The sequence below is a fragment of the Apodemus sylvaticus genome, chromosome 11 (assembly GCF_947179515.1).
Source record: "Apodemus sylvaticus chromosome 11, mApoSyl1.1, whole genome shotgun sequence".
NCBI classification, from domain to species: domain Eukaryota; kingdom Metazoa; phylum Chordata; class Mammalia; order Rodentia; family Muridae; genus Apodemus; species Apodemus sylvaticus.
Window position 1 is genome coordinate 92263897 of NC_067482.1, and position 71397 is coordinate 92335293.

The 71397-nt window shown below is 42.4% G+C and overlaps 3 protein-coding genes across 3 annotated transcripts in view; 2 read left to right on the forward strand and 1 right to left on the reverse strand.

Moving 5' to 3' along the window:
* The first annotated feature begins 4084 nt into the window (after positions 1-4084).
* Ppp3r1 (protein phosphatase 3 regulatory subunit B, alpha) lies at positions 4085-43407 on the forward strand. The gene is made up of 6 exons (XM_052198688.1): positions 4085-4342; positions 24280-24319; positions 36223-36399; positions 37475-37534; positions 37917-38101; positions 41320-43407. The coding sequence occupies exons 1-6, from the start codon at positions 4340-4342 to the stop codon at positions 41365-41367; spliced, it is 513 nt and encodes a 170-aa protein (XP_052054648.1). The 5' UTR covers positions 4085-4339; the 3' UTR covers positions 41368-43407.
* A 3124-nt stretch (positions 43408-46531) lies between these two features.
* Pno1 (partner of NOB1 homolog) lies at positions 46532-57039 on the reverse strand. Its single transcript, XM_052199212.1, has 7 exons — positions 56787-57039; positions 56511-56660; positions 53915-53998; positions 53681-53741; positions 53388-53505; positions 47636-47706; positions 46532-47120 (listed from the first exon to the last, which is right to left on the reverse strand). Exons 1-7 carry the CDS (start codon positions 56988-56990, stop codon positions 47053-47055), a joined length of 756 nt encoding a protein of 251 aa, XP_052055172.1. The 5' UTR covers positions 56991-57039; the 3' UTR covers positions 46532-47052.
* A 299-nt stretch (positions 57040-57338) lies between these two features.
* Positions 57339-71397, forward strand: part of Dnaaf10 (dynein axonemal assembly factor 10) — a 21748-nt gene continuing 7689 nt past the window's right edge. The window contains exons 1-5 of the mRNA XM_052198976.1: positions 57339-57618; positions 63285-63385; positions 66483-66613; positions 68803-68904; positions 71178-71293. Of these exons, the coding sequence (XP_052054936.1) occupies positions 57436-57618; positions 63285-63385; positions 66483-66613; positions 68803-68904; positions 71178-71293 (633 nt within the window). The 5' untranslated portion in view covers positions 57339-57435. The remainder of the gene's footprint in view (positions 57619-63284; positions 63386-66482; positions 66614-68802; positions 68905-71177; positions 71294-71397) is intronic.

Consider the following 71397-nt stretch of genomic DNA (forward strand, 5'->3'; position numbering starts at 1 on the left):
TGAAGCCGCCAGTTCTGCTGCTGAGCGGGCCCTCGCTTTTGAAGCATCAGATTTCTGTCCTTAGTCTCCTTCGCTGCTCGCACACTGGAAGCTTAGCTGGTTGGGGTCTTTCCCTGAGCCCAGCACTCCCTTTATTCCATTTAACCCCGGGCTTTTCTTTAAACTTCTCATCATTCTGAGCACAGGACTTAGCTGCATTCCACTTCCTGGTGCTTTTCTCCTCGCACTGCATAGTTTGTGTGTTCCCTTGCTCAGCTTGCTGCTTCATTATAGGTCTGCATAAAAGTGAACAAACCACACAACAGAGTCAAGACCAGGCTGTCTCTTCTGTGAAAGCCTTTTAGGACACTTACTAATATTCTTCTCCTTTGAACCCTCTTGAGGTAGGACATCATAATCCACATGGTGCTCAGAAACACTACTTTCCATGCTTCTATGACCCATTAAGGCCTCTTAAAGCATTCAATTGCTTTATTCATCCAAAATCCTAAAGTGCACATTCTGCCGACAAGCATCATCGTCAGGTCTATCACAGCAATACCCGACTCCTGGTACTAAGTTCTTTCCTTTAGTCAGTAACTTATTGCAGTGAGGAGACACTATGACGATGGGAAGTCTTATAAAGGACAGCATTTAGTTGGGCTTACAGTTTCAGGGGTTTAGTCTATTATCAGCAGGCCAGAAGCATGGCAGTACTCAGGCAGAAGTGGTACTGGAGAAGTAGCTGAGAGTTCTACACCTGCCCCACAGGCAGCACACACAGAGAGCTGGCTTGGGCTTCGAAAACCTCCAAGGCCACACCTCCTCCAACAAGGCCACACCTCCTCCAACAAGGCCACACCTACTTCAACAAGGCCACACCTCCTCCAACAAGGCCACACCTCCTCCAACAAGGCCACACCCACTCCAACACCACACCCTGAGCATTCTAACCTATGAGCCTGTAGGGGCCATTCTTATTCAAATCACCACCAGAGGAGGGGCTTAGAGAGGAGGAAGAGAGCCCTGCCTTTGGAGTTAGGAATGGAGGTCAAGCAGCCTTAAGGCAAAAGGAGGACAGCGTCACAGAAATAAATGCCCAAGTGCAAGACAAACCAGGTGTAGGCTTTGGCCAGTTTCAAAGAGAGAGGTAGAAAAGAAGAACAAGGACGCTATGTTTTTCTGAATGAGTTCCTAGAAAATGGACAGGCTTAGAGCCGCTTGGTGGCAGCTTCATAAGGGGCTCTCTGAGGGAAGGGTTTCTGGGACGGAGAAGTACATGATCTCATAACGAAGTCACTATTATTTCTAGCTCTTCAGCATGGTGTTAAGTGAACCAGCTCTCTTGAGGGATAGCCTCTTGACCAGGTTTGACCGGCCCAGATGAATGAACTCTTAAGTGAGGGGATAACAGTATGAAATGCTCTAATCTTTAGAGCAGATCTGAATGTCTTGTCTCTAGTCAAGGCCTGAGGTATTCCGTTCTTTTGGTCAGGCCTCAAGGAGTGACAAATCTGATGTTTATCTGTCTAGTGTTATCAGAGAAATAGCACAGGATCCAAGGTTTCAAACACCTTCAAGGTTACTATAACTGTTCCCACACTGGGCATAATCCAAAAATCATTTAGCAATCAGACCACAGATTTGGAGCCCACCAATACTTCTGATATTTCTGGGCTCCCTGTAGGACAGAGCCAAGGACATTTCTGAATTCCAACTTAGAAGAAAATAGTTTATTTTGGGGTCCTCTTACTCTAAACCGTTTTTCCCATTTCTATTTCCTGTCCTTATGATTAATACATTTTCAAGTGTATCATGTTCCTTAAAGTTTCGGAAGAAGACAGCTTCCCAAGGATCATTTTCATGTCCAAGTAATTGGCTAACCTATTTTAACTAACTCATAAAGAAGGAGATAATAGCTTGTTTTTGTTCAGTACAAGCAAACCTTTGCAAGATAGTAATAATCCCTGACTGTTCATACTGTCATGCCTCCACCCAGGGTCAGAGGTCAACTCAGATCCTATTCTTTTTATAACAGCAACAACAGTATAATGATGATAAATAATAATAATAGTAATAATAATTTAAAAATCGTGTAACAGAGTAGACTGAAAAGAATACCTGTGCTTTACCAGCAAGAAATAACCTTCCTTTAAGGAACCTTAGCAAAACCTTGTGCCTCTATTTCCCTTTTCACATGGTATTTTAAATACTAAGCACAAACAATTATGATACATTTATGTTCTTGAAATTAGTGTTACCAGAGCCACTGCAGGTGAGGTCCAAGTTGATTTTGACAGAGGATACTTCCTTAAGTACCCTCAAACCTACTAATGTCTGGATGCTATGTATCATAAACATACTATGCCAGAAACATAGACAAACACATTCGTGTCTTTTCACGAGGTCTTCTTTTATTGAATAAAATTCATAAGACTTTGTGGTTTTAATGGCAGCTACCTGCCAAATATTTCTGAGGCAAACACACAGGCTTATCTTCTAATCTTTTCTTCTACTCTCAGATCATGCAATTAAATATATCTGTATATACATCAATTACAGAACAGCTGCAAAAAGCAAGAGGACACAACAGAGTTCACAAGGTTTTATTGGTGTGATCCAAATGTAGTTTGTTTGTTGAGACAGGGTTTCTCTGTGTAACAGAGACCTGGATGTCCTGGACTCACTTTGCAGACCAGGCTGGCCGCAGAGATCTGCCCGCCTCTCCCTCCCAAGGGCTGGGATTAAAGGCATGCAACACCACTGCCCAGCCATCAGAAATGTAGTTTGTTTTGAAGCTTATTAAGCACCTTGGCTTTAGGAAAGATGCTGGAGCAGGCTATCGGGAGTGTCACTGGTTTAAACGGGAAGCTAACAGAGTTGAGTTCAACTGTAGAGACCAAAGAGCCAAATCTAGGCTTAGATAGAGGGATGGATGGATGGTATATTTGGAAGAATAGAAAGATGGCCAGTAGACCAAACCTCGTCAATAGTGACACGACCTAACTGATTTGAAGCCTGGGGGCAGTCAAGTGTTCTTTGCCTATCAGGATGGTCAGATGACAGACTGGTTGGGCTTGTGGCCATCACAGTGCTAGATGGCTATCTCTTTCTGGAGTCTGCTGCACCCTTTTCTTGGAATGATGTGCCTACCACATTCTTGTGCCTGGTTTCCCAAACACAACTTTAGCAATCCCATGTGCTGTTAACAGTTTACCCTAATAAATTCATAGGGTGGCATCCTTTCTACTCCAAGATAGAAGGCACTCATCCGTGAGTGGAACTGGACACATGGTGGTACCATTTGTATCCCCTCTGCTGCAGGCATCCCCCATCCTCAAAATGGAGTCAAAAGCTCGTGTCTCAAAAGTTTAAAAAAACCCATACGTTTACAGAAGATGAAGGTAGAGCAGGACATATCCTGACCTTAACTTTCTAACCATTCAAAAACTGATTAAAATAAATGTTATCTTTACCACATCTCTCCTACCAACTTATCCTTTCCTCTTAAATATAACTTCTCTCCGTGTACTTCATGACTCCTATCTACTCTTACTTCTATAGTAAGGTAACTGCCACCATTACTAACATAACCTTACTACAGGGACAAGTGGGCAGTCAGTCTCTGGATTTCTCTTAAAGGCTTCTGCGCCAGCTTAAGGGCAACCTGGAGTTAGTCTGGTGGAGTGGGAAGCAGCGCTCCACTCTTGTCAGTGGCTCCAAGGGCTGCAGCTAGCTTTGCTTCTCCTATTTTTCCAAAGCGCGCTAGACTCCACAGTGTGGACTTGCCCGTGCTGCGCCAGAGTGACACGGTGTTCCCCAAGATCGACACAATCCCGTGGCAGGTCCTGTCATTCTCCCCATTTCCTCCTCCCAGGAGTCTTCCTCTGGCCGGCCTTCCCTCGGTCACATGACAGGAAGCACAGCTCCCCCAACGTCAAGACGTCTGCCCCCCTTCTCCAAGTCCCCCGGCGCACCGTACGCAAAAAGCCCAGGCAGAGCGCTAGCGGGGCTGTGCGAGCAATCCGGTTGGAGAGCGTGTGCACGGCCGGCCGCGGGTTCCCGGATGTCGGCCTCCCGCAAGCTCCGCCCCGCCCCGCCCCGCGCTCGCTCCGCCCTCTGCGCGCCCTGTTCCGTGCCTTGAGGTTGCGGTCAGCGCGAGCCGCTGCAGCGAGTCGGGGCTGCCCGTGAGCGTGAGGCTGCAACCCTCTCCTCCCGCCGACGCATCTCCAACCGGGACTCCGCCCGCCTCGCTCCGGGCCCAGGCCCTGTTGCACCCCGCCCGGCTCCGGACAGCAAAGCCGCCGTCGCCGCGTCCCGAGAAACCTACAGCCGTCGCCAGCGCCGCCCGCCGAGCAAGATGGTGAGACCTCAGCTCCCGGGTCGGGCAAGGGAGGGCCCGGGGCGTCCTCCCGGGGAGAAAATTCCAGAGCCCTGGCGGGTGCAGGTGCCGGGTTTCAAGTCCTCGGCCACTTGCGCGCTCCCGGGCCTCTGCTAGCTGCAAGGCCCTTGCAAGCCCCCAGCCTCTGCGCGCCTCCTCCGGGCCTCCGCGCGCCCCCGGCCCCCTGCAAACGCCGGACGTCCCCGCGCCCCCTACAAGCCGCCGGGCCTCCGCGCGCCCCGAGACTCGCCGCCCCCGCCCTCCGCACGACCCTGGGCCTCCGGGAGCCCACAGCGCCGCCGCCCCCGGACTCTTAAGCCTGTGGGCCTCCGCGCAACCCCGGCCCCGCCGCCAGGCTCTCTCGCTCGGTCTTTTCTGGATCCCTGTCCCGAGGGGCTGCGCCCTCGCTACCCTCCTCCACGTGGAACCCACTTTCCGCCCCCAGATGGGTTTCCAGGTTGGGTTTTCTGAAATCCGGTGGAAATGATAGTGTGCGGCAAATGGCGCTTTATGTAAGACCCACTTCTCCAGAGTTGTGCTTCCTCCCACTCACTCCGCATTTTCCAGCAGCGAGCCTTGGCAGAGATCCTTCCACTTTCTTGCCTTCGCTTGTTCTCGTATTTATCTCGCTGCTGTTTGCAACCTTAGGGGCTTTTTTTTTCGAGGCCGCTTTTCTCTGCGTTGGTGAACATGAGAGGGCCAGCGTGTATATTGGTTAAGACACCGGGCAGCTTGGTCCTGGAGAAATGCTTATATTGGTTTGTTAATGTTTTCTTAGTATTTTTATTTCTGGTTTTTTTCCCTGGTGCTTGTGGTAGTTGTTGTTGAACGATGGCGATTTAAATTTTCCCTTCCTTACTTTGCTATTAATCCGTAGGTGGAATTCACCATGTAGTGTTTCTGGCAGACGCTAGGGGTGTGCCTCCGCCTGTCACCATAGCCAAGAAATCTATGACGCCTTTAGCATGTTACCTTACTGGTTCTGTAGCTCCAACTTGGCCTATGTTTCGTCTTTGAGATCAAGAATTGTGTTCACAGAAAAACATAGCTGCACTGCGCGTTATAAGTCAGTTACTTAAACTCGATACTAGATTGTAACACTTGTAAAAATCTTTTCAATGTATATCAAAGAATTTCAGGCGGATTTGGGATACTTACACCCTTTAATTGTACAGTCCCCCTTGCATATAAGATTTAAATGCTTCAAATGTGGATTGTTTATTGCAACTGAAAAACTAGTTAGGTGGTGGTGGTCAGACAAAGTGAGGTTACATATTCAAGTAAGACCGCTTTTATTTATTTATTTATTTTATTTATTTATTGTCGGGCTTACTGGCATTTATAAGACCCATTAAAGGAACAGCTTTAATAAATGGTTCGTGATTTTGGAACATAGAGGGATTTTTTTTCTTAATTTGGGAAGATGTTTAGATGATTTGGCTCCTCGAAGGTTATGAAACTTCACCTTTTCTACACCATTAAAGAGCATTTAGGAAGATCATATCTGTTCATAATACATTTGTAATATTCCAAAGTTAGGGATTGCACTTAATAATTTTGTTTGTTTGTTTTGAGGCTGTTTTTCTCTGTAGCCCAGGCTACCCTGTAGCTCCTTGGCTGGCCTGCTTCAGTTTCATGTCTGCGATGTATGCCATCACCTTATATCAGAGTAACCAATCAAAGGGCCAAATTGTCCAAGATAGGCCTCTTCCTCCTCACGCTTAGACTGGGTACCTCAGGGCAGTTAGAGGTTTATACTTTGTACCATCTACAAACCTGCCAAATTGGGTTATTTTGTAGCAACACAGTAACTGAAGCTAAGAGATACAGCATCATCTGCAGACTGACAAGATGGCTCCTCCTGTGGCTTACTTTTATCTGAAGATCGATGTCTATTTGCAGTGATTTTTTTAAATTAAATTTTAGCTGTGTGTATATGGGGAAAGGGTGTGTGTACAAGAGTGCAGGTGCTTTAGAAGCCCAGAAGAGGGCCAGATTTCTCTGGGTTCTGAGTTACATGTAGTTGTGCACTTCACATGTGTGCCGGGAACCAAACCTAGTTTCTGAAAGTGTGGTGTGTGCGCTCTCTCCCTTTTTTTTTTTTTTTTTTTTTTTTTTTTTTGGTTCGAGCCTGGAGCCCGCTTGAGCTCTTGAGCCCTCGATGACTCTCAATTTTTATTCTAATTTATACTGTTGATACTAAAAGTTAGGCATCTGTGTTGCATATTCTTTACCGCAGCTGTTCCCTCAGACCATTGACATTTTTTGTTGTTGTTTATTCAGACGTGGTTTCTCTGTGTAGCCTTGGCTGTCCTGGCCTGGTTGGCCTTGAACGTACATTCACTAGCCTTTGCTGTTAGTGCTGGGACTAAAGGTGTACACCACCACCACTGGGCAGCCCACTGACTCTTAAATTCCTCATCTTTCTGTGACTCTGTTTCCTAGTCAGTCACAGTATTTTAAGATTTGTTTTATAATATCTAACAGGTCATTATTTTCCTTTTTTTTTTTTTTTGGTTTGGTTTGTGGTGTGTGTGTACGCTGTGTGTGTGCGCTGTGTGTGTGCGCGCGCGCGCCTGTGTGTGTGGTTAATTGCTTTTGGTTTTTTTTTTCTCTGGCTTCCCTTAAAACTTTCCCAATTCACATTTGCCTTATTATTTTTCTTCCCAGTTCTGCCCTGACATAGGAACAGTCTTGGTGTGATCCGCACCATATTGGTTTGGAAGTACCAAGACCATGTGCATAACTTGATTTGGCCATATGGATCATTGAGTAACTGAAAATATGTTGGGCTTTGTAATGATCTGGGTAATTTTCCACGCTAAGCCTACATTTCTGGAAAAATTCATTACCTTCAGAAAAGCTAATTGCTAGTGGGTACCACTAAATTGCTAGATTTTCATAATAGATTTTGTAGTTTTAATTTATTGTCTGATTAAATGGGAAAGTAAATGGGATTAAATCTCTTACGGAGCCGTGTGTGTGAGTGTGTGTGTGTGTGTGCGTGCGCGCGCACACGCGCGCACGCGCATGTGCATGTGTCTGCACGTGTGCTCATTCACAGCCTTGTAGAGGTCACAGGGTGTGTTGGGTGCCTTTCTTGGGAGCTCGCTACCTCCCCTCTCCACCCCCACCCCCCAAACAGACACCCTCACTGAGCTTGGAACTTTCTGATCTATGCTGGCAGTAAAATCTAGGGACCCTCCTGCCTCTGCATTCCAGCACTGACATTACAAGTGTTTTCTGAACCATCTGGCTTTTTACATGAATTTGGGGCGATCAGAACGTGGGCCCTGATGTTTGTGTGCTAAGCAGCTGAGCCAGCCCTGTAAATGCTCATTCTGACAAGTGTTTTATTTACTGCTTTAAAAGCAGTTAGTTTGAGTCTGGTATGGTGATGGACAACTTTTACCCCAGTACTTGGGAGACAGAGACAGGTGGATCTTAAGTAGTTTAAGGCCAGACAGGTCTACCTAGCAAGCCGTTGGGCTGTAGTTAACTCCAGTGGTTTCACGAGTCAAAACAAAGTTTATCCTTCTTTCATTCTCTTTTAAAACAGTTGGGCATTAAGAATTAGGAAGGTTAGGTATAATATCAGATCTGTGAGTGCAGAGCACCTAGGAATTGTCCTCAGTTAGGTTGTTTGTATCTTAGTTGGATTAGATAATATGGATTTGGGCTGTTGCGACATCCCAGTGGGTAAAGGTGCTTTTCTCCCCAAGCATGATCCCTGGGTTTTATCTCCCACTCACATGGTGTGAGAGAATGGATATCTGAAATTCGTCTTTGTACTGGCATGAGTCCTTCACTCCACCATACACACAAATGAACAAAAAATCGGTTCTTTCAAAGACTTTTTAGTCATTTTTAGCTTTTTATTGAAGTTTTCATTCTTATGGAAACTTAATTTTATTGCCAGCAGAGCTAAGATTTATACATATTTGGAGGGAAAAGTTTCTTCTCTCTCACACACACCCCCATTGTGGATGAGAAACTTAAAATGGATCAGATATGAGATACAGAAGCCAGCTAAGAATCAGTCGGCCATGAGAGAGATGGGCAGTATAGGACTAAGTATCTGCTACAGACAGTGAAGAGGGTAAGTCAGGTTGGGACTTACTTATTCAGGAGAGTTAAGCAAGGCTGACTGTGGACTTTCTCCTCTGGGTAAAGCAATGGGGATTCATTCATTCATACCAACAGATACTTGTAGATTTCCTCTGTTGGTCACTGCTTACTGTCCTCTTTGTTGCAGAGGATATTAAAATTGGTTTTCTTGCCTTGGACAAATGTCTGTAGCTGTGAGATACGATGTGATTGATGTCATGAATGGTATAGACCAAAGCATGACAAAAAGGGAGCTAAGAACACCATGAGTTGGAAAGTAGAGAAAGCTCTGTGAATAGAGAGTTGTGCTAGGTCTAAAAAGATCATCTGGGCTGCAGAAGAGAGGTGAGGGCATCCCAGAGACGTCTCATAGCCCGAAGGTAGGAAGAGCGTGAGCATTTAGAGTAGTGATTCTCAAATGTGGGTCGGAAATCAGCAGGCTCACTAATTTGGAAGCTTGGACTGTCTTACCCTACACAGCGGGGCAGTGAGCCAGGCTGTTCAGTTTTCATAGGTCTTCAGGTGATTGGGATGCTAAAACTTGAGAGCCACTGCTTAGACTGTTACTTATCTAAATTGTAGTTGGCTCTGATAATCTACTTAGCACTAACAATGTAAACATTGAAGACATGATTATGATCTCTAAGCAGAGTCAAGGTGAGTAAACAGGCAGTGATTATGGAGTGCTGTGGCTGCTTTAGCAAACTAAATGTAGGGCGTTTGTAAGAGCAGGTGGGGGCAAATTATTTCAGATTGTGGTGGGAGTCACAGCCTCCTGGGAGACTCCGTTTATCTTCAAAGGATGAGTAGGTAGTCACAGTCATAGAGGCATGAACATAGAAAACTGTTCAGGGGCTGGGAGTGCAGACCTAAGGTGGTTTTCTTAGGATTTTTTTAATTTTATAGGAGTATGTTCAGTAGATACCATATGTTTATTAACCATATGTTGAATGTTAAATACTTGTGTTAACCATTGTTTGTTTCACTCCAATAGTGTTCAAGTTATACTAGACATTTACTTTATTATAAAATACTTGTGGTAAATGGTTTTTGCTTGGCTGTAGGCAGGCTAGGTTAGATCACAGTGTTCACCAGATTAGATTGTTAAATGTATTTTTAAAATTTATTATACTTTCAACTTATGTACAGTGGGGTTTATCAGTCAATTAACTCCATTGTTTTAAGCATTCTTGTCATTTTTCAGCAGTAGAATGATATTTTTAAGAGAGATTACTTTGTAGTTTGGTTATTTTAATAAGAGGTAAATCTAGATGTAGGGATTAACTCGGTAATAATTATATTAAAAGTGAAGCCACCACTTTGCGAGTCAACCTGGAGGTCCTCAGAAGAGTAGCAGTGCCCAGTGAGTAATGGTGTGTGCTGCCTCAAGGTGCAAGCCTGAAGCCTGAGTTCCATTTCGGAGGAAGGAGAGCCAGCTCCTCAGCATTGTCCTCTGACCTGCACATGTGCACGGTGGCATGCACACACACACACACACACACACACACACACACACACAGGTAACATGAAGAGAAACAATTGTCATATGACGCACACTCGAGCGCACACATAAAAGAATCTGTGGCAGCCCGCTGTAAAGATTCTTAGGTACGTTTGTTGCAGCATTTTTCATCGTAGTGGATATGAGGTGGTGCTAACCTGTGGGATCAGCAGCCCTTGGATGAGGAACGAAATGTGCTGTGCACATTTTATATATACACAATGAAGTTTTATTCACTAGTAAAGGAGAATGGAATCATAATTTGTAGGGAAGTGGATAGAATTGGAGCTTGTGGTGTTACACTAACAGCTAGATTTAGACAAGTATCTTTCGTAGGTGGAACAAAGATTTAAATCAGTGATTTTCAGACTTCCTTCTGTGACCCTTGAATGTTGTAATGACCCCAGCCATAAAATGGTACATTATGACTATAATTTTGGCACTGTTATGAATCATAGAAAACTATCTGATGTGCAGGATACCTAATATTTGACCCCCGTGAAAGGATCATGTGACCCCAAAGGGTCACGACCTATGGCTTGAGAAACACTGGTTTAAATGACTGCACCTATCTGTGCCCTGAAAGTAGAAGGGAGACAGCTGGGGAGAGGAAGGGATCAGCAAGAAGGGAAAGACTGTTGGGCTAAGATGAGAGAAACACATGAACAAGTATTAAAAGATTCTTCATGCAACCAAAATAAGTAATACATATAAAGTGACATAAAAGTAATTGCAGTAATTCATTTGAGAAGTGCCTTGGTTAGGGTCACTACAGTTGTGATGGAACATCATGACACAAACCAACTGAGGGAAAGGCTTTATTTTGATTATACTCCTACTTCACTGTACTGTGAGGGAAGTCAGGACAGGAACTCAAGCTGGGCAGACCTGGGGCAGAGCCGATAAGAGGCCTTGGAGTGTGCTGCTTACCGATTGCTCCTCACGGCTGGCTGCAGCACCCACGACCTCCTGCCCAGAAGTGGCGATGCTCGAAATGGACTCTGCCCTCCCACATCTGAATGTCCTGCAGTCTTGCTTGCCAACAGCCTCGTCTCTTGGAGACAGTCTCCTCGTGTGAGGTTCCCTCGGCCATGATGATTCCAGCTTGTGTCAGATTGTCATAGAACTAACTAGTCAGCATAGGTGAGAACCTGAAGGACTACCCTAGTGGTGCAGGTGGAGACCAAGGACTAGGTGTGTATATTTAGGAAGAGGGGAGGGACAGGGGGCTTGTTGCAGTGCTGGAGAGGAGTGGTGGACCCTGGTTTGGTGACTGGGTAGGTGGAATGTGTGTCTGATTCATGCACAGGCTTGAGGAATATGGTTTTCTTTGCCCTAGTCACTCTGAACTGCTCACAGCCTCTCAGAGGGACAGAGCTTCCTGTGGTGTTTGTTTGTTTTGTGGTTTCTTGTTTTGTTTTTTGATTTTGTTTATTTATTCTGTTGGGTTTTTTTTTTGCAACACAATCACTAATTAAAAATTAAAAACTGGGTATGTTGATGCACCTTTAATCAGTACTCATAAAGGAGAGGCAAGCAAATCTCTGACTTCAAGGCCAGAGACAGAGAGCTATTTAGAGAGCTTCTCTCTCTCTCTCTCAAAAAAAAAAAGGATGTAGTGAAAACTTACTTATAGCACTGATAGGGGATATGTAAATTTTATGTGTGCTTGTAATTTTTCTTTTATAACAAGAGTAGAAATGTACCCTCCAGTTCAGAGTGAAGGTGTCAGACACTGGTGTACAGTAGCTGGCCACAGCTCTGCTTTTACCCCTTTCCTGCTGCTTGTCTCACTTAGCTCATTTTCTTATTTTTTTCAACCCACTGCCTCTCTGTGAAGTCTAAATCAGAAGTGGCAGCTATAATGTGGTTGAATTCCAATTAAACTTAGACTCTGATTTCAGCTCCTGCGTTGCTGCAGCGGTGGGTTCCAGGAGCTCAGTAGCACAGTGTGTGGCCTAGTTTTATGAAGAAAAGCCTGCTACAGTTCTTGCTGTGCCGGCTTCTCAAGAGGGAGGGAGTCGAGTGTGGAGGCTGAGGCCTGCTCCTCCTTTAAAGCCACCAGCCCCGGTACAGGGGTCCTGCGCTCATGACTTCTCATGACAGGCTATACGTTGAAGTGTTATAGACATAGCTAATTTGCTGGTTAAGTTTCAACACAAGAACCTTCTCAAGAGGCTGTTTGCACCCTAGCATTCTGCTCCCCTCCCCGCAGACTCACCCTTCCAGTCCTAGAGGTCTACCTGGTTAGCATCACAGTCCAAATCTGCGTCTTGCTAGAACCAGGTAGACACGCAGCTGAGCAGGTCAGTCATTCCAAGGCCGGTTCTTGACATTCTGAGCCTTGACATTGAGTTACTCTCTTCTGAAACGCAGCGGTGGGATTTACAGAACAGACCCCCATTTCAAGCTTTGTGGCTTCGAGATTTCTTCCAGATGCCCTAGTTTATTTCATTTCAGTTCTGTCCAAACTCCACGACATCCTAGCACATTCATGCGCCCTTTGTAACTCGGAGGGCTGTTTGCTCTGGTTTCTGGTGCCTCTTCATTTGTCTTTCAGACCGCACCAGAAGGGATTTAACTGGGTGTGTGTTTTCTTTTTTAAGGCTTATATTTTTTATTGTAAGGCCAGAAGACAGCCTCAGCTGACATGGCTGCTGGGAACTGACCATGGGTGTGTGTTATTAAGCATGGCCAGCCTTCTCTCCAGCCTAGCTTTGCATATTTCTACCAGCATTCTGGTTAGGACCTCTTAATCACTGAGAAGTGTTAGCTTTCCTGAGCCTCCACCTAAAGTAATGAGGTTAATCTATTCCTGAAGTCAGGCTTCTTATCTAAGGTCTTTTTAAGGTCCATGTAATACTGCAGTGACAGTTTCAACCAGGTTTAGGAAGGAAAATCAAAGTATAGTATTGTGTTCTATACTGAAGAAGTTTCTCTTGGGTGATGCTGGTCTAAAGTGGCCATGCATCTGTGATAGCAGCACTCTAAATACTAGCATGGGGTGGCAGTTGGGAAAGAGACGAATTTGGATTCTAGCTCTGGCTTTTTTGTTGTTTTAATGTGATCCTGAATAAATGTCATAAGCAGGCTAGACTTTACCTAAAATAGGAAGAACCCCACTTCTGGTAGCGTCAGTATACATTGTCTGGAAATCTAGCAGGCAGCCATCTCATGTATTTGCCTCTTCTTAAGAGTTCTGTCCTCCTGGCTCCTGTGACTGGTTTTTTCTGGCTGCTGTTCTACCACCCTGACCACCATCATCAGTATTTGTTTCTAGATTTTCATCTGTTGTTTAGCCCAAAATTCTTTTGTGTCACTTTGCCATTTTTAAGTCCCAAATATAAAAAAACAAAACCAAGTCTTTAACATAAAGACTCGAGAATTATTTTCTGTGGTGGTTGTTAGAGATGCTCACTCTTACGGTAGAGTGGTCTGGTCAAGACTTTTTCTCCAGGTCGTTACTTCCTAAGCTGTTAGGCACTCAGTCATGATGTGCCATTGAGACCGTACTTATTGCTGGAACCCAGATTGGCTTAGTACAAGGAAATGAATGACATTGTCAGTGCAGTAATTTTTTCCCCCATTAATAATGACAGCTGAATCCAGAGTAGGCTGATATACCTGAAAACAGCAAACTACAAGAGAATGTGCTACCGCGTCCAGTACAGAAGAACACAGTGAACTGTTTAGTCTGCTTTCTTCCTTGTGACTCAGCTTTTGTGAGAAGAATTTATCTCACAGTGCCCTTAGATACTGCAGATGTACTGTGTGTTTCCACTCTTCGCTTCAGCGATCCTTCACACCCTTCACTTATTTATGTGTGCCTTCACAAAGCTATCTATCTATCGGATTGATTGTCCAGCACAACCGTAACTGCTAGGATTTGCGTTCTTATTAGTACTTCAGCAGTAGAATGATAGATTTTGAGTGTCTGCTTTCCTTAAGGCCAGGCCCCCTAGCTCCCCAGGTGCTGCTGCCACACACGCTAGGCGGGCGCCCGGACTGAGCGGCACCCTCAGCTAGGCTGTGCTATTTCTAATGTATAGTTGTAAGACCATGACGGCTTTAGGGCTGGGGGAGGGGGAGGGGAGGAGTATATGTCATAACAACAACTATCCTATAATCTAGATCTGCTATTAAATCTTTTATCCATCGTCTCTGTCACAGTTGGCCTTATGCTGTCCTGAAGCCAATGCTTAAGTTTCTTCACTGTTCTTCACGCTGCCCCGGTTGTGCTGAAAAGGAGGCTGGTGTCTTTCTCTGTTCTTCAGACTCCTTGTATAGAGTGTATGCTCTGACCCTTCATTTCTTGACAGTCTGATCTTTAACCAGGTCAGTGTCTCAGACACCTCATCCCTTTTCACCTTTGGTGCTTTGTTTGTACTGTTTTCCCAGTGTGGTTTGCCTTCCTCTTCGGCAGAATCTGTGCCAATGACAGTTTATGAAAACTACTCAGTTCCACCCAGACAGTTACTGACCAGCAGTTTGTAACTTTCTCTGTAGCCGATCCTGTGTTACAGTGTGTTCTGCCTTGCCTGAGTTCTGGTTCTTCTAGGGCAAAGGGCATTTTTATAAATCCAGTCCCATGTAATATTTTCTTCCCATGTAAAGCGGAGACGCAGGGGAGCAAATTGTCTCTGGTTAGGCCAGCTAATGTGGCTCCTGTTGGAAATGCCCCACAGTCTTCAGGGTGTTTGTCAGGCACACTGGGAAAGTGATGTTGATTCTGAAAGTTAGAGAAGGGTTTTGCTTAACGGTTATTATGCATTTGAATAGGGTGTTATTTTTGTTTATAACTAGTAAACTTCTTTCAGTTTTTAGGAAACTCAAAATATGAATAGTGATTACTTTTCATTTAAGCTGTTCTTGCATTTTCTACACAATCTCAGAACAACTGACAAATTAAGTATAATTCTAAATCTTTGATTTCGTTGAACAAACCTGTAATACTCATTTACTTATAGAGCAAGTGTTGCCAAATACAAAGATGGAAGAAAAAGAGAGGACAGTGCTAGGGAAGCTCATAGCATTCAGGAGTCAGTGTACTGGAAGGAAAGTACTAGGGAAGAAGGGAACTGCCGCAGTAGATCTGCCTCCCGGAGGCGCTGCGCTGAGGCTCAGGCTGCCCCTGCTTGCTCAGTTTGAACTGCACATGTAGCAGTTGGTGAATTTTGCTACATTGATTCCATTCACGTTACTCATGCAGTGTATAAAGTCAAGTAATCCCTTAAGTGCTGAAGAAACACTTCACTCTGTCTGTAGCCTCACTCAGTTTCAGGTGTTCCTGATAAAATTCCTCAACAGAAGCATCATAAGGGAGACTGGGTTATTCTTGGCTCCCAGGTAGAGTCCATCTTTCTAGAAGACAAGGCACCAGCGTCTGCTCAGGAGAGAGGGATGGTGCTTGAGCGTGGTCAGCTTTTCCTTTCACACCGTCTGGTACCTCAGCGGAGGAAGAGATAGCCCACACCTTTAGGAGGCCTTCCTCACTCATTTCATATAACCAAGGGAAATCTTCACATTGCTCACCAAAGGCATGTCTCCTAGGTGATCCAGGCCCTGTCAAGTTAATAGTCAACATTAGCAGTTCACAGTTTGTGTGCGGGAGGAGCCGTGAGGGTATCTGTGCACTTGTGGAGGCCAGAGGTTGACACTAAGTCTTTGCCTGGATTGCTCTGAGCCTTAGATGTTGAGGCCCGGGGTCTCTCCACTGAGCATAGTGCCTCCCTACTGGGCTAGATAGCTAGTCTAGCTAGCCAGCGTTATCCAGGAATTTCCTGTCCCTGCCGTATAAGCGCTGGGCTTGCAGGCTCGCTGCTCTGCCCACTAGGTCCGTGGCTGTTAGGGGTCTGAACTTCAGTCCTCACTCTGGAGCAGCCCACAGAGACATCCTCAGCCTACGTGATCTGATGATCTAAGTGGCGCTCACGATGACTCTAGGCGTACAGTGGAAACTGCACCTGCCTTTCAGCGGCTTGCTGTGTTTCAGCCTCCCCTGGCGTAGTGCTGTCCATCCCCCTGTGCTCACCCTCATCCTTCAAACCTGAATCAAAAACACCAGCACGACTAGCATGTGAAGATTTGGGTTTGGAAGTGTAAATGTTATAATTGTTTGGGAAGCAGCTCATCAGCTGCTACATACAATCACTATGCGGTCTGTGATTTCCAGTTTACATGTGTTATTCTTTTGTTCCTCTGCAACGGGCTTTAGGAAAGCATTCTTATGGTGAATTATGTTATATGGATCAGAATGATGGGCATGGAGGTTCATGTCTGTAATGATTTAAGCACTTCAGAGGCTGGACAGGTTTGTGAATTTGAGGACAGCTTGGTCAAGACTCTCTCAGAAAACCAAAAAGAATCAGTATTTTTTTTTTATTTGTTGAACAGTTTTCTTATTGGATATGCCTCTGTATTCATTGGTCAGGCCTTCTCTCCTCTCTCTAAGAATAATAAAGAAGAAATTGTTCATGAATGTTCTAATACCATTATTCAGTAACATTATTCAGCGTAAGCAAGAAATGAAAACAGTCCAGATGTCTTATTTTTACAGATGAGTGGGTAAATACGATGTGATACAGTCATATAATGAAGTATTACTAAGCATTAAAAAGACGCATAACTGTCTTAGGGTTTTACTGCTCTGAACGGACATCATGACCAAAGCAACCTCTAATTGTGGCTAGCTTACAACAAGTTCAGAGGTTCAGTCCATTATCCATCAAGGTGGGAACATGGCAGTGCCCAGGCAGGCATGGCGCCGCAGGAGCTGAGAGTTCTACACCTTCATCTGAAGGCTGCTAGCAGAATACTGGCTCCATGGCAGCTAGGATAAGGGTCTTAAAGCCACCCTTCCTCCAACAAGGCCACATCTCCTAATAGTGCCACTCCCTGGGCCAAGTATATTCAAACCACCACACATACCGATTCTTTTACTGTATAGCTGAGGCTGGCCTTATGTTGGTGATCATCCTGACTCAGCTCCCAAATTCTGGGATTACAAAGGTGAGCCATGGTTGGATATTGTGTTTGTTTCATGTAGCCATTTTGAGCTAACCTTGGATATACTATGATGAGTAAAAGCCATTACTTACTGTGTATTTTTTCATTTATATGTCGTAGCCTGTGTGTGTCTAGAGCCAGGAGGCAAATCATTGCTTCCCAAGGGTGGCATGAAAGGCGTTTAGAGGACTGCTAATGGATAAACACTTTTCTGATCCTCCATTTTCCTGAAATTTTCTTGAGCTCTTAATATATTAAATATAAATATACACATGTGTATTGCATTCTTATTATCCATTGATCTGTGTAGGATACTTCTAACCTGGCCCATTTCATTGCTATTAAGAACCTAGCACCAAGGACCATGAATGTACAAGCATATCTATGATAGTTTAGGAGAACCAGGAGTGGTTTTCTGGGTCATATGATAGTTTTTGAGATGCCTTCCTATTGATGTCCATAATATTGTACGGGTTTGTGCCCTACCAGTAGTGAACAAGGGTTCACATCCGTCACTGCATTTGTTGTTAGGTTTCTTAACGGAGTTGAGGGGGGTGAGGTGATACTCTCTTGGCATTGTTTTGGCTACTCATGGTTCCATGTGAGTTCTTGGATGTTCTTCTCCTAGTTCTCTGAAGAATGGCGTTGGCATTTTGATGGGCATTGCTTTGTAATAGGATCACCTTTGTTCCTATGGCCGTTTACATTACCGACTGTCGTCCAGGAGCAAACAAGTGCATTCTGCCATCTAGTGTCTTGGTTTCCTTTTTCAGTGTGTTGGAGTTTTCATTGCAGAAGTCTTTCTCTTCCTTGGTTATGTTTATTCCTGTGTACTTTATTTGGGGGGGGCAAACTATTATGAAATGTATCTATTTCCTAACTTCTTTCCCAGTGAGTTTATTGTATATTTGAAGGCCGCTTGCTGACTTTAATAAATTGATTTTACATTTTGCAAGTTTATTGAAAGTGTTTAGTCACAGTTTTTTGTTCACTCTGTAGGGTCTATTAAACAGAATTGCTTTGTCTACAAACCAATAGGGTTGTTTTGATTGCTTCTGTTATTTTCCCTTTTATATCTTTCTCCTCCATGTTGTTATAGTTAAGATTTGGGGCACTTTATTGTATAAGGGAAGAGAGGGGCCATGCTCTTAACTCTACTCCGTTTAGCATGGTATTGGTTACTGGCTTGTTCTGTAGGTTCTTCATTATTGTGAGTTGTGTTCCTTCTACTCTTAATGTCTCTAGGACTTTTGTCATGAGTTTGTTGAACTCTGTCAAGTGACCTTTTCTGCATCCATTGGGATGATTTCATGCTAGCTGTTCTAACTTTATTTGTAAATGTAATATATATATATATTTAAATTTGCATGTATCCACTTGGTCATGATATATGATCATCTTAATGTGTTCCTAAATTCAGTTTGCAAATATCTTTTGAGAGTATTTGCATCTGTGTTCTTCAGGCAAGTGGATCTGTGGCTTTCTGGTTTTGTTCTCTTTATTTCAGTGGTTCTCCAGCTCACTAATATGTTGTAACCCTTTAATACAGATCTCATATTGTGATGACCCTCACAACTATAAAATTATTATTGTTGCTACTCATAAATGTAACTTAGCTACTGTTATGGATTGTAGTTTAAATATCTGTGTTTTCTATTGATCTTAGGCAACCTCTATGAAAGGGTTGTTTGGCCTCCAAAGTAGTTGGGAACCCACAGGTTGAGAACAACTGATTTATTTGGTTTTGATGTTCAATTGATATTGGGTTTGTGTTTTTATGAACACAAATTTGTGTTTCTTCCCTTTATATTACTTAGAAGTATTGGTATTTTGGTTTTATTATCTTCAAAATTAGTTCACGTTGTGTCTCTATCGTGTGCTTTGTCGTTGTGTGCTTTGTCGTTGTGTGCCTGCTGCTCTACCTTGTTCCCCTCCCTCTCTGACGGAGCCTGAGGAGCAGGTGAGGACAGGAGTGTGAGGTCCAGCAACATAAATGGCATTTCACTTTTTTCATCTAGTAAATGTTTCCACCCATAATTATTTTCAAAGAGTATTTTCTACATCTATAAGCTCATTATTTTACTTTTAAAACGTCTTCATTTAGTTTTAACTTAAAGGTAATTAAATTAATACATTTGGGACATCTGAAGGATTTTAGGACTTTTTAAGATTTTCTTGGAAGAACATCATCGTTGCGGGGGAGGGGGGCAGCAAGTTGTATCTCTGAACTCTCTTATATAAAAGCTTTGCTGCATCTAACAAATTGAACACGTTGCTTATACATTTGAATCCTATTCTTAAATCCTGACATTTAAAGTCTTGTGCAGCAATTACTGGTAGTACACCAGTTGCTTTGTAAACTACCATTTTGGATATAGTACTCTTCCCCTTTAATTTTTATTATTGTTGGGGGGTTTGTTTAATTTTGAGGTCATGTGCTGCACAGATTGATGGTTGTCATGTAGAAGAAAGACACACTGTGAATGGGCTGTCGACAGTTCATTCGTAGTGGTTTGGTAATCAACATTTTTCCATCAGAATAAAGCTTGACTTCATATTTATGAAAGCATATTTCACTGATAAGAATAGTCAAGTGTTTGCTACTGAGGAGCTTGGACTGTACTAATATAAAATATTCTCTAGGAGGAGGAGCCTAGAATGACGCCATCTTATTTTGCATGGCTAGTAAAGAAAGTATGTGAGGGCAGGAGAGAGATGCTTAGTGGTTAGGGTTCCTGCTGCTTTTCCAGAGGACTAGATGTCATTCCTAGCACGCATGTGGCAGCACTTGGGAGGCAGAGGCAAGTTGATCTCTGAGCTCACGGAGAGCCAGGGCTAGCTACTCATGGAGAGAAACTGTCTCAACAAAACCAAAACCAAACCAACCCAACCAACCAACCAACCAACCAGCCAAAGACAATTGACAGGGAGGAGGGAGTGGATAATGTGGGTCGTTTCTTGTTGTCTAGCAAGCAGCATAGTTGACAATTAGGGATCATGGTCAGTTTGTGCTGTTCTTGTAGGATGTGTGAGTCATAGAGAATACACAGTGAAAAGAAAATCGGATTTATTGTCCCTGTTTTTACGCTTAACCGCTTCCTACTTAAACTTTTTCCTTATATTGTAATCCTATTATATAAATCCCAGTAGTAGCTGACATATTAATAAAATAAGAAAATATAGAATAAAGCAGATTTGATAAACGATTCAAAACTACCATTGAACCATACTCAGTTGGATTAGGAGTTTTTATTGTTTTGTTTGTTTTGAAATAGCCATATGTGGGTGAGGCTGGCTTTGATCTCCTGATCTTCGGGCTTGGCCTCTCAGTTGGGGGTATGCTGGGATTATTATAGACCTAAACCACAGCCCCCATCTCCCTCCCCCAACCTCCTTTTTCTTTTTCCCATTTAGTTGATTTGCAGTTGACAAATTTCTCTTTTTTCAAAACTTTAAGTTTCATATGTTATTCTTTTTGATTGATACTTTAGTTTTGATTTTACTTTATTGTAATTGTTTTGAGACAAGGTCCCTGTGTGTAGCCCTAGCTTTCCTGACACCTCTATGTAAACCAGGGTGTACATAGACTTACAGAGATACACCTGCTTCTGTGTTGTTGGCATTAACAGTGAGTGTATGTCACTGTCCTGGCTCTTTTCAGTTTTGAAAAACTGTCTCAGCCATGTTTTGTAGGCCGGACTAAACAACAGGTGCAAGTGATGCTCTTGCCTCGGCCTCCTGAGCACTGACCACAGGCAGGAGCCCCGCCCACTGAGCATGCGTCAGGGTGGTGTTTGTTTATAAATCACTGACAGAGACGCACAAACCATGCACCCATAGACACTTACAATCGCAAAGTTCTGTTTTGGGAGACAGTATTGAGAAGAACATATTTTGATCAGACCTGCTATACTGCATATATGTGTACCACTTTCCTTTTTCCTTACAAGTTGAAATGCTAAGGAGGGATAATAGTGGATGGACTCTTGTCTTTGTGCAGAAAAAAATAGATTATTAGTACTTCAGTTTAATCAGATATACACTTCCATGGTAAAAGTTAGACCTAGATGTAACCCAGTTACACCATGAAAGAAGAATCAGGTGTGCTAGGGATTAATCATAGTATAAAAACCTAAAGTATGAATAAATCAGAGTAAAATTAAGGACTTAAAAGTAGTTCTCTTTCTAAAAGGAGCTATCTCCTTGGAGTAAATCATTGATTCCTGGACCTAGGATAGGAAAATGTAATGTTGTAAACTTGTTCTGAATGATGTGTACATATTGGAAGGGAGACGGACCAATCCAATGATTGAGAACTAATGTTGCCCAGGTTTGAAGTGGTTTAGGCATCAGATTAGATGTTATTGATAAGTGATTCTAGCTCAGTGTTATTGAGTCTGTGCCAAGAGTAGTGGTTACGCACACCTTGAATCCCAGCACTTGACAGCAGAGACGGGGATATCTGAGTTCAAAGCCAACCTGGACTATTGTGTGTTCCAGACCAGCTAGGACCCTATCTCAAGAATGAAACAAAACACAACAAAACAGAAAAATCCTTAATACCAAACAAGTCATATTGGAAGAATCATAAACTTAGAAAATTGAACATTTCTTTAAGTGCTTCTCATCCATTTGAGATTTCTCTGGTTAGCTATGTACCTCATTTTTTAAATTGGGTTATTTGGACTGTTGGTATCTAACTTCTTGAGTTCTTTATAAACTTAGCCCTATGTCTGATGGAGGGTTAATGAAAATCCTTTCCCAATCTGTAGGCTGCCGGTTTGTTCTAGTGACAGTATCCTTTGCCTTACAGAAGCTTTGCCGTTTCATGAGATCCTATTTATCAATTTTTGATCTTAGAGCCTGAGCCATTGGTGTTCTGGTCAGGAAGTTTTCTCCTGGACCAATATGTTTCAGGGTATTTCACATTTTCTTTTCTTTTTTTTTATTTTTATTTTTTATTCAATATATTCTTTTTTTAATTTTTATTTTCAATATTCTTTATTTACATTCCAAACAATATATTCTTTATTTACATTTCAAGTGATTTTTCCCTTTCTTGGATCCCAAAATTCTCATAAGCCCTCTTCCCTCCCCCTGTTCCCCAATCCACCCCTTCCCACTTCCCTGTCCTGCTATTCCCCTACACTGCTGCACTGAGCCTTTCCAGGACCAGGGGCTACTCCTTCCTTCTTCTTGGGCATCATTTGATATGTGAATTGTGTCTTGGGTATTCCAAGCTTCTGGGCTAATACCCGTTTATCAGTGAGTGCATACCATGAGTGTCATTTTGAGACTGGGTTACCTCGCTTAAGATGATGCTCTCCAGTTCTATCCATTTGTCTAAGAATTTCATGAATTCATTGTTTCTAATGGCTGAATAGTACTCCATTGTGTATATATACCACATTTTCGGTATCCATTCCTTCGTTGAGGAACATCTGGGTTCTTTCCAGCTTCTGGCTATTATAAATAGGGCTGCTATGAACATAGTGGAGCATGTATCCTTATTACATGCTGGGGAATCCTCTGGGTATATGCCCAGGAGTGGTATAGCGGGGTCCTCTGGAAGTATCATTCCCGGTTTGAGGAACTGCCAGACTGACTTCCAGAGTGGTAATACCAGCTTGCAAGCCCTCCAGCAGTGGAGCAGTGTTCCTCTTTCTCCACATCCTCACCAGCACCTGTTTTCTCCTGAGTTTTTGATCTTAGCCATTCTGACTGGTATGAGGTGAAATCTCAGGATTGTTTTGATTTGCATTTCCCTGATGACTAAGGATGTTGAACATTTCTTTAGGTGCTTCTCAGCCATTCCATAATCCTCAGGTGAAAATTCTTTGTTTAGCTCTGTACCCCATTTTTAAGGGGGATATTTGGCTCTCTGGAGTCTACCTTCTTGAGTTCTTTGTATATCTTGGATAAGCTCTGTCAGATGTAGTGTTGGTAAAGATCTTTTCCCAATTTGTTGGTTGCCGTTTTGCCCTTTTGACAATGTCCTTTGTCTTACAAAAACTGTAGTTTTATGAGGTCCCATTTGTCAATTCTTGATCTTAGAGCATAAGCTATTGGTGTTCTGTTGAAGAAATTCTCCCCTGTGCCCATGTCCTCAAGGGTCTTCCCCAGTTTCTTTTCTATTAGTTTCAGTGGGTCTGGCTTTATGTGGAGGTTCTTGATCCTCTTGGACTTGAGCTTAGTACAAGGAGACAAGGATGGATCAGTTTTCATTCTTTTGCATGCTGACCTCCTGTTGAGCCAGCACCATATGTTGAAAAGGCTCTTTTTTCCACTGGATGGTTGTTATTTCCCATTTTCTATGAGATTTAGTGTATCCAGTTTTCCTTATGTTGAGGTCCTTGATCCACTTGGACTTGAGTTTTGTGCAGTGTGATAAATATGGATCTATTTTTATTCTTCAACATATAGACGTACAGTTAGACAATCACCATTTGTTGAAGATGCTTTCTTTTTTCCATTGTATGATTTTGGCTTCTTTGTAAAAATCAAGTATCCATAGTATCCATAGGTGTGTAGGCTTATTTCTGGGTCTTTGATTAGATTCCACTGATTTAGTTCTTTACGAATACCATGAAGTTTTCTGTCACTATTGCTCTGCAGTACAGCTTGAGGCCAGGGATGTTGATTCCTCCAAAGTCCTTTCATGGTTCAGGATTGTTTTGGCTATCCTGAGGTTTTTGGTTTTCCACATGAAATTGAAAATTGCACTTCTCAAGGTCTATAAAAAACTATATTGAAATTTTGGTGGGGATTATACTGAATCTGTAGATTGCTTTTGATAAAATGGCCATTAACATCTTACAGGATTTTGAAAGTTCTGTTTTAGTGAATGAGTATACTTGGTAATGAGGATTTTCTTCTTAACAGTGCATATTGCAGTCTCATTAAACTTTAAGCAGAAATGATCAGAATGTTCTCACTCAGAGCTTTTTACCAAAATAAGTTAGCCTGATGTGTTGACATAAGTCTATCTATAATCAGGGCTAAGACAGGAGATTCAGACCTTCAAAGTCAACCTTACCTACACTGGGAGCTCAAGCCTGGGCTTTGAAACTGTGTTTCAAAAAGAAATCAAACAAACAATCCCACTGCTTGTGAGATTTTGGGTGTAGTGTGTTTATGGTGTTACAAATACTTGATACGTTTTCTTACCAGTTAAAAAGTAAGTATAGTTTATAATTCTGAACATGGCTCATTTGCCTTTTTTGTCTGATAAAATAGTTGCTCAATATTTTAAAGATATTTAGGTGTATCTCCTAACTAATTGATTCTTTTTTTCTTCCTTCCCCAGGGAAATGAGGCGAGTTACCCTTTGGAAATGTGCTCACACTGTAAGTTGAATATAATGGCAGCAAGCGTTTGGTTTGCTTATGAATCTGGGGGGGGGGCGGCGGGCACACATATCTGTGATGCGTATTTGTGTTTGTATCAAATGCGGCCTACATTTAAAATGGAGAAGGCACAGAACACACTCTTTTGGTTACTGGAGTAGAGAATATGTTAAAAGTTTATTTTATTAACATATATACCACATGATTTTTGTTTGTTCTGTTTTTTTCTATTTGTTGATCCGTGGATCTGGATGTCTTTGTTGTAAAATGTTAACAACTGTACCCAGAATTCCCCAAATCTTTGGGGAAATGGAATTGCAAGAACATGAAAGCTGTGTTTCGTGGGCTAGAACTTGTCACATAACCCAGTCAGCTGCCACTTGGACTAGGGGAAGGAGAAACAGATGTGTGAAAGTTGTGTTTTGCCATTTGAGATTTGAGATTTTTGGATCTTGATGGAATAGGACAGGGTGCCTCTCTGAAGACCAGAAGATTTCTAGAGTGAAAGTCAGTTGTCAAAGACTTTTTCAGCTACTATAAATGTTTCTTTATAAGCTTGTGATAGCTTTTTATTTTAATTGCATTTTACTTATCTATACATATAGGTGAGTGGAGACCTCACACTTTTGCCACAGTGTCAGCATAATTGTAGAGATTAGATTAGTAGGCAGTTTGTAGGGATTGGTTTTTTTCTTTGCACTATACAGGTCCCTTGGATCCAATTAAGGTACGATTGAGGTAGTTTATTAGGTGTGGTAGCAAGCACCTTTACTGGTGTGTTTTGCTTGTTTATTGTTGTTGTTTGTTTTTTTTTCCAGCCTCTTATTTGTCTGTTTCTGAGATCTATTCTTACAGTGTAGCCCTGGCTAGCTTGGAACTTTTAATGTAGAATGTGCTGGTCTTAAACTTACTTAGATGTGCTCTCCTTTGCTCCTAAAGTGCTGGGATAAAAAGCATCCACTAATCAGTGTCCTGTCACTGTGAAGAGACACCATGACCATAGCAACTGTTGTTAGACAAGAAGGCATTTACTTGGGGCTGACTTACAGTTTCAGAGGTTCAGTCCATAGTCATGGCAGGAGCAGGGAGGCACACAAGTGGACATGCTGCAGGGTGTGTGGTGAGTGTTCTACATCCAGATCCCCGGCAGCAGGAATAGAGAGCCTCCGGCCTGGCTTGGGTTTCACCCCTCATAACACTTCCTCAAACAAAGCCATGCCTACTAATCCTTTCAAAAGTGCCATTCAAATCTATGTGACTATGGGGGCATTCTTATTCACACCACCACATCGTGACTGACTCTTTTAGTCTTATTATAGTGTGTGTTGTGTATATGACGTGCCTATGTGGACACGTGTGCCTTGGCATATGCATGAAAGAAGACGACCGTGGAGTCTGTTCTTTCTTACCTCCATGTGAGGTCCAGGGGTTGAATTCAGGTCTCCTCAAGCCCCTTTACCCTCAGAGTCATTTTTGCCAGTCCAGGTCTTAAGTTTATATGTATGTTAGATGGAAGCTTAATATTTAAAAGGCTGGATGCTAATTTACAATTAGAGTTGTTTGTGTGGTTGCAAAGTTCTAGACCCAGAAGCTTAACATTCACTTTGTAGCTTCCTAACTTTGGGACAGGCAGTTTCATAGTGTGGCTTACAAATGTTCTTACAGGTTTAATGCCTTCTGCCTTCCCTCCTTCTCTCTCTCCCTCTCCCCTACCCCCTTTCCCTTTGGTAGCATACATCTGTAATTCCAGGCTTTGGACACTGTGAAAGAAGATTGTTATGAGTTGGAGGTCATACTAGACTATGTAATGAAACTGTGTCTCATAAGACTATGATCTGTCAGCTAACGCATTTGATTTAGTTGTCTGTAGTAGATCCCTAGATAGCACAGTAGTTTGGGGAACGTGTATATATATAGGGAATAGAGCAGTGACTGTCTAGTCTGGGCTAGATGAGGAGTAAGGACCCAGTATAGCGCAGACACTACATAATGTGTTTCTCTTGGCACATATATAAAGTAGTGTTTAAGAGAAAACCTTAATAACACCAAGTAGGTATTTCCAAACAGCTGAGCATCAGAAATGAAGAACATGAATGTGGACAGTCTAAGAACTTGATAATCAGAGAACCAAAAGAAAGAAATGAAGTCTTAGTCGATTTTCTTTTAAGGACTGGTGGTGACCAGGTGGCGGTGTCTTCTTGGAAATAAGTCAGGTCTCAGGTAAGAAGGCATTTATCAGGAAAGGGTGGATCTTTGCAATTGGAGTGGAGTCTGGTAGGTTAAGGCAGTTGGAAGCTTCCGAGGTTCCGGGTCATGCTGTTCTCAGGAACAGCCCCATTGGCCCACTCACTGTGGCCGGGTCGCTTGCTCTGAACCCTTTGGCCTTGCAGTGAGTCATTGCATGGGGTTTGGAGTCTTAAAACTCCTCCTTTCAGTTTGAGTTGTTTGTACTGCTGTTTCTGCTCTGGGGCCAGCTAGTGCTCTTGCTCTGCTGTGTAGCCCAGACTGACTGCAGCTCTGTGGACTGGCTGGGAACTTAAGTTCCCTTCGGTTCAGCCTCAAGTTGGCTCCTAGGCATGTGCCACCACAACTAGCTTAGTAATTCTTGGCTTATTTGAGACAGGATGTCAGGCTGGGCTTGAACTTCTCTGTAAACTGGAATTAATCGTCAGCTTCTGATCTTCCTGCTTTGACATTCTGAGTCCTGGAATCACAGGCATCTACTAGTATCCAGTTCATGAGGTGTTGGTGATGTCTGGGTTTTAGCCATGTGACTATTACTTGATAGTTTTGAAGTATCTAAGAATTTTAATCTAGAAGTACTGAAAGCCCAAGTGAATACTTTTTAAATTTATGATATAAAACTAAAATCTGGCCATTTTATTTTTGTTTTTAATTCCATTTATGCCTAGGTCTCTGGGCAAGTGTTTGGGAGGTCAGAAGAGGCTAGTCCCCTGAATCTGGAGTTAGAAGCAGTTAGCTGCCTGGGTGTGGGTACTGGAATCTGGCTAGGTACTCTGCAAGAGCAGGAGTTCACTGAACCATTTCTCAGGCCCTAAAGAGTCTTAAAATAAGGCTTCATGTCTAAGATAATAGACAGCTAAAGTGTCTGTGAGTATCCATATTGTTTTTGGTTTTTTTGTTGTTTTTTGTTGTTGTTGTTTTGTTGGGATTTTTGTTGTTGTTGTTGTTGTTGTTGTTGGTTTTTTTTTTCCCCCGAGACAGGGTTTCTCTGTGTAGCCCTGACTGTCCTGGAACTCACTCTGTAGACCAGGCTGGCCTCAAACTCAGAAATCCGCCTGCCTCTGCCCCCCAGAGTGCTGGGATTACAGGGGTATGCCACCACTGCCCGGCTGACTATCCATATTGTAATATACCACTTTAATCTTTCATATATTGGTAGTAACTTTCTTTTTTTCCGCACATTTGATAGTTACTCTGTTTTGTGCAGAGTATTAAACTGCTGGTCTGTAAGAAATTTGTTTTTATTGATGTATATTATACTCATTGTTTGTAGATAGTGACAGGTTGCAGACATCCATTTCATTCCAACATAGAATGAAAATAATACCCCCCTATTATTTTCAACTCTCCCTCAGTCTATCTTGCTTTTCTCATTCCCAGTTTCAGTTATTTTGCTTACTATTGTAATTGAGTTTTTTCATAAGAGTCCTAAGGGGCTGTGGCTGGGTGGCATAGTTGGGTCACATTAGTATCCACAGTGCCTTTACTAATAGACATCTCCATGAGCAGTGTAGAAGAGCCCCACCCCCACCCCAAGTGGTTGCCAGCATTTGATTTGGGTTTTGTTTTGTTTTTGTTGTTGTTTTTTTGAGACAGGATTTCTCTGTGTAGCCCTGGCTGTCCTGTAGACCAGGCTGGCCTGGAACTCAGAAATCCACCTGCCTCTGCCTCCCAAGTACTGGGATTAAAGGCGTGCGCCACCAACACCCGGCTTGATTTGTTTTTATGACAGTCATTCTGACTGGTGTGAGTTGGAGTCCCTCATACCTAAGGGTGTTGAATAGTTTGTTTTGTGTGTGTGTGTGTGTGTGTGTGTGTGTGTGTGTGTGTGTGTGTGAGTGTGTGACGGAGACAGACAATTTCACTTCATCTTTTGAAACTTGTTTTCATTTGCCCACTTATTGATTAGTGGTTTGATATTTGTATTTGGCATTTTGTTTTTTTGAGTTTTTCATTTTAGATACTTATTTTCTGTCAGATAAATATATCTATAGCTATCTATAGATCTGTATCTAGCAAAGCTTTTATCCATGTTTGCTGTTTAGAGTGTTTGAATTTTTTGTTTATTTTGAGACAGGCTTTCTCTGTATAGCCTTGGCTGTCCTGGAGCTCACTCGATATGGCTTCAACAAAGAGATCCTGCCTGCCTCTGTTTCCCGAGTGCTGAGATTGAAGGCTTGCACCACCATCACCACCTGGCCTTGAAATAATTTTTTAGTTCCAGTTTTTCTTCTGGTCATCATGCTTCATAACTATAACCTCAAATGGAATGGACGGTTTTAGGAAAATTTATTGTCCAAATTGTAACTTATTTTGGGTTAATAGTTTGAGATAATCTTACTGTTTTAGTATCACACTAGATTCCACTTTGGAGAAGTGAATGCTTAGTTGGCTACAGAATAAATCAAATAACAGTAGCAGTGGCATTTGAATTCCTTCCCACCAAACTCATCCGGATACCATTAGTGACCAGATTAGCAGCTGCAGGCCAGACTTGGGGTATTTGTGGATTTTGTGGACAGAGACAAGTCTTGTTGGCTTTCCACGTGTTTCCTTACTTCATGTGTGGGTGTGCCTGCACCTTCCGCTGGTATTCCTGTCTGCCTACAGTCAGAGGCAGTTTCCTCCTGCCGTGCGTCTTCCAGGGACAGAACCCAGGCTTTTGTCTTTACCTGCCAAGCCATCTTTATTTCACAGTCAGAAAGAAGGATTCCAAAAGGACTTACTTTTTAATGTTGCCTTTGCATTTTATTGGCAAAATACACGTTTTTTGTTTTTATAAATTTTCTAGACCTATCATGAAGATTCATTTAATCAAGAAAGTGCTTTAAAAATGATATGGTGTCTTAGGTTGTAAATTTCTTATTTGAAGTAATTTTCTGCATATCTTATTTTTGAATGCGAAGCCTTTGCTTTGGCATGTCTTTATTGTATTTAGTGAATTCCAGGATCCAGCACCCCCAGGAACATCTGTGGTGTAACACTGGGACAGCTTTGATAAATTTACCATGTTGCCCCTGGAGACATGGTTGTTTAGGTATACTTGGGATAAAAAGCCAACCCAAAGACTCACTAGATAATAGGGTGACATCATTGGGGAAGTCTGCACATGCCTAAGGCCTGCTTGCCAGCTGGAATTTTGAGTGCCTCTGCTTTCTCCTATCAGAGTTTATGCAGTTAAGGGGTGTGCTTCAGGTCACAGCACTGGATAGTTAGTCAGATTTACAAGACCATTCATAGTGGTCTCAAGAATAGATAATACTTGAGCTGGAACAGATTGACTACTACATCTAAGAATTTGTTGTATGTTAACATTTCTACTATCAGTACAATGTGTATTCACTTGGTTGGATCTGTTAATACTTTTTTTTAAAAAAAAACATAGCAAGGTTTTTTTTTTTTTTTTTTTTTTTTTTATGCCATGGTGTTTTGAGATCTAAAGTAGAGATATTTCCTCAAATAGAGTTCTTAGAAGGCTTATGTGCCTGGCTTTTTAAATTCCTTACAAGTTTCATACAGTATCTTATATCTTGATTACTTCTCCAACTCCTTCTGTGTTTCCTAACACATCTCACTCCCAACTTCACAGCTTCCTTTTAAAATGAATATTTTTATTCTGCCAAGTCCATTAGTAACACCCATATGTATGTAGGTGTAGGTTCATCACAGGGCCATGGAGAACCTACCAGTACCAGTAGCCATCAACAGCTTCAGCTAGGGGTGGGGCCTCAGGAGTCTCGCCCCCACCCCATGCTGGGACTTTTAACTGGCTTGATCTTGAAATTGGATTTTTTTTTTCAAAATCCAAATTATGTTGAATAGTAAGAGGATTCTTTTGAGAGTGGAGAGAACTTTGAATTGTGACCATTTGGCTAATGTAAATGGAGTACCAGCTATTACAAAGCATGGACTGCCTCCTGTGTTTCCTGGAAAGCCAAGACCAGGTCTGTTGCTATTGTTAAGTAAGCACACTGTCTTAAAAGATTTACATATAAGTAATCATAAAGGAATTAGAGTAGAAATGCAGCCCACAAGGTTTGAGGCTTTGTTTGGACACAGGGAGAAGTCAGGAGACTCCTTGGTGTGTTGTCTTTTCTAATTGATGACATCACCTGCTTCAGGCTCTCTTAGAAGATTTTTGTCTCCCAGGAATTCCCATAGAAAGACTAACCAAGCACTTACTATAGCATATGGTTTCTCTGTTCTGTCCAGCTTCATAGGATGCCCATTAAGTTTTATTTTGATTTTAATAACCTTGGCTAGCCTGCAACACACTATGCAGACCAGGCTGGCCTCAGACTCACAGAGATCACTGTACCTGGTACCTGTTAATTATTTTATGAGGACAGAACTTCAGCTTTACACTTAGAAAAATTAATGGAAGAATTAGGCTTAAAGCTCCAGCTAATTTTGAAAATTAATATCATACTGATCTATTCATTCATTTAGCCACTAATCAAGAGATTTAAGATCATAGCAACAATGAAAATTCTATGTAATTAGAATAAATTTTGCAAATAATTTAAATATTTGTCCAATAAAATCATTCTGCAGTTCCTATGGATTAGCAGGACTACACTGCGTGGGAGTCATTATTTCTAATAGAACTTTCTTCCTTTAAGGCAGCACCTTTCTTTCATTGTGCAACAACCGAAGAGAAGGTTTGGGGGGGGGCAACATTTTAAGACGCATTATTAGCTGTAGGAATGTAGCTTTAAAACTGCTCATGGAGTTCAATGGACCATGGAGTACAGGGGCGGAGCTGCAAACATGGAAGAGTTATTCCACATTGAAAATAGACAAGAACAAAACTTAAAGATAAAGTGTCTGGCAAGTAGGCTTGTGAAAAATAAAACTGAAAGGTAGACCTAGACAGTTGACTGAGCTCTTAAGCATTCCCAGTGCTGATGTAGAACAACTGGTTTATGCAGCCTTTCATCCTAGCATTTTGGAGGCAGAGGCAGTTAGCTCTCTTGAGTTCAAGGCCAGCTCAGGGTATGTACAGAGAACTTACCTAAAAAAGAAAGAAGACAGGGACCTGTTATTTGTGCTGGAGAGATGGCTCAGCAGCTAAGAGCACATATTGTTCTTGTGGAAGACTGGAGTTGATGCCCAGCATCCAAACCAGGCAGGTCAACTGCTTTTAATTCCAGACAGATCTAGGGGCTCTAACCCCTGACCTCTGACCTCCCTGGGCATTTTACACAAACTATACTTGTTCAGAGAGAAAGAAAGTAGAGCGAGGTAAGACAAGATGTTACCAGTTTTTAAGTTTAAACCTTGGTCTTAAACAAGTTGTTAAGTACACCAAAGCAAGGGCAGCAATAATTGACTCCATAAGACACAGCTTATCAAGAGATAGGAGATCATGACAGAAACAGTTCAGTGGTGATCTGAGTATGTTGGAGCCTTAAGGAAAGGAGAGCTTCCCTTTAAAACCCTAAGAGGAAGAGTGAGGAAGAGGTGGAGGGAGAGGGGGACAGAGGACAACGCTCAGATGCAGAAGTGGGTGTGTCTGAATAATCCAGACAGCCTGGAAGAGCTGGGACCTGGTTAGGACCATAAATGGGGCTTGCTGCTGCAGGGCGGTGTGGCCTGATCTCAGGCTGTGGGATTTGGCCTTCTACTGCGTTTTAGGGGCAGTCTCACATGCTAACAAAAGTGAAATCAGGAGCACCCATTTATTATGTATTCTTCTGCCAAACCAAACCTCTGTGTTCTGTCAAGTATTACTGCTGCGTTCATAAGTGTCTCTTTAGCATTTCTTTCTTTAGTCCCTAGTTAATTTGGTAATCAATTTGCAAGCTTGTACTTTGATTAGGATGGAATTGAACCATCAGTTTTTTAGAAGCAGTAGAAGAGAGTGAGGAAAAAGAAAACAAGGCCAGGTAGACTGAGGCAAAGCTGTTATCATATTCATACGTAAATAGACACACACATAGGCTAACAACTACACCAGTAGATAAGTGGAATTAACATGAAATCAACATCGTTAAGAGAGTAAATTATCAGGAAACTAAAAACACAGGACACAATCTTTTTGTGCTTAAGTTGCTGTGCTCTGAATCAGAACAAGGTAATAAAATTACAACCTAATCATTGCCTAGTGCGAGCAGGAGATCAGAGGGTGAAGTGTGTGCACTTGGGCTAGCATTTGTCTTGATCCAGGGGCTAATGAGTCAGAGGATGCTGATGGACATGTCTTATTTCTAACAAAACTAGAGCTCCTGGAAGTTCTTTCGCAGATCAAGGGTCCAGATCCAATTGAGGAAGTTTCCAGCAAGGTTTTTGCTCAGGGAGTAGATGTGGTATCAGATCTCATCTCCCTATAAGCTCCCACAAAGACAATAATAACATAAGTCTGTCTTTGAGAATTTCCTTTTCCTGGAGGTTCCTAGAGAAGATGTGAGGCGAGAGAGGGGAGGCAGAGCCAGCTGACAGAGGCTGAGCGAAGCTGGCGTCCTCAGAACTCACTTTCAGTTCCAGCAGTGTCTCTAAGATTCACTTCCTGTTCCTCAGTATTTCTTTCCTCCTCAAGTTTGAAACTTGGCTAACAACATGAATAGCTTTTAAATCTATAATGTATTTCTTAGGTTGCTTTTAAAGCCCTATTAGACTGGCTGTTTTCCATTTTTTGATTGCCTACAGTTGAAACTTGTAGTGTGTAAAAAAGTAAACGAATAAACCACACAGGAACATCAACTGTTCCCCATTTCCCTAAATGCTTGCAGCAGCGTTCCAGGTAGAATGATACTTTGAAGTATAAAATCAGCTACTAATGAGCTCTTCGTAGCAAATGCTTCCTCTCCTGGAGGTGTGGTTCCCATTTCAGTCCTCCTTCCGTTGTTTCCTGAAAATTGTGGCCTTTTATGTAGCTGGTGGGGTTTGTTTGGATTAGATGTCTGTGCTGCTGTGTAGTAGTTGCCTTGCTTCCACCCTGGGATATTTTGATCCTCCATGCTGTATCGAAAGTTTTATCTCACAATTTTGGGGTATCATGAGACAGCCCAGTATCTAAGATTACCCGTAAGTGTGTCTTCCTGGGGCACACATCAAGTATTTTACAATTTAGGAGGGAAATATATTGTCTTGGGGCTTCCCTTTGAGGCTATTCAATGTCCTAAGAAGTTCCCCTTGACACCTACCTATAGGACTAGAAAGATGCGCCTCTTCAATGTTTCTGTAATTAGCTGCTCAGAGAATTTCTATACTTAAAGTAACCAAGTCATAGGAAACAGAAGAGACAAACAAATGCTAAGCTGGAGGAGGAGGAAGAGAAGGAGAAGACAAAGATGGCAAAGTAAAAAAAAAAAAACAAAAAACAAAAGCAAAAACAACCTAGAATGACACAGGGGAGTGTTGACTACAGAGGAAGTCTAGGCCACAAGGACAGAATTCCTCACATTCAAAGGCAATGAGACAGCTGGGTGCATGGTATTTGGTGCTGACTAGTGAGTAACTTCCTGAAAGTTGATAACCCTTTGAGTCAGAAGTTGGGTTGCAAAAACACTCATGTAGGTGATGTATAACTTCACTCCCAGCACTTGGGAGGCAGAGGCAGGTGGCTCTCTGAGTTTGAAATCAACCTGGTCTACAAAGTTCTAGAATAGCTAGGAATACACAGAGAAACCTTTTTTTTTTCTTTTGGGGGGTTTTGTTGTTATTGATGTTGTTGGGGGGGGTGTGAATAGCCCTTTATATCTCCATCCATCCTCCCTCCCTCCCTCTATTTATGTATGTAAAGCATAGCTCTGACTCCAGTGGGAATATAGTTTATTTGCTATACAAACACAACTGACTGTAGTTAAGGAACAGAGAATTAGGTCATACCAAGTAAACACATTCACTATTAAATTCTTTTCTTCATAGCTGTAAAGCAAAAGAAAGTTAGAAAATTAATGTATTTTATCAAATATATTTTATTTGGTAGAATACTTTTCTGTGGTAGATGAGTTAAAGTAAAATAGGGAAACCGTTGCTGTAGGAGGTGTCAGATGCTGTTGTTAACATTTCTAGCTTTTGGGTTACTGGAAGCCAGTGGTCTGCTGAGTCAATATGCCCCAAATAGGTCAGAGACAGTGATAGGTGTTAACCAATTATTTAGGAAACTTAAAGTCTAAGATAATTTAGACTGTATCTGGAATATACTAAAAGTACGTATCATGAAGTTTTAATCAGTCAGTTCCTTTTAAGAAATCTTTAGCAGAAGTGTGGCATTTGTTCAGGTCACTTCAGTTCTCCATAATTTATATTTAATAGGTAAGCTATTTAAAAAGAACTCTGCACTCAAGAGGCAGAACCAAACAGATCTCTGAGTTCAAGGCTACATAATGAAACCTTGTCTCAGAAGAATATATTTCTTTTTTGAGGGAAAATTTAATGTTTTCATAGCTATTCTTTTAAAAAGTGGCAAAATTACTTGTCCACAGTTTGTTGAAACATTGAGAAGCACAATAGAGTGAAGATTCTCTTCATTTTTTTTTAAAGGCAGAATGGAATCTTTGAATGAATGTGGAAATACATGCTTCGGTGCTTATGCAAAGTAATGATCTATGACTGTGCTAAATACTGAAGGGCAGTCACAGGACTGAGTTTAGCCCATCACAGAGCCATCTGCATGGATGCTAGACTTGTAAAACAAGCATTTCAAAAGTGCACCATGCTTTATCCACTGGGGCAGGAGGCGGTGCCTGGATGCCGCTTCTGTGGACTTGGGAGTCCCGCTCCCTTGCTCACTGCAGTAAGAGAACTGCACTTCCTGTTTGCTTTCAAGTTTGTGTTCTCTGATCTTCAAATGTTGCTTCTCTTTTGTCCTCCACCCTTCTAAGCTGGCTTTAAATATTTGAGGAAATTAGGGCAGATGCCATGCTTTTGAAATGAGAGTTTTCCGACTTCCCTTAGATAAGTAGTATATATATATCAATACACACTCTGTTAATACTCTGAAGAATGCTAGACAATGCAGTAAGCTATAATTCCCAGCTGCCATTGTGAATACCCTGTCCTGTGCAGTGTGCTCTTTTTACAGGGGCCTTGGGCCTAATTTACCAGATTACCTGATGTTTTCCACTATTTATCACAAAACAAGCTTGAAGAATTAGGTGATTTTACTCAGCTATTGACTAATGTATATATGTTCTGAGCATTTTTTTAAGATCCATGAAGTTATTCTATTTGTTGTTAGCCAGATTTGTTGTACTGTGTACGTTCCCATGGGTTGGTTGCGGTGTTTATCCCATCTGAGTTCTAGAGCATCAGTACTGGGAGAAATCTCTATAAACCTATAAATTCACAGGTTTCCCTGACATTACCCCTTTTGAGTTACAGTAGACGTCAGTGCCATCCTGTGGTTGTGTGGTCTGCACTTTAGTACCATAGATAATTTCTGCAGTATGCATTTGAATATGTGTTTTTATATTTAAATGTACACTGTAATGAAGATGCCATGGGACAGAGGGCAGAGTGACCCAGCCTGTGTAACAGTCTCCACAGTCGCCCCGGAGGCGTCAGCTGCCTACCATGCCTTTGATGCACGATGGGAGGACCAAACAGAAATGCGACGGAAGGAAAATAGTTGTTGTACTGACTTAGAAGAAATTTGTAGCTTCTTAGATCAAATTGAAAATTAAAGTTTTGCTATTTTCTTTGTTTGCTTTTAGTCGATGCTGATGAAATTAAAAGGCTAGGAAAGAGATTCAAGAAGCTTGACTTGGACAATTCTGGGTCTTTGAGTGTGGAAGAGTTCATGTCTCTGCCTGAGTTACAACAGAATCCTTTAGTGCAGCGGGTAATAGATATATTCGACACAGACGGGAATGGAGAAGTAGACTTCAAAGGTAACGGACGGTTGGTTTTTCATGTTAGTCTTGCAGCACTTCATCAGAGTGAAACTAGAATTTTTTAAAGTGTCTATTTTTGGTGATCTTATAAAAAGAATATGCTAAAACTTGAAAATCTGTGTTACCTAGATTTTAATTACTCTTTATTTGTGGTTCATAAATTATCCGGGCATCTATTATAGTGTAATCTACCACAAAAAGCAACAGTGACTATTTCCTCCTCTTTAAGAAAATTACTCTTCTCAAGGACAGCTTAACAGTATTAAAAGCTGCACTCTTCTTGTTTCTTTACATTCTGTTTAAAGACTGAGACCTGTACTGGTCAGTTTTGGTAGCCCATGCCTGCTTTATTTTATTTAACCAGACACCAAGGAATCTTTTGTGCAAGTATTGATTAATTTATATATCATTCTACATTTGGTCTTATACTTCTAAATAATGTGTAACTGCTGTTTTCAATGTTCTTGTTTTTTTGTTTGTTTGAATTATTGTTTGCCAGAGAGTAAAGAAATTAATTTTTTAAGAACTTTCTAACAGTGTATTTATATGATTTGGAAATTTGGAACAGAAACAAAATGATTTTTGTTTAGGTAAAATATTGTACATTCTTTCTTATAGTCTAAAGAAATTGGTTAAATAAATATCGTTAATGAATGCTTTTGAGTGTTAATGGCTTACAGGTCTTAACACATAATTCAAATTGGTTAATCTTTATAACTCAAATAAAATTAAAAGTTCAAATAAATAAAATGAAATCTTGTGTTTGGAGCCTTAAAAAGTGACAATATTGGGGGCTAGAGAGATGGCTCAGTGGTTAAAAGCACTAACTGTTCTTTCAATTCCCAGCAACCCCATGGTGGCTCACAACCATCTGTAATGGGATCCAGTGCCCTCTTCTAGTGTATCTGAAGACAACGACAGTGTGCTTATATACATAAAATAAATTTTAAAAATTGACATTATTTTTTAGTACTACTTTAAATATCTAATACACGAACTAGCCTTTTGAATGTTGCTTTTCTTTATAAAAATTACAAGTAGTGATTTTTAAATGTTTTCAACTTTTATCTAGAATTCATTGAAGGAGTCTCTCAGTTCAGTGTCAAAGGCGATAAAGAACAAAAGTTGAGGTGTAAGTATTTTCCTCCTTAAACTGCTGTTCCACGTTGTAGTGTACACTTCTAAAAACACTTTAAGGCTTTTTAGTCATAATAGAAGTCATTTAGGATGTTTGCAGCTAGTACATTTGAATAACATGCCATCTTCTGTGGTACAGTGGGAAAGCGGGTGTTTCTGAGAGCATAGCACAAGGTGGAGGCTGTACTGGTTACTTGACCTTGGTAGTCTTCACTCCACAGCTCGACCTTGTAATCGGTTGTTAAGGCAAACTGTGTGTAGTGTCTGTATTTTAAAAAGTGCCACCTTCATAGTTAGGCAGCACCGTTTTCGTTTGAAGTATTTGTTTGCCTTTTAATTGCAATGACTTTCCTTCCCCCCCCCCCTTTTTTTCCTAGTTGCTTTCCGTATCTATGACATGGATAAAGATGGCTATATTTCCAATGGAGAACTCTTCCAGGTGTTGAAGATGATGGTGGGCAACAATCTGAAAGATACACAATTACAGCAGATTGTAGACAAAACCATAATAAATGCAGATAAGGATGGAGATGGAAGAATATCCTTCGAGGAATTCTGTGCTGTAAGTGGACAGGCCGCTTTGGCTGTTACCTGTTTAACATACTTTACGGACAGTTTACTAGAGACTTTTATAAGCATACTTTGCTTTGAAATTCTTTCAAGTTTTGTCTCTTTGCTCCACATCCAAATTTTGGAATATGTTTAAAGTGCTGATAATTAAAACCTACTCTTCTCAAGAATTACTGTACATAAACAGTCTGATAACATGCTATAGGAATGGCGCCGGCAATTGTGGGTGAATGTGAATATCTGTGTGTGTGGAGCGGAGGTCGGCATCAGGTTTCTGCCTCATATGCAGGTGATTATTTCTAATTCTTCTCCCAGTGAACCTAAGGCTCACTGTTTCTGCAGCACTTGCTGGCCAGCAAGCCCCACGACCTCCCGAACTCCTGACCTCCGGCACCATCGGTGCCATCCGGCCACACTGGCCTTTTCATATGGACTCTAACTTAAGTCTTCATGCTTGCATGACTCACTGTTCACCCACATAGCTGCCTCCTCACAGGACCAGGAACTTACTTGCTCTTAGAAATTACAAGTGGGACATGCTTTAGTTTGCTTAGAGCCATGCCTGTTGTGCTGGCAATAAACATCTTGGAGAGCACATGTCTCCCACCATGCATCACACCCTGGGTCAGCGCACACCCAGTGCTGCAAGTAACAACAAACCAAACCTTGTTTGAAAAGGCTTTGGTGGTAGGGCTAGAGAGATGGCTCGGTGGTGAAGAGCATTGGCTGCTCTTCTGGAGGAGATGCTCTTCCAGGAGAGGCTCTGGGTTCAGTTCCCAGCACCCACATGGCAACTCACACCTGTGTAACTACAGTTCCGGGGCTTTTGACACCCTCACGCATGCAGGCGAAACATCAGTGAACATAAAATAAAAATAAATTACATTTTAAGAAACTGCTTCTGTGAAAAGGGGCCCTGGGTCCATGAATTAGCTGGCGGCACCAGAAACTACCATGGGGACTGGAGAAATAGTCTGCTAGAGTAGAGGCAGGGAAATGCATTTTTGAGAATTTTGCTAGTCAGTAGATACTTATCGAGGAAGGTCTTCCACTCTACCTTTGTAGGTAAAGCTGACAGCCTGCTAACCTGACCTTGGCTGCTTGAGAGCTGTCCTTTGACCTTCCCGAGGTTTGGCTGGGGGTGGAGGATGGGTGGGGAGGAGTGTGCACATACACAGAAACAAATGTAACTTACACAGCAGACCAATGCGATAGTTGTGTAACCCACACTAGGCAGGCTGGGCCCTTCCACATTAATCATCAGTCAAGAAAATGCCCCATGGCTGACATTTTCTCCGCTGAAATTACTCTTCCTTGCTGACTTTGGCTTGTCTCAAATTGATAAAAACCTATTCAGCACTATCTATGATTGGAATAGAATGTTTTATTTTTAAAACTAAGTTTCCTGTTGGAGTGAAATAACAGAAGTAACTCAAGGGTAGAATTTATTCTGGCTTACAGTTCCAGACTAGAATCTACCATAGTGGAGACCGCAGGGCGGCGTGGGTCTTGAGGCACCTGTCACATCTCACCCACAGTTAGGAAGTAGGCGAAGGTGAATGCAGACGCTACTCTACTCTTTCCTCTTACAGTCCAGGATCCAAGCCAGAGGAGGTGCTGCCTGCAGTGGGGCGGGTCTTCTCCCTTTATTCATGCCCACAAGTTAGTCTATCAGAAGCATGCCCAGAGATTGTCAGGTTGGCAGCCCAGCTTCTGCCATCCAGCCTGACTCGCAAACACCCCTTTTTAAGGCCATAACCTTCCATTCCCCTCCCCCCCACCCCCCGCCCCTTCTCCGTATTGTAAAATGTGTTGAGTGTAAGGATACATGTCAGAAGGGAAAGCCACAAAGGATGACGTGTAGGCAGGTTTCTGTAAGAAACAGTCCACTGCCGTCTTCTGGCCTGCTTCCTGTTGCCTTGCTTCCTGTTGCTCACAAAACACTGACTGAACGCAACTTGGGGAGGAAAAGTAGTTAATGATTGAGGGAGAGCAGGTCTTGTTTTAGTTTGGTTCTCCTGCGATAAAACACCAACAGAAGATGAAGGAACTTAGAGAAAAGCAAGTTTGTTTCACACTACCAATACTTTATTTAGTCCAACATTAAAGGAAGCCAGGGTGGGAGCTCCACTCTGGAATATGGACGCAGGAACTCAGACAGCAACTGTGGAGAAGCACTGCTTCCGGGCTTGTTCCCCAGAGCTTGCTGAGTTGCTTCCTTACACAACCAGGACCACCCACCTCGGAGGGGAGATGACACAGTCATGAAGCAACTAAGTGCCTGACTGAGTCCAGGGTGGTGGAGGCTTAGTTCCTGAGCTGCGTGAGGTTCCTTCTTGGGTATCTTCAGTTTATCTCTGGAGCACAGAAGCCCAGACAGGAAGTGAGGCACGGGTCCTGGAGACCACTGCGTATCAACTTGCCTCCATGCTCATCTTCAGCAGTTTCTTACCCAGCTCAGGCCCACCCACCTGCCGAGGGCCGGCGCTGTCCATCTGCAGCACAGAGCCCTTCTCGGCCACGTTCACTCCATCCCTCCAGCTCGAGACCCTGTCCCAGAAAGTAGTTGGGGAGAGATGGAGGATGACGCTTGCTTTCAGCTTTTGGCCTCCACATCATGTTCTGGTCTTTGTGTGCATGGGCATGCACATGCAAGTGTGTATACCAAAAGATGTGCACTTGGACATCTTTTGTTACACAAGGAAGAAGAGGTATAAAAATTGAACTAGGAGACTCACCCCCACCCCACCCCTTAATCCAGCTTATCGGAAAACAGATAATGAATATTTTTAATTAACACTTTTTGTTAAAGTGGTATCCTACTTTGCTTTCGATTGACTGTGATAAACCACCATGATCAAAAGCTGAGTTGTAATCCACCGTGAAGAGAAATCAGGGCCGGAGCTCAAGGCAGGGACCTGTAGGCAAGGACTGATTCAGAAGCTTTGGAGGAATGCTGCTAACTGGTTTGTTTCCATGCCTTGTCCCCTGCCTGCCCAGGGGTGGCACCATCCACAATGGGTTGGCCTTCCCACATGAATCATTAATCAAAGGTGCTCCACAGACTGACCCATAGACAATCTGATAGAGGCATTTTCTCAATTAAGGTTCCTTTCCTGAGTCAAGTTGACCAAAACAAAAGAATGGGGGTTGGGGAGGATGGGGTGTGACGTGATTTACTTACTAAAAACCTGTTTGTGTCTGTCGCAGGTTGTAGGTGGCCTAGATATCCACAAAAAGATGGTGGTGGATGTGTGACTCTCTGAAGAATACCACCCAACACTTTTGCTTTCTTCTCCATCTCTGAAGATCTGCTCAAGACGTCCAGCAATGCTCTCTGTGTATTTAAATGGAAGTATTTTTCTCTGTGAAGCCACATTTTCCAACATGAGCCTCATGAAGCCAACTAAGTGTTATTGAACTCCTACTCTCTCAATAACTCAGTGTAGCACTTTAAAGTTTGAAGGACAGCAGCATGAAAGAGCATATCAGTGTGGTGGAGAAAGGGAAGGGGTTGGCTCTTTAATTTATTTTTCTTCATCTTTTATAACAAGAAAGTATCTATATATACATATGTAAATATTTATATATAGATATATGTAGCTTTCTATATATTTAGTAGGTTGGCTTTAATTTAATATACTTGATTCAGAAACAAAATGTTAGAGTACAAAAGTGCCAAGCAGAACATAAACCATCCTTACTTTTATTTCACACAGTTTTATATGTAGATAGAAGATTGTACAATTGCGCCAGGTATTAGGCCAGCTATTTTCCTTTCTCCGTGCTTTCTCCTTTGAGAGATTGATAAAGCATTTGTTAATGCCCTATTATTTACCTTAATTACACTTTTGTAACAAGTCTGTAGCTTTATTTATATCTCTGACTATCTTTCCAGGGACTGTGTCTTATTGCTGAACAGCGTTGAATCCATCTCTGTTGGAGGTTTAGTTCAGTGCTGTTGCCAAGAGTGGGTTCTTGTGTCCATAGAACTGCATATACTATGGCTACTTCAGGCTGATACTTTTTAAGTAGTCGCTGTTATTTTTATTAAGTGTCCCTGAGAAAATGTAATTAGCAGTTGTGATTTTATAAAGGTCAGAACTTTTCTGAGGCAGTCATGACTTTTTTAAATGTATTATTTAGTGATGAAATCCAAAGTAATCATGTAATGGATTGAAATATCTTGTTTCATTATACACAAGGAAATACTTGTCATTAAACTGTAAATCATGGCTTCATTTTCCTTCTGCATTTCAAAAGACAGTGAACCTAAAAAAATCAACTGATACTTAATGAGCACATATATATATAAAATTCTATTTGTGGTTAAAATGGGGGAATATCTTGCTATATGCTATAGGAGAGCAGACTTTGTCCACATTTACATTTTTAAAATTTCTTTGCCAGAAGGCAAGATAGCACATGATGGATTTTTGTTGTTTTGCCCGCACTACTAGTGATGGATGATGATTTGATAGATTTGTGTGACATAAAAGTACGTCATATTCTACCACTTGACATTACCCCTTCCCTTTTCTGCAAAGGTACTATTGACTGGAAGTCAGACATTCTGGATAGTTTTATATGGCAGTCTTCCCTATACAGTTTTTCTATATAAATTGGTTTTATAATCATGAATGGTAAAGGGCGGGTTGAATCAAGGTGAGAGAATATTAAATTGAGTACACCTGCCTGCCACCGCTGTCCCTTCAACTGAGTGCTGCACATCATGGGCTCTGTCTGTGAGAGAAAAATCCCGGTGCTTGGTGTCTTTGCATGACATGGAGTTTGCATGTAGATCAATTTAAAATGTACCTCTTGTTTACATAATTTGCATAATTTAAAAAGATGACGTTGCCAAACTTTGGAAATGTTAATACTCAAAATCTCCACTCCATGTAACCACTTTCTCCCTCTGGGCCAGGACGTGGCTTGCAATCCCAGCCAGTGGTTCGATCTGTCCCAGTGTCAACCGCCATGTGCTCTGCTTCAGGAGGGAGCTAGTCTTTTGTGAATTTTTTTGTACATAATTATTTGTTACAAATATTTTAGCAAATGCTTTCTATATCTCTTGCTTGTGCATATCTTGGCTGGCGTTGTGGGAAAAAAAATAGTGCAAACTATTTCCTTACTGGGGAATGAGGGGTTTTCTTTTTTAGTTTGTGTGAGGGAGGTGGGGAGGGCATGGTTTATGTTGAATGTTTAAATTTTCTTCTGCATGATACGTGTCATGTTGTGAAATCTTTAGAGAACTTCATACTGTATGAGTAAGAAAATAAAATATTTGAAACTTGCCTTGAATGTATTCTGTCAGCTTTGATGTACTACTACAGTTGATAATCCTGTCCATGTTTTTAGGGTTTTAAAAACTTGGATAAATGTTGTTCTGAAACATAACCTACAGGTGAAATCGGTTGTTTTATCTGAGACTCCACTCCCGGACCTGGACTTATAGCCGGCTCCTCACACCTGCACACCAATCCCACCCAGTAGCGCCAACCCAGTAACGAGTGCCTGTGCCTATAATAGGTGTATTCACCGGTGTATGTGCAGGCTCTTGGCACATACAGTTGAACTTCCTTTATTCAACAGCATTCATCCCTTCTTCCCTTCCTATTGTCTTCGCTGGTTATAGAATAAAAACACTTTACATAGTGATTGTCAGAGTATCACCCAGGCGGGTGTCATTGATTGTTCATTAAAGTATTTAGTAAGTAAATAAGTGGCTCCTAGATAATACATGTTCTAATCTCATTTATTTTTCTTGGCAACGTCTCACTAAAACTTGTCTTGCATTTTTTGTAATCCTTCCTCAGCTTTCTGAGTGCTGGGATTATTGAATTTTTTTATAACTGTAACATGAAATTTTGAGACTTCTTTTTCGGACAGGGTTTCTCTCTGGCTGTCCTGAAACTTGTTTTGTATACCAGGAAAGTTTGGAAGTCAAAAGATTCCTCCCTGCATCTGCCTCCCCAATGCTAGGATGGATTAAATGTGTGAACCACCATGCCCAAACTACTTTTGACACTTTTACAAAATCCTTGTGCGTTCAGCACTGTAACAGGGTTGAGGTACCAATCCCAGGTGGTAAATGATGTCCCTCGCCCAGGTGGGGTATACTACACCAAGATGATATGTGGTCAACAATTTCAAGACCATGTGCATTAAATTGTGTGGCTGCTTTAGAAGATCTGAAGAGAGAGAGCCTAAGAAAATGACTATTCAGAGTGAAATGAAAATTCTTTTAAGAGAAGAAAATACTTGTAAAGGATATAGGAAAAAGGATTAGTAATCCAACCCAAAGATCTGCAGAACAGCAATAGAACACCTAATTAAAATATGAGCAAAGCATGTGAATAGTCATTACTGTAGATATGCAGAGTGGTCCCGAAACACAGGAAACGATGCTCAATTGCACTGTCATTAAGGAAATGCAAATGCAAGTCACGGTGAGATCACTTACAAGCATTAGGCTGCATTGCTGTTCTTTCTCATCCTCAAAGCAAAGAAAAAACGAGTCAAAGGCGGTCTGGGCCATCTCTTTGTACTAGTGAAGTCACAGGGACTCAGTTCACAGCAGCATTACAACAGCCAGAGGCTGCAAGCAGCCCAAGTATCCTGGAGATGAATGGGTAATCTGACACATCCACTTCCGAACAGTTTGTGCCAAGGGAGAGATGGAATTAGTGGTAGAAATCTGAAGACAGCATTGTCATGATGGTTGCACATTACAGTTAAGCTGTATTAATATCTACCAATTACACTAATAAGGAAAGCTATATAAGCATTTTTAATGTGCAGAATGTTTTAGAAAGATGTAGACAAGATTTACTTCTTGATAGTTGTCAGAGTGTAAAAAGAAAATGGCTCTCAAGCTCACAATTTTGAATTTCACTGGGCAGAGTGAGTGGGTTCAGACTTAACAAGTTGTCCCAATACACCCCTCCTTTCACAACAAGGTTTGATAATACTAAACATTCTCCTTTGGTGAAGACACTCCAGGATTGTTCTGTTGGTAGATCCAAGGTACAAAGCAGTGTGGACAGTAGCACCTCCCACTGACCAGAGGGAACCCAAACTTAACGAAACTACTACCAAACAGCAGCATGACAGCACACATTTGTAGCCCTGGTACACGCCAAGCTGGGGCATCAAATCAACCCAAGTTTGAGGCAAGCTGGTCTATAGAGTTGAGTTAAGGCCAGCCTGGACGACACACTGTCTCAAAAACAGGAGCAGAAGAGATGGCTCAGTGTCTGTGAACATTCGCTGCTCTTCCAGAGCACTGCAGCTAAATTCCCAGTGCCCACACCAGGATCTCAACCATCTGTAACTACAGCTCCAGGGGGCATCTACACACAGGGTAGGCATACATGCATAATACACACACGTGTCCACATAATTAAATCCATGCTGGATGTGGAGGCGTACAACCTTGTGTCCCAGTACTCAGAAGACGGAAAGATTTCTGTGGGTTCAAGGCTAGCCAGGGCTACGTAGTAATACCCTATCTTCAAACAAATACACTCTTCATTAGAGCTAGTTCAGTGATTAAGAGCACTATTCAGAGGACCTGGGTTCAGTTCCCAGAAAAAATGAAGATTTATTACCTTATCTGTAATTCTAGTTTGAGGGTTCTGATGAACTATTCTAGCCTCTGGGGAATGCCAGGTACATAACATGGTACACATACCTAAATGCAGGCAAAACGTAACAAAAGAAGTACTACTACTATTAATCATTGTTTGAATTTCCTGACCTCTAATCATTATTTTGGCTAAGGCTTCTGAGAAACAAGGGAATGCAGTATCTTAAGTCACATGCTTAATGAAGTGTATTCTAAAACAATGTAAGAAATAAGCATCAAATTCATATACACACTATTTACAAGAATATGCTGTTTGGAGAACAGTTTTCTTGAGAGAATTGTTTTACAGATTTACCTTTACTGCATAAGAGAAATATATCTAACATCTTTCATTGTGGTGCCGCCCCGCCGGGCCTCTGCACCAAGTCTGGGCATGTCCCGCTCAGGGCAACTCTCTTCCAGCTCGCTCTCACAGCATCCCAGCTGTGTTTCCTCTCTGCCATAGATTGTAAACAGTGGAGTCCCACACTGCCCAGCACCCACTCCTTCCAAGTGTCCAGTAAAGCATGACTCTTAAACTTGAATAGTTAACCAAATATATTTATGTATAAGAAACTCCCAATTTCATAATGCCAATTTATAATGATAAAGGTCTTGCCACAATATCCCAACCTCTCCAAAACACCAGAAATACATCTGAAGCCATCTGGATATCCGCATCTCTCCCTGCTCCGCCCCTGTGGTCCACCCTGCTTCCCCCTCTCCCCCATCCTCTCTCCCCTCCAATCACTGGCCTCTCATTGCCTCAATGTGAATGGATAGGAAATAACTTGCAACATTTCATTATTTATTTGAAAAATGACATTTATTAGCCTTGTGAAGGGCTTTCATTTTATAAATTGTACAGGAAAGTGCAAAGATAAGCACATATAGTTCAACAGTGCAAGTTACTGATATGATCCAACCCTGAAATAGTCAGTGCCCAGTACCAAGAATTATGATTCATTTTTAATTAAAAATGTCAGAGTTTATATAAGTTTATAAGTTTAGCTGTAAATCTATAACCAAAAAGTTGTAAGCAAACAGTTACCTCTAAATGATAAGGTTTTAAACTGTGTGGTTTACTTATACTTTAAGTACTTAAAGTACTTATACTTTAAGTATAAATTTAAATACGAATAAATTATATCGTATTTAAATTATCCTAGAAGCAAGCAGCTGGGTGCCAAGTCCTGTTAAACCCTCCTTTTCTGCTTCTGCTCTGGTTGAGAGCTGAGAAGGCTCCTGAGCTGTAAGTAGCTGGGAAATTCTTCCCATGGTTTTATGTGACCATCCCAAGGGTCCCTGGAAAATCAGAACCGATCTGCTGATCTGCTGGCCACAGCTCGGATATTGCCATACACCTTTGATGGAGGACTTCCTGTTTAAGAAAAAAACAGATTATATATACAAATATATTCAAATACATAGAAACACACTCATAGAAGACAATTACTTTGCATTCCTATAGAAAATAAAGAGTTGTAAAGACTTTCAAAAACAAGTCAGCCAGCCAGACTAGAACACTAGAGAAAACCCACCAGTTCCTCTGAGCAAGTTGCTATGACTCCAGATCAAGATTAACCGGATCAATCAAGTTGACTGGATATCAGCTGCCCTCATTTTATAGAACCTAACATGTAATGTTTTCAGTTATTTTGGAATGGGTTTTCTGTGTACTTCCTTAGGAACCCAAGTGATTTAATGATACTCTCAAAATATCCTTTCACTCCTCTAACAAACGCAGTCTGAGTAAAGTATTCCTGGGTTTCTCTCTCCAACTCGCCAGCTTCTACTTGGTATCTTTATCAATATGAAAGCTGCTTTGTAAAATGGCTTAAATTCCTGTTTCCCATCTTTCCAAAGGTAAAAAATGCCAAAGAAATATGCTATTACCTAGGATGAGGTTACAAATGGCTGTTCTTGCCATCTTGATGTTTTGGAAAGAGCCAAGAATGTGAACTTTCCTGAAAGAAGTAAAGTGAGTCAGGTTAGTCACAAAAGACATGTCCATATCAAATCCTGGGAAACTAAAAACTATGGAAAATCACAGTAGATACAGCCCCTGAACTGAAAGTGAGGGCAATGGTGGACAGCATTCTAAACATTCTAAAACCACTTCTAGAATGAATGATTTGTAACATAGGGATTATATATCCCCACAAAAGAAATTACCAAAAAATATAAATAAGAATTCCTTTTTCTGCCGGGCGGTAGTGGCGCATGCCTGTACTCTGGGAGGCAGAGGCAGACGCAGATGGATTTCTGAGTTCGAGGCTAGCGTGGTCTACAGAATGAGTTCCAGGACAGCCAGGGCTATACAGAGAAACCCTGTCTCCGTAAAACCAAATCCAAAAAAAAAACCAAAAGAAAGAGAGAGAGAGAAGGAGAGAAAGAGAGAGAGAGAGAGAGAGAGAGAGAGAGAGAGAGAGAGAGAGAGAGAGAGAGAGAGAAGGGAAGGGAGAAGGGAAGGGGGAAGGGAAGGGGGAAGGGAAGGGGGAAGGGAAGGGGAGGGAAGGGAAGGGAAGGAAAGGAAAGGAAAGGAAAGGAAAGGAAAGGAAAGGAAAGGAAAAAGGAAAGGAAAGGAAAAAGGAAAGGAGAAAGGAAAGGAAAAAGGAAAGGAAAAAGGAAAGGAAAGGAAAGGAAAAAGGAAAAAGGAAAAAGAGGAAAAAGGAAAGGAAGAAAGAAAGAAAGAAAGAAAGAAAGAAAGAAAGAAAGAAAGAAAGAAAGAAAGAAAGAAAGAAAGAAAGAAAGAAAGAAAGAAAGAAAGAAAGAAAGAGAAAGAGTGAATTCCTTTTTCTTTCTCGGCAGGTTCTTGCAATGCTGCTCAGGCTGGCCTCAAACATATACAGTGATCCATCCTCCAGTCTGCCCCCCCCCCCCCAAGAGCTGAGATTACAGGTGTGTACCACCACTCCCAGATTACTTGTTAAAGGCAGGGAGAGATAGCTCAGTGTGTAAAGGTACTTGTCACCCAGCCTGACAACCTGTGTTTGTTCCCAGAGGCCCACCTGGTAGAAGGAGAAACCTAACTCTCCTTTTTCAGGCTGTACCCTGACCTTCACAAAATTGTTCTGACACACAACCCTAGCACAGATTAAACAAAACAAAACTAACCACTCCCGGTTAATAGTTGCTCCCATCCAGTAAATCCTCCATGTTTGCTCATACAATCCACAAAGGAGTTTTATTGAGTTGATATTATTCCCACTGTACACCAGGAAAGGAGACCTAGGGGTAGGGATGTAGCTCAGAGGCACACATCCCTGCCTAGTGTGGGGCCCTGGATTTCATCCTGAGGGCTCAGGATGGGAAGGCAGGAGGACACAATATGGAAAGGACACAGGGATCCAGAAAGCTTAGACCATGCGGACGCCCATTGAATGCCGTACCATGGACGGGAAGAGTACAGCACCTTTTAATTCCAACTTACAAATCTATGAAAAACTATTTTAGAAGTTCCTAAGTTTATATATAAATGTCATTGTATGCTTAGGGGTATAATAAAGCCCAGTGCTAGATGTTAGATACTGACTTTGAGGTTGCTGGATGGGGACTGTATTTCCCTTATGGCTACCATATTGCTGAACACACCACACGTGTTGGTCATAGGACACAGAGAAATGGAGCTGGTATTGCCTGGATGCTTCCACTCCACTTACTAGCTTGAAAAGTAAGCTAGTACAAGGTGTATACAAGATGCTACACAGGCTGTCAGGCCAGAGCAGTCACCAGGCTACTCAGCTGTGAACCCTACTAGCTTACAATAATGACCAACCTGGCAAGATAGGGCACTAAGATATGGGGCTGGTTTTAAGGTCCACTGCACAGCATGGAACTCATACCTAGCACTGAAAATCTGGCCAAAGACTTGCCGGGGAGGACATAAGACATGGGGAGAACTACTATCTATTTTCCTAAATAGAGCAACAAACTGCCTGCCTTCCAAATACTTTCTGTGCATGGCTCTCAGCCCCCATCAGAGACGCGTCTTTTTGCAGTAGACGGTGAACAAAGCAAAGACTCCAGGTGGGTCAGAGTGCAGCAAACGAGCGAGTGCAGAATGCTCTGCCCTAAACGACTCATCCGTGTCACTGGGCTTACGGAGCATCTAGAAAGGAGAGATGGAAGAACACAAGAGCCAGAAGCTGGGAAGTCGGCCACAAAGCACTGTTTTCTGCCCATGGTGGGTGGGGTAGTTATACTCATGAACGCTTAACAGCTGTGGTTCCGTTGCAATAAATATTAAAAAGAAGGCAAGTTCCCACACTACTGCCAGCCCTGGCGGTCTTGCTGGTCGGCCAGTTCTTATCTCATGGAGACTCTCTGACTCAGAACTCCAAAATCTCTCCACCCAGATAGCTAAGTTCCCACTGGTGGGTTGCTACCACACCAGTCCCATGCTTCAAAACCCCCAAGGCCTTTGTGGTGCACATCTGGCAAATCCACGCTTTGCCGCCATACCCTCTCTCTTGAACCCAGTTGAAAGAAAGTGCCACACAAACTGAGTTCAGAAACAGTGGTAACTCAGTCGCTGGGCACAACAACTAGAATCCTAATCTTGTAAGCCATATTAAATCTAAACACTCTGGTGGCGAATCCTTGTTGATATCAGCCAGGAGACATTAGTAGGTACATCTTGCCCTCTCCCTATCCCCATCCAAAAAGGATCAGATGTGACAGACCTTTGAAAAACAGGAGTTATTAAGAACTAGTCTATTCTCTCTTGGCAGAACTAAGCTGTTCTGACCTGTACATTGTGTCCTCTCAAGAACAGTACAGGTCTTCAGGAGAGGGAGGCAATTTCTGCCCAGTGGCCACCTGGCCACAATGCACAGCCTCACCTGGAGGTGAGATGCTCAGATGCTTCTCTGAATCCACGACTGGGAAGCTGTTAGGAGCAGATATGTCTCTACAACACGTGAATGAGTAACATTAAATGTCACATTCTGTTTATTTCTGACGTTTTTGAAAACCAACTATCTATGTAAAGTAATATGGACTGTTCTCCATTGACTACTCTGTGCTATTTCTATTTAAATATCTTGAAAACACCCTTCACAGCCATGAATTTGCTATTTGGCCCTTAACTCATAGGCTTAATCACCTCAGAGCAGTAAGTTATTAGAAGGGTCTAAGCCCTGTACTTTTAAAATGTTTGTATCAATATAAGAAATTTGCACCAATAAAAACCTTGATTTTGCATCAAAATAAATTCTGTACCAAAGAAAATATGACCTCAATCTAATAACAATTAATAATGTGCACAAACCTATACATCATCGAGCCAAGATGTGAGGCATGTGAGGCAGGCACTCGCAAAGGCCCACCCTACAGTGTGCATGTTACATGCATGAAGGGCTCACCAAACATAGGCACCATTATCTCCCCTCTGGTATTTCAAGTGTATCTAGAAAGCAAATTGTCTTTAATTGTGGATCTTGCTCATGCTGTACTATGTATTGCCAAGTTATTAACAACTTTGTAAAAATGCCAAAAAGTCCTAATCTGGGACTTAGCCTGGTAAGTATAGTTTTTATCCCTCATAAAGGAAACCTCTCTGGGCAATGGACAGAGACCACTACAGGAAACCAACGAGTTGTGAAGCTCAGTCCCAGTGGAGCGGGAGGAACCAGTGGGCCCCCGGTGGGGGGCAAGAGCCCCATACTCAGGAAACATTTTGAAGAGCACAGAAAGTCTGTAAAAGCCACAGGATCAGGGAGTTTGCTGTGAAATTAGTCTGTTACTAACAGCAGAAGTAACTCAAAGTCTCACTAACAAATGGCCCAAATATGAACTGAACAAGGACAATAGCAATGGACATGCCAAAGTAGATGGGGAAAGTCAAAGGGCCTCAACCCTACATAAAGAACCACAGCAACTGAGGAAGGCTGGGAGTGGGAGGCAGTTTCCCAAAGGGAAGAGCACTCTTAACGGTTATCCAATGCCAAAAGGACAGCTCTGAAAACACACACAAGTAACATCAAGCAGACTGAGCAGTTAGAAATATATGTGTATATACATATATTATGTATATATACATATATACAGGCAGAACATTTTTTTTAAAAAAAGATCATAAATTTGAAAGAGCAAAGAAGGGTATGATAGGGTTTGGAGGGAAGGGAGACAAGTAATTAACTATATTACAATATCAAAAATTTTAAATGTAACAACAAATTACTGTTTACACCAGCATTGGTCATAATGGCTCCAAAATGAAACATCTCAGATGTCCATCAATTGTAATGCTCCTTGGCTATAAAAACAAGGAACTACTGCTGGACCCAACAGAACAAAGAAACTCAAAGCAATATGCTGAATATACACTGGGCATCCATTTACATGAGTTCCTGGGAATAAGTGACAGAAGTAGAGCAATGGCCACTGGGGCAGAGTAGGGAAGGCTGATTAAACGATGCACACACAGGGGACTGATGGGGAGCACTCTGGGCATGGTGGGCTACGGCAGGCACTGTGTGCAGCTCAGCAACCCAGACAGACCCCGCCCAGCACTGAGCTATGCTGAGCGACATCAGAGACTGACAGTGCCAACAGGTGCGTTTTACTGCTGTATGCAGAGCCCAAACAGGGTACTGTTTAAAACAACCTTTATAGTAAATTCTAAGACACTTAAATTTGTGGATTACAAAGTTAATGACAAATTAGCCCCAAGTCCATTACAAGTGGGTTCTAGCTTTGGATTTCTCAACCAATGAAGACTTTTAGGCTCTGTTCAGCCATTTTAAATATTGTATTTCCATGTCTTTGAAATTTCTAGTAGAAAAAAGCTCATGTTTCAGACTCTGAAGGCCCAGTCCATAAAAGAGCAGAACTATGGTAATACATTTGGTTTCAAGTAGAGGGCCAGCAATTAATACAAAAGTTACCCTTAAGAATAAACAATGTCTACATTATAAGGAATGTCTATATTACGTAGCCTCAATAATGATCACTATAGCAAAGGAGCATTAAGTGAAATCCTCCTACCCTGTCAACTGCTATTTGCCAGCCTCATATTCCCCCAGCTCTAGGCCACCACCTCTCTGACACCAACCCCGAAGAGAGGTGCTCCCAGCTCCTCATCCTCACAGTAGGCCTGTACCATCTTACTTACAGTCCCGTGTAACTGAAAGGTTGCCCTTACCCAGCATGCAATGCCTCCCTTCCTATCAGGGCGTGGGTGTATCCTACCTGAAACACAGACATGTGTTCAAAACGAGAGCTGCTGGGTGGCAGTCCACACACCCATTTCTTGTACTTCCCAAAATGATTATTAGAGTTGTCTAAAATTAAAATCTTCCCTTGTAATCAATTATTGTAAGAGTGATTCTAAATTTCTTTTATTGCTGTAAAAAAAATACTGAAATTTCTGATTACTGAAATTTCCTTGACTAGGTCATCAGCCTTTCAAGGCTAGAGAGTATTCCCCTAGAACTACATCCCTACAAGGCTCCAAGGACAGGAACATGGGTTCCACGCAGCATGATAGAGCAGGGGTGGGTCTTGACCAGAATGCACAAGGTTCCACAGTCAATCCCAATAGAGAAAGAACAACAGAATGCAACGAATATAACAGCTATGACCTTTTGGAAACTAATAAGATCAAATATAAATTATGACATTTCCCTCAAGAACAGATACTTACACATCTGCCAAAACAATCCGCGTCCGCGTTACATTCTCTATGGTGAATTTGGTTTTTCCTCCTTTGCCAGCAATTCTTCCTATAGCCCTTGACAGGTGGTCTCCTTTCAGGGGCTTAACTAAAGAAGAAAGAGAAGCCATCAGGTGGCTACCACTGACTTTTCCTACCAAACCACACTAAGTATACAGTTTCTGAAGAGTGTTAGTAATACAGCTCGATTGAAGCTATCAGACAACAGTCACAACACAATGCAATGAGAAACACAAGAATTGGTTGTTCACACATGTTCTCACCGTCAGTTATTTCAAAAGACTCTAGGAAGAGGTCATCTAGCCGAATGAGGGCAAGTGCATCCTACAAAGCAAAAATAAACACTATGAAGGCCTTTTCAGGGACACACCCGACAGAGACAAGGTAGCATTTCAAAACTGAACTTCTCAGATACAATGAAAGACTAAAAGTTTGGAAAATGAGCCATCTATTGAAAAGCCCACACTGTGTACTTGAAGTCTCATGAGATCACTCACCTCCACCTGAAAGCCGAGAACAAAGGCTTTCACAAAGTCTGCAGCTTTTGTCAGGGCGCTGACATCCTTGGTATCTTTACAAGTCTGGAAAAAGAAGTGAAGACATGCAGGGGATGAAAAGGACAGCATTTTAACAAATACTAGAAATGCTATCTTTCTTATCATTTCCTTACCATCAACCACATCCCCCAGTATTGTAAGACCCCTTTTAATGGGATAAAGCACTCTCTGTACTTTGTAAAGAAAACATTCCCGCTCCCAAGGTGGGCAATCCTATGCCCACCCTCTCAAGTGGCCACACTGACTGGTCCAGGTTAGTGGCAGCATCCCTCTAGCACAGCCCAAGGGCTCACACCCATCCTGCCCCCTTTTATTTGTTTTTTTGGGGGGGGGAGAAGGGGAGTTGGGGGGTTCAAGACAGGGTTTCTCTATGTAGCCCTGGCTGTCCTGGAACTCACTCTGTAGACCAGAAATCCACCTGCCTCTGCCTCCCAAGTTAAAGGCGTGCGCCACCACTGCCTGTCTGCCCCCTTTTAAATTTCCCCACAGGGCCTCTTCTCCTGTCCATCGAGGCAGCCTCTCCCCAACAGGCCTGGCATGTTCTGCCATGAAGGACCATTTATATGCTGTTGTTTCCCAAACCAACAAGTCTAGTTCTGACTACTTGCATGCCTGGTACTGAGCAACTCAAGAATAGCTTAAGTAGGAACTTTGTCTACAAGCACTTATGTCAGCTGCATAAATGACTGTTACCCATGAAATGCCCACCAGCATAATAACATGCTGTACACATCTAGCAGCTAAGCTTCACTTTGATAACTTGAATACATATATAACGAAAACACATGAAGAGATTAAGGCACTAAAACCTCAAGCACACATCTAACTTCTAAAATATTCCTTTGGAGGCGGGAGGTGGTAGGGCACGTACACCTTTAATCCCAGCACTTGGGAGGCAGAGGCAGGTGGATTTCTGAGTTCGAGGCCAGCCTGGTCTACAGAGTGAGTTCCAGGACAGCCAGGGCTACACAGAGAAACCCTGCCTTGGAAAAAAATATATATATTCCTTTGGGTCTCCCACACAAATTCACAATATATTTGAAGATACTACACGTTTGACAAATTTAGAAGCATACAGGATTGTGTTATTTTCACACTCAAAAACAGACCCCAACAGCGGGTGGTAGGGGGCATACCTTTAGTCCCCACAAAGGTTCCAGGCTAGCTAGGGCCACTGAGTGAAACCTAGTCTCAAAGAAAAAACAGAGAGAGAAAACAAAAACAAAAGAACAAAGCCCCAGACTCTGGTTCTCACCCTATGTGTGACTCTCGGCAAGTCCCATGAGTATCTAGGATGTAAGTTTTTTCACCTATAAACTAACATGTCAGAGTAGAAGATCACGAATGGTCCCTTCTAACTAAGATTCAATTAGCTTGATGACTCTGGCTAAGGCACTACATTTCTTAAACTTTCCTTGCCTAATCCTCTAACACTCTACTGTGTACATCATCTATGTCATACCATAAAGAACAAATGATGTGGTAAACGTCACTGATACACAGTATCAGCATAAAGCTACGAATACAACTAATGACCCTGTGTTAAACATGGCTGCTAAGTACAATAGAAATGTGGGAGAGGCAGGTGAGATGGCTTAGCAGGTAATACCACTGACTCTCCCAAAGGTCCTGAATTCAAATCCTAGCAACCACATGGTGGCTCACAACCATCTGAAATGACATCTGTCACCCTCTTCCGGTGTGTCTAAAGACAGCTACAGTGTACTTAAATATAATAAATAAAATCTTTGGGCCGGAGCAAGCAGCAACTAAGTGATCAGGGTTGACCAGATCGAGCAGAGGTCCTAAATTCAATCCCCAGCAACCCCAAGAACACAGCTTACAACAATCTGCACAGCTACAGTGTACTCATATACATAAAATAAATACACAAATCTTAAAAAAAAAAAAAAAAAAGCCAGGCGGTGGTGGAGTACACCTTTAATCCCAGTACTTGAGAGGCAAAGGCAGGTGGATTTCTGAGTTCGAGGCCAGCTTGGTCTACAGAGTGAGTTCCAGGACAGCCAGGGCTACACAGAGAAACCCTGTCTGGAAAGAAACAAAACAAAACAAAACAAAGCAAAAAAGAGAAACAAAGAAAGAAAAAGAAATGTGTAAATTTCTAAAGAGAGCTTGAGCTAGACCTCAAAAGCTGACTGGAACTGAAGTAAGACTGCAGAGTAAGTGGCCTTCTCCGGAGACCAGAGCCACCAAAGATACAGGCAGAAAAAAAAAAGGGAAAACAAAGACTACTGGGTCTTGAAAGACAGGTTTAATCAAGTGTCTGGCTTTTATCCCTTAGAAATGCTGAGGATGCTAGAATATCTTAATAGAAGCATTGTGATATGGGAAAGTTAATTTGGCACTGACACCAAAGAATAAGAGACTTAATTTACATTTTCTCTAAGTGACACCCAAAAAGAGCACTTATATTGAAGCAGGTACCTGCAGTTACCACTTATTGATGTTCATCCGTGTACCATTCTCTACTTTTACGAAGGCTGAAACTCGGTAGGCTACGAAATGGCTATCTTACCCTGATTTCTACATTCCTTGATTTCAGGTTAAAGCGTATCTGAAGTCCCAAATGTTCTACAATCGGTGTGAATATCTTCATCCAGTTTTCTTTCAACGGTGTGTATCTGTTAGCTGGGACAGGGATTTTTCTCGTTTCTTCTTTCCCAGTCTGCAATAAAAACACACACACTCAGGAGGGAACTGGCGAGATGAGGACCTGGAGGGAAAAACGGAGAACGGACCCTTCACCTTGGCGCCCGGGCCCCGCCCCGCCCTGTCCCGTCGGGATCCCCACCAGGAGCTGATCGCCGGAGAGCGGCGGGAAGACCGGCCTCTTCACCGGCTGCGCCTCCTCCGTATCCATGCGTCCGGTTTCTCCATCCTGTCCCGCCGCTGCGGACTGCTCAGCCTTTCGCTTCTTCGCCCGGCGGCCCCCTCTGTGTGTGACGGGAATAAAGCCGTCCTCTGTCCCGGAGTTTTGCGTCTCCATCTCGGCCATGTTAACCCGGGTTTGTACAACTAGCAGAACACGTGCGAGGTTATAGAGCGCCTGCGCTACCCTCCACCAATCAATTTGAAGACACCGCCCCTTTTTCTAGGCGGGTCCATGCTAGGGGCCTAAGGCAGGATTGGTCCGCGTTTCGCAATGGCTGCCCTAGGAGATGCCTGTTTGCTAATGTCTCCGTGTCTTAACGTGCTCGCAGCCGAAGCATTCACAGTCTCTAATGTGTCAATGTGAGGTCGTTGTAGTAACGGTAGTAAATCAGCTTGTGCAATGTGTAGAGAAGAATCTACTGCGGTTTCGGCAGCTCGCACGGCATTTTCGGAGGCAGCCAAGCCCAACTTGCTAGAGCGTCCGGGTAGAGTGCGGCTAGGGAGGGACAAACTGCCCCTGATGTGTTTGCAGTCTGGTTACCAGGTTAGCGTTTGGCTGCATCTGCACTATGTCCACCTTCGAGAAGCCTCAGATCATTGTCCACATTCAAAAGGGACTGAACTACACAGTGTTCGACTGCAAATGGGTGCCCTGCAGTGCCAAATTCGTGACGATGGGCAACTTCGCCCGAGGCACCGGAGTTATCCAGGTGTATGAGATCCAGCGCGGGGACCTCAAGCTGCTGCGGGAGGTGGGTGCAGGCTTGGACTCTTTGGGTTTGCGTGTTCTAGGATCTGATTCCTCTTTTCTACAGCTTTGCTCTGGCAGAAACCTAAAGGAGATTACAAATTGAGACATACTTCAAACTTAAAATTTTGACATCCCAAAATCTCCCTGGGTAACTAGTACCTCCGCTCGCTGCCAGCCTCTTCCTCCGGCCAGCTTCGGTGCAGTCCATTGCAAGGTTTCTGGGAAGTGAAGTTAACATTTCATGGCAACGTACTTGGAATTTTTAGCATGTTTCCTGTTGTTGTAGTCTACTAGTAGGTATATGCAGTAAGCCCACATTTCATACAAGAAAGACCAAAGGAGGCACCAGGATAACTACAACGAAGTTGGCGAAGAATTAGTAAATACCCCATCCTTTCAAGAAGTGTCATTTCAATGTCTGATAGACCCAGGCATGGGAATTGCAATGCCAACGATCTCATGAAGTTTATTTTCTGCTGGGGGAGACAGTCAAACAGCCAGACCAAAAATGTATACATACAGCTGGGTGGTGTTGGCGCACGCCTTTAATCCCAGCACTTGGGAGGCAGAGGCAGGTGCATTTCTGAGTTCGAGGCTAGCCTGGTCTACAGAGTGAGTTCCAGGACAGCCGGAGCTACTCAGAAACCCTGTCTCGAAAAACAAACAAACAAACAAACAAACAAAAATATGTATACATACATGTAAATCAAGATGAGTTTTCTAATATACAGGTCTATGAAAGTAAAAACAGATATAAGGTGAGTAGAAACTAGCTAAAGTAAATTCAGAGTATAGTATGAAGTTTCTTACAATAAACAGCATGTGAGAAAGCTCAGTGATAGTGGTGGAAGATAGTTAATTATCTTTTAAAAAACAAAAACACAGTCGGGCAGTGGTAGCACGGGCCTTTAATCCCAACACTTGGGAGACAGAGGCAGGCATATTTCTGAGTTCGAGGCCAGCCTGGTCTACAGAGTGAGTTCCAGGACAGCCAGGGCTACACAGAGAAACCCTGTCTCGAAAAACAAAACAAAACAAAAAACACGAGAAGGAAGTAGTATTACACACCTTTAATTACAGCATTCAGGAGGTAGAAGCAGGAGAATTTCAATTTGAAACCCTGTCTGCAACAATCACGACCCCCATTTAAAAAAACAAAAAGCAAAAAACCATACACATACAAAATGGGTAAGATATGTCAGGCATTTCACAAATTTGTCTTTCTTTTTCCTTTAAGGGAAACAGGACACACCACTGAAGGACTTTTAGGAGGATAATGCAAGACCAAATTACAGGGTTAGGTTTTTTGGGGGGTGGGGTGGGGGGGAAGGTTGAAACAGGGTTTCTCTGTATAGCCCTGACTGTCCTAGAGCTCACTCTGTAGGCCAGGCTGGCCTCGAACTCAGAAATCCACCTGCCTCTGCCTCCCAAGTGCTGGGATTAAAGCACCACCACTGCCTGGCCGGATTACAGGTTTTGTATAAGGCTGCCACTGAGCCAATTACATTATGGGGACAATAATAGACATTTTCTTTTTTTCTTCATCCCTTCCTTCCTTCTTTTCTTCCTTCCTTTTTTCCTTTCTTTCTAAGATGAGTGTTTCCTATGTTACTCAGCTAGCCTCAAACTGATAATCCTCAAACCAGCCTCTCATTGGGCTGGGATTCAGGCCCTGTGCCACAGTGCTGAGTTGTGGCTAAGTAATGTTTTATAGTTACAGTTTTCAAAATGTTTCTCTTTGGATCGACTGAAACAAAGAGCAGTTACATGGAGGCGTTGAGGGTTGATACAAGGTTAGGGAAGGTAGAGGAAAGACAAACTTGCATGGCAAGGTTTGTGGAGCACAGTCCTTCCCTGAACTTTGCTGAGAGCCTGTTTTCCAGTTCCGTTCCTATTCTGTAGCCAGGCATTGGACGTGGAGATTCTGGACATGGTTTGACCCTTCCCGCCTTGCCCCGTGCTCTTCCCGGCTGAACTCACAGTCACCTGCTGCTGGTCCAGCGGCCGGCTCAGATCATCTGCTTTAGGAAGCCCTTTCTGATCTCTGCTCAAGACACCTTCCAGTACATTCTGCTCCTATAATCCTGACCATCTGTGCCAGAAGTGAACAGTCTGTCTCATTTCCAGACTGTAAGCTGGAGAGTAAGGGCCGGGTCTTCTCCTAAAGAACCAGCCTCAGTACATGTTTATTAAAAGAACAGAGACTGAATGAACTGGGGACTCAGTTTTAAATACTGGTGTAGGGATTGCCAGTCAGTGTGCGGAGTAAGCACTCTGAACACGGGAGACATTGGCATAATAGAAACTTTAAGGTAAAACACGAGGCGCAAATGCCAGACGACCATCAGCCAGAAAACTTTTATAGACTTGTGGTCTTTTGCTTTCCCAAGAATGACGATTTTTTTAATACTGTTTAGTAATAGTTATTTGAAGGGAAATAGTGCCGGGCGGTGGTGGCGCATGCCTTTAATCCCAGCACTTTGGAGGCAGAGGCAGGTGGATTTCTGAGTTCGAGGCAGCCTGGTCTACAAAATGAGTTCCAGGACAGCCAGGGCTACACAAAGAAACCCTGTCTCAAAAAAACAAAAACAAAAAAAACCAAAAAAAAAAAAAAACCAAAAAAGAAATAGTGTTCATCTCTTCTAATTTCTGAAGAATCCTACTAAAATTGTATTTATTCGTTTATTTATCTTTAGTGAAAGTAATATGTGTTTACTTTTAGAGAGCATATAGGAAATATAACTAGGGATAAAAAAGAGATTGTCATACATTATCTGAACTACAAGAGCAACAACTTCAAAGTTTTGCTTCCTTTTCGTGAGTAATTACTAAGACTTCCATAGAGGTACTGTGCTAAAAAGAGAACATTTACTTTGAAAACCAAGTATAATATTAGAAAAAAAAGCACCTTTCAGGATTTAATGTTGTATTTGTTTGGGCTTCTGTAGAAAAGCATGTGGATTAAATACATAGTCAGTGGTTCTCACTGCATCCAAGTTTGTTCATGTGTTTCGTAGCTAATGATGGTTGTATACAAGATTTAAAATACCCCTGCATTGCTCTGTAGAAATGTGGCCATCTGCTAGTTGATTTTAGTGAGTATCAGAGTTAAGAACTGTTGGGGCAGGTGGAATACTTACTTAAATATTAGGAAGTATACTCATTTTGTTGTGATGGATTACATCAAGAGTTGCTGCAAACCCTGAGTACCCAAGACAACATATAAAAGGAGCAGCTCGGCTATTGCCTGTGGGGTGCTTTGTCTTACTGCTAAAGAAACAGATGGGAACGGAGGGCAGACGGCTGAGCAGTTTGGCATACATCCTTAATACCAGCACTCAGGCAGCAGAGGTGGGAAGATCTCTGTGGATTTGAACACCAGCCTAGTTTACACAGTGAGTTCCAAAATAGCCCGAGCGACTTACTGAGATCTTATCTCAACAAAACAAAACAAACATACATAAACAAATAAATAAAAATGGAAGGTAGGGAGCTAGAGAGATGTCTTGGTGGTTAAGCACACCAGCTTCTCTTCCAGACGACCTGGGTTTGATTCCCAGCACCCAGATGGACGCTCACAAGTGTCTGTAACTGCACTTCTAGGGGCTTTGATGCTTTCTCGTGGCTTTCTTTGGCACCAGCCATGCACCTAATGCACAGGCATATTTGCAGATACCCACACACATAAAAATTAAAAAAGAAAGAAGGAAGGAAGGAAGGATGAATGGAAGGCCGGGCCTCCTTCTCTGATTGTTCAGTTTGTTAGCCAAGTGTCATTCCATCTTCCTTATCTAAAACTTCAACTTAGAAGACAACTTTTTTATTTTTCTATTGAACTTAAAGGTGCCATATGAACAGAGACAGCCTTGAAAAATGAAATCATGGTTGAAAATTGTGGAAAGCTAGTTTGGTGTTTTAGGTTCTGTGCTACTGAAGTCACTGCTTGTTAGCATTTGCCTAACTAAACTTTTTCATGTTAATTAAGTAGTGCCCCGGGATGTGGAGGAGGAAATACTGACAGGCTGCTTTAGACCGGCCCACAGACAGAACAAAAATAGCTCTCCTGGCAGTTATTGCTCGTGGGCTTCTTTAGTCATGATATAAACTCCTGGCAAAGAATACCAAAAACTAGGTCAAGGGAACTATCGTTGATGGCCAGACTCGGTATTTACCAATTTCATATTCTGAATTTTATGTGAAACAATTTTAACCAAGTAGATCATTATTTTACTTTTTAATCTATTAGTTTTCTAAAGTAACCACTGGATTCCACCCATCTTTCCACGGAAAATGTACATAACAGTGTAAAGGAGAGCTCTTCTATATGCTTTACAGACCGGGGGTTTGGAGTGCCTTCTCGGTTCCTTGTATCCGTGAGCATCTGAGTGCAGAGGAAACATGGCTGCCTTCAGAAGTCCATGGACAACCGAGCAACCTTTCTGAGTGAAGTGGAATCCCACTGCAGGGGGTGACAAAAATCTAACGTCTTTAAATTGGTTCTTGAACAGTAAACTCATAATATCTAGGTTTCTGCTTCTTTGATACAAAAACAGAAACCCTGAGGCAAACATGATACTATATATTTATCGTGCAAAAAAATATGAATGAGGGTAAAAGCCAAAAGGGAAATCTGAAATTAGCTTTAATTCGTTCCTGCCAGGCACTTCTGCTCACCTCTAACTCATGCACTGTGGAGGACAGAGACGGGGCTTGCTGTCAACTAGCTTAGCTCCAGGATTCACTAAGAAACCCTGTCTCAGAAGAATAAAAGAGAGAGTGATAGATCACGATACCTGAAGTCCTCTTCTGACTTCGGCATGGATATGCATGCCTATACACACAAGACCGAGAGCGGGGAGGGAGGGAGGAAGGAGGAGGAGGAGGAGGAGAGCTTTCGGGATTGTGAGAGGGAAGATTAAAAATCTCTCTGTAGCCTAGTGTGACCTAAAACTCATTGTGTGGCCTTGCCTGACCTGGGACTCACAACTGCATTTCTGCTTCCTCATCTGGAGTGCTGGAGCTACAGGAGTGAGCCACCACACAGGGATCAAGATGGCAGGCAGCATTTGGATACTTCAGTGAGACGATTCTCTCTCTGTCTCTCTTCTGCCTTCTCCCCCTCCTCTTCCCTCTCCCTCTCCTGTAATTCTACGATCTCTGGGTTTTAGACCAGTTTGAATCATGTCTGATTTGGGCAACCTTGTCTCAGTAACTGGAGAGGTAGCTCCGAGGTCACTGGCTGCTGCAGAAAGCCTGGTTGACTGCAGCACACACGGCAACCGCCAGTTCAGAGGCTCCAATGCCCTTTTCTAGCTTGTGTGGGCACTGCAAGCACCTCCGTGAAGGCAGAACACCCATACACATTAAATAAAAATAAACTCCACCCACATTTAGACAGTGACCTAGGAGCTCAGGGTTTAAGGACAACCAAGGCAACATAGTAAAACCCTGTCTCAAAACAAAAACAACCTTTCTTTTGACAGTGATGTGCTTTTTAAATTATACAAAATTGACTAAAGAACAAGTATAATTTTTAATGAAAATGTTTTAATTGTTTAAATGTTTTTATGTATAATGTGTTTCTAGCCCTCCACAGCAAAGCGGTCAACGTTGTGATTATAAATAACTGTTTACATAAGTAAAGTATCCTCTCTCCTTTCTGTCCAGATTGAAAAGGCTAAGCCCATTAAATGTGGAACATTTGGTGCGGCATCTTTGCAGCAGAGATTCTTAGCTACTGGAGATTTTGATGGAAATCTTCATATTTGGTAAGGTGATTAAACAGCACTGCACTGGACAAGTGCTCACTTTGATAGGCTTGGTAGTCTTCTAAAGGAGAATTCTAATTTTAAAATACTTACTTCAAGTATTTTAATTCCTTCCAAAAGTAACCGAAGCCATGAGGACTGTGTTATCTCTGTCATATTCAAAGTCCACTTAAAATCCCAAGCTTCATATCACATTTAGGAATGTGTATGTATAACATTATGTGTGTGTATATATATATATGCGTGTAATAGCAATGAACAAACAGGCTAAATGTGAAAGAGTGAGGAGGGATCGGTGGAAGGGCTTGGAGGGGGAGGGGAAATGATATAATTGTTTTATGACCTCAAAACTTAAAGGATAGGCCGAGCCGTGGTGGCACACGCCTGTAATCCCAGCACTCTGGGAGGCAGAAGCAGGTGGATTTCTGAGTTCGAGGCCAGCCTGGTCTACAGAGTGAGTTCCAGGACAGCCAGGGCTATACCAAGAAACCCTGTCTCGAAAAAAACCAAATCCAAAAAAAAAAAAAAAAAAAAAAAAAGTTAAAGGATAGAGGTTTTAAATGCTAAGCTCTTTGGTTTAGAACTTGAAAGTGTTACTGGTTCTTACCTGCCCACAGGCTGTTTGGGACTAGTAATTAACTAATGCCATTTTAGCAAGAGGTTTGGCTTTATAGAGCAATACACTGATTTTAATTATTTCCATGCAAAACTCCCAGTTAAAGTTTTGGTTAGTATTTAATACTTTAAGATCTAGACATGACTTTTAGGAAAATGTCTATCAAACAACTCAATAAAAGGCTGCTTTGAATGAACAAAATCACAACATTTTCTGCTGTCTCTTACTTAGAATTATTTCTTAAGCCAGGCGGTGGTGATGCACGCCTTTAACCCCAGTACTTGGGAGGCAGAGGCAGGTGGATTTCTGAGTTCGAGGCCAGCCTGGTCTACAGAGTGAGTTCCAGGACAGCCAAGGCTACACAGAGAAACCCTGTCTCAAAAAAACAAAAAATTATTTCTTAATATTTAAAGTTAAATGACTTCAAATTTCTCTTTACTTTTAAGGGAAATCTATTTTTAGCATTTAAAGTATACAGCAGCTTTCTCTCTTAGTCTCTCTCTCTCTCTCTCTCTCTCTCTCTCTCTCTCTCTCTCTCTCTTTTTCTCTCTTTCTTAGCTTCTTTCTAGCTGTTTGTTTTGGTGAAGGGTTCATGTGTACTCTGGCTAGGCTGGAACTCACTGTGTATCACTATGTAGACCAGGGGAACTCACTGTGTATCACTATGTAGACCAGGGGAACTCACTGTGTATCACTGTGTAGACCAGGGGAACTGTGTATCACTGTGTAGACCAGGGGAACTCACTGTGTATCACTGTGTAGACCAGGGGAACTCACTGTGTATCACTGTGTAGACCAGGGGAACTGTGTATCACTGTGTAGACCAGGAGAACTCACTGTGTATCACTGTGTAGACCAGGGGAACTCACTGTGTATCACTGTGTAGACCAGGGGAACTCACTGTGTATCACTATGTAGACCAGGGGAGCTTGGAACTCACAGGGCTCCACCTGCTTCTGTCTCCTCGTGATGAGACTTGAGGAGTGTGCCTCCACACCCCACCTAAGGAGATGTTTTGGTTGTTAATTGAATTGTTCACGTGTTTACCTATTTTTAGAAGCATAACATAAAAGCGAAGCTAGCTGACATCTTGCTCTAAAGCTAGTGTAATAGTCCTTTCTCTAACTGCTTAGCTCTTAAGTTCATATTTATTCATCATTTTACATACTTTGTCATAGAGCCTCAGAGAAATGGAAAGAGAGGCCACTGTCTTACTTTCTGTATTTTATTTATTTTCTATTATTTTGGGGGCTTATCACATAGAGTAGCAGATGTTCATCATTTCAGTTATGTAAATGCATATGTGCGCATCAATAGGCTTTGGTCTTGCTCGTTTCCCTCTCCTGCTGTTGGCCCTTGTATGCCTGCTGCCTTGTTACTGCTTCTCTCCCTGCCAGATATAGCTATGTACGTTTGTTTGTTTGTTTGTTTGTTTGTTTGTTTATAGACAGGATCTCTCTCCATAGCCCTGGCTGCCCTGGAGCTCACAGTGTAGATGAAGCTGGCCTGTAACTCACAGGAGTTGTCTGCCCCTCCCTCCCAAGCACTGAGGTTAAGGCATCCCCAGCCCTGAGACTCGGTACATCCTTACTGTGTGTATTCCATTGCCTGCTCCCTCCCTTCTCACCACCTTTAAGTTTTGTTTTGTTGTTGGTTAAGCTATTTTCACATTGTATTCCATGTGCGTGTCCCTCTGCCTGTGTGTGCACATGGACATGAAGTGGAGAGCAGAAGACTACTTCTGGGACTCTGTTCTCACATCTCATGTGAACTGGGAGTCAGTGCAGGTTGTCTGGCTTGGTGGCAAATGCCTTTACCTCCCTGGCCAGCCTTTCAGGTTTTATGACCTATGTACACACATATACATGCATATTTATGCACATGTGTATGTGTGTATAATTTTAAATTTAATTTTCCACGCATAAGAGGAAACATGGTCTTTGTTTTCCCCATTCTGGCTTAGTTGCTTAACATCACTACTCCCACTTCTGTCTGCTTTCTTACAAATACGATTGCTTTTTTTTTTTAAAGATTTATTTATCTAACGTATGTGAGTACACTGTAGCTGTCTTCAGAAACACCAGAAAAGAGCATCAAATCCTATTACAGATGGTTGTGAGCCACCATGTGGTTGCTGGGAATTGAACTCAGGACCTCTGGAAGAGCAGTCAGTGCTCTTAACTGCTGAGCCATCCCTCCAGCCCCCATGATTTCTTTTCTTGTCATGGCTGAATAACATCTCCTGGTATATAACCATATCCGCTCCTGTCTTGATGCGTCTATTTCTTGTGCTATATGGAGTCGTTTCAGAGACTCCTCGCCGGGCTTCTATCTCCCAGGCTTTTACATGTGTTTTCATCTAGCATTTTCAGAGTCTCTGTCTTAGGTTAAAGTTTTCCATTTTGAATTGTTTTGTTTTTTATTTATTTTAGTTTAATTGGTTTTAAAACCATGTAATAAGTAGTTATATTTTTTGCCTAGGAATTTGGAAGCTCCAGAGATGCCAGTGTATTCTGTAAAGGGTCACAAAGAAATCATAAATACCATAGATGGCATTGGTGGACTTGGAATTGGGGAAGGAGCACCTGAAATCGTGACTGGCAGCCGAGATGGTGAGTCGGTCTAAGTACTGAAGAGATGTTTAGTGGGAACGTCTGTGCGCTGCCGTATCCCCTGCACACGGAATCCTCCTGTTGGCTTGACTCTGCACCTACTGTTTGGGCATCTGCATTATAACTGCATCTACTGTAATTTTTGCATCTGCATTCTAGCAGACAAGTTTTATTGCACATCCCTCGTTCATTTCTGGCTTCTTTGTGCTTTCACGTAGAGACCCAGCACTGAATATCTCATTGTGGACTTAGTTTAGCAGCTAACAATGAGCTGACGTTGAAGTACCTACAAGTCCTCACAGGCTTCTGAAGCAGCCATGTGATAGGTTTGGCATCTTCTCATTCTCTTTCTAAAAAGCAGAATTTCTGCTTAGCAGAATGTCAGGTTGACAAGTACCTGAAGACATACATGTTCTGCGCTGTGTCCATGAGCTCCCAGCACTGCCCTCAGTGACCAGCAGACCCGGCCTGAATGACTGCGTGGGCCCAGGCTTTGTCTTCTCACATGGACATGCATTAGTTGCTTTCAAAAGGTTACTGTAAAAGAAAAATGAGATATCATTTTCGAATAGTTCCTGTAGGGTAGAGGTGTGTTAGAGTCACTTTTTCATGGGAGCCTCGTGGAGCGCGGGAGACGGCGAGCGGTTGTCATGCTTCCACTGCCGTTTGGGTCTCTCCATCGTGCTTCGCGTTCGTCAGATGCGCATGCGTCTGCTTCCAGAGCTCATATTATAAGGGCTGTAACATTCCATCGTGTGGCTGCAACAGCACTGTAGCAACCATTCAGTGTGCCCCAAGTTTTCTGGGTATTTGCAGGATAAAGACTTGAAATTTTAAAGAATTGGTTGTAGTTATGTAGCTAAGTCCTTGGGGATATTTTATGATTTTATAAAATGCCCTTGGGCCTGAGGGTGTTTGATGCCCCAGTGTAGGGAAATGCCAGGGCTGGAAGATGGGAGTGGGTGGGTGGGTGGGTTGGTGGGGTAGCACCCTCATAGAGGCAAGGGAATGGGGGATGGGATAGGGAGTTTCTGAAGGGGAGACCTGGAAAGGGGAAAACAATTGAAATGTAAATAAAGAAAACATCCAATAAAAAATGAAGAAAAAAAGAAGAAAACATGTATTTCTAAATAACCCATAGTACCCATTTCCTTGGCCAGCTATAGTGAGTGAGGGGCTACAAGTGGCTGGCATTGCTTTTTCCTCCTGTAAGTTTGTAGATTAGAAACTGTCCTCCATTTCCACTTATGCTAGTGTCTGTGCCTGTGCATTGATTAATTCTGTGTTTTGAATTGTCTTTATGTTCTTTGCTAATTCGAGTGTGGAAAGCTTACTAAGATGTTAATGACTTGTATAAACTGGTAGCTGAGGTGGTGATCTCCCCTCCATGTAGGATTGCAGCCCTTCTGATGATCAGCTGGTCTCTTTCAGGGATGGTTTATCCCTTCCCTGTTCTTGCTCAGACGTAGGCCTTTTAGTCATCTCATGACCTGCAACGTGCAATCATGTTGATTGTCGGCTGTGACACTAGTTACTAACTAGACTACTAGTTAGTAATCCTATAATATGAATTGATATGAGGGTTGAAACTTGTTTTAAGCTAATTTTATTAGCATTCCCTCCTCGTTAACTTATGGGAGAAAGCTGAGCTTAATTATATGTGAGACAGGTGGGGTTGTTTCTTCTTCTGTGTCAGCAGTGAAACTGGACCTCATGCATGCTGGTCCCTCTGCCTTGAACTGCCTCGCAGGCAGCTGCAGTGGCATTTTAGAGCCCCTGTAAAAATGCAGTGACAGCGCTTATTCTTCCGTATAAGAAAGGAACAATGGCTATACATGTAGTAAGTAAAACAAAGTTAAAATGATACTCTCACTATTCTAAATGTTTGTATGTAGTTGGTGCTAACCCAGACGATAAGGCATGTTTTGACGTGAACTTACAGATAGCCTAGGAATACTTTTTGGGCTTACTCTGTGTACATGTTAATTTAGGAATCATTTTTAATACTAACATGGAGTTACATCTGGTATCAAGTACAACTTAACCACTCTGAAGTCAGAAAAATATGAATAGTTTTCAGATGTTGAAGCATTTGTTGTCACGTGTCCAGATAACTGTGGAGAGAGAATGCAAACAGGAAGTGCGATCAGTCACTGGGAATTTTGCCAACTCCCTTTTATCCATGACAGGAACTGTAAAGGTGTGGGACCCGAGGCAGAAAGAGGATCCTGTCGCTAACATGGAGCCTGCACAAGGAGAAAACAAGAGAGACTGTTGGACTGTGGCATTTGGTAAGTTACTGACAAGATACTGCGTTTCAGGTTCATCGTGGTCCAAGAAATTACAGGTAGTCTCCGGTAGTCTGTTCTGTAGACTGTTCTGAGATTTGTCCACTCAGGTGTCAGACTTCATGTCAGTCTCAGGTCAGGCTAGGGTTTCCTCTGCACTGTGCTGTTGTTGTGTGTCTTGGGGACGTTACTATATGTACAGTGTTGCTAATAGAATTGGCTTAATAGGGTTGAGGACCCAGTGAAGTAATGTCACTAAAGCTCTTAGAATGCGCTTAGATTGTTGAGTATTGAAAGTATTTACTATTATTATAATAGTTGTTGTTTAATTGAGAGTATTGACCTAGTTTAGTACCAAATTCCATTAATAAGGCCTCAAATGCAAATGATAACCTAAAAAATCCCACATTACATTTTACATAGTGTTTACTTTCTAGAAAATAGTTGTGCCATTCCATAATTATTTCTTATGTTTGAAAATTGTGACCCTGTATTAATATACTTACAATGCATATTGATCTTGTCAGTGTTGCTCCTTGTCTTTGACTGTAAAAGATGCAGGCCAGAGCCCAGACTAGCCACACCTTCCCAAGTAGCTATAATTACAGGCATGTACTGCTGCACACAGCTCCATATTTAGTTTTAAACCTGTGAGGTTTTCTTGACAAGGCCAGCCTCTTAACTAGCAGAGGTCTTCCCGCCTCTACCTCAGGTGCTAGGATTATGGCGTGTGCCACACCACACCTGGCTTTCCTGATTTTTGTTTGTTTGTTTGTTTGTTTGTTTTGTTGTTATGAGACGAGATCTCACTGTGTTGCTCAGACTGGCCTCAAACGTCTAGATTCAAGAAATTCCCCTGCTTCAGCCTTCTGAGGCATTGGAACTGCAGGTGTGCACCTCCATGCCCAACTTGGGATTTCTTTTAAATTACTATACTGTGAACATGCAGTAGTGGAACTGGGTCGTCACTGAGTCCTGAAGCACACCGTTTAGTGAAGAAGGGCTGACATCTGCTTTACCTGTAGTGTAAAACATAAGTAATAAAACCTGGCAAGAGGCATCTGTCCATGCAGAGAGACACAGAGGCAGAAACACAGAGGAAAGATCAGTTTGATCTCAGAACAAGGATTCCAAGGATTTCCATCTCTGAAATTGGGAAAATTTTGCAACACAGCAAATAACTTCAGAATGTCCTAGAAGGAGATGGTGGAGCAACTGGCCACAGAGATGGCTCTAGCCACGGTTGTTTGTGCGGCCTGGAGGTAGTGGTCTGCCTTGGATGGTCTGTGCATGGTAAGATCTGGTCTGAGCTGTCAGGATGCCACTGGTGCTGGGGAATGCATATGGTGATGAGTTGAGAAGTTTTAGACAGGGTTCCAGGTAAAGAAGGCAATGAAAACGATTCATAAGGCAGATGCAGAGTAAATAGTATTTATAGTTTTATGTTCATCAAATGGAGAACAAAGTAAAGGATTCTGTGCAAGATGCTCATGAGAGAGACTGATAATGGAGAGAAAGACATCGTTCACTGAAATGTTCCGCAAGCAGTGATAAGCTGAGGTCAGCTTGGGACCTAGAAGGGCAAGATACTGATGCCATCGAGAACTCGTGGTGGAAATGCAAGCCTGGGGTTTATGAGGAGGAAGCAGGAGGCAGTTGAGAATGAAGACATTGCAGTCAGGTATCCCAGGTAGCATCACACATCGATAGGACCTTCCTCTTCCCTCACAGTTTCTTTCTGTCAGAGCTGTGCAGGAAAACTTTCCTGGAGTCAAGTATGCTAAAGTTCACATCACGTTCTAAACTTCAGGTGTGCTCACCGCACCACTGAAAGTGCTTTCCGACTCATCACAGAGGTGGAATGACCAGAAAAACATTCGGAAAAATACTTGTAAAATGTATTTGTATGTAAAATGTATTGCCACTGCCAAGGAATGAGAAGGAAGCAGGAGCATGTCTACCTTGCCAGCCTGCTGAGGGGGAGCTGAAGCTGGTCTGCTGCTCAGGGCGCACAGCTGATTACAGAGCTGCGTCTTTGCCAAAGAAGCCCCGAGTCATACCTGAGCCTTAGAGAGCTTTCCTTCCTGTTTAGAATCCAGGAAACACTTTCAAGTAGACATGGAGTTTCTAGTAAGCATTTAAAAAACAGTTAGTACTCCCCATCTCCTGTTAGGACTGATGGCTGGGTATCACCAATGTAATTTTTATTTAAATTATATTTCCTAGCAGCCTTTACCTTGGATTTATGAAGACCTGAAATGTATCTTGATTTCCAGGCAATGCTTATAATCAAGAAGAGCGTGTTGTCTGCGCTGGCTATGACAATGGGGACATCAAGCTGTTTGATCTTAGAAACATGTCACTGCGGTGGGAGACAAACATTAAAAATGGGGTAATGTGCGTTTCTGTCCCCTCCCAGCAGGGTAATGTGTGTTTCTGTCCCCTCCCAGTGGGGTGATGTGCGTTTCTGTCCCCTCCCAGCAGGGTAATGTGCGT

What these genes read in the sequence shown, in the direction of transcription:
- Ppp3r1 (XM_052198688.1), top strand. An exon ending in TTTGGAAATGTGCTCACACT is followed by an intron (nt 24,320 to 36,222) that starts GTAAGTTGAATA and finishes GTTTGCTTTTAG; the next exon opens with TCGATGCTGATGAAATTAAA. An exon ending in TAAAGAACAAAAGTTGAGGT is followed by an intron (nt 37,535 to 37,916) that starts GTAAGTATTTTC and finishes TTTTTTTCCTAG; the next exon opens with TTGCTTTCCGTATCTATGAC.
- Pno1 (XM_052199212.1), bottom strand. Translation starts at nt 56,990, where the DNA reads ATGGCCGAGATGGAGACGCAAAACTCCGGGACAGAGGACGGCTTTATT. An exon ending in CAAGGAATGTAGAAATCAGG is followed by an intron (nt 53,999 to 56,510) that starts GTAAGATAGCCA and finishes TTCTTTTTCCAG; the next exon opens with ACTTGTAAAGATACCAAGGA. An exon ending in TTCTCGGCTTTCAGGTGGAG is followed by an intron (nt 53,742 to 53,914) that starts GTGAGTGATCTC and finishes TTTGCTTTGTAG; the next exon opens with GATGCACTTGCCCTCATTCG.